The sequence below is a fragment of the Henckelia pumila genome, chromosome 2 (assembly GCF_033568475.1).
Source record: "Henckelia pumila isolate YLH828 chromosome 2, ASM3356847v2, whole genome shotgun sequence".
In the NCBI taxonomy this organism is placed as follows: domain Eukaryota; kingdom Viridiplantae; phylum Streptophyta; class Magnoliopsida; order Lamiales; family Gesneriaceae; genus Henckelia; species Henckelia pumila.
Window position 1 is genome coordinate 96949406 of NC_133121.1, and position 72089 is coordinate 97021494.

Below are 72089 nucleotides of genomic sequence, written 5' to 3' on the forward strand. Positions count from 1 at the left end.
CAAGCCTACCAGACAAACACAAAAAACCATCTGACTGATAGTGAAATCCAGACGTACTACCCTCGTTGGCTAGGCGAGCCAAACGTTGGGTCTTCGAATCAGACATCTGAGCATCTCGAATTCGCGAATACAAAGCTGGCTCACATAAAATTGCAAATAGTCACTGGGCACCAAACTTGAACCAGTTTAACTGACCATTTCAAAACATACATGAACACCTAAGTGCCCAGCTTTCACTAACCAAGTGAATTCTCATACTGATGAATCCATGCTATAATTTAGCAGGCTCATGACATCTGTCAATAGTATCGAGTATCTTTTCAAGGTTATCAAACTGACACCAAACTATATTTTTAACGTAACTGTTGCAATGATCTCTAGACTGAGTAAATTTTCCATCCTTTCCTGAAGTACAAAAGACTTCCAGAATATCAATGGAAATATACTCTCCCATGTCTATCGTTGATCACAGTTCACGTCTCCTAGTATAAGTCATCACAGTGCCCTGATAAAATTCTTCTTTTCTTGACAATCCATCGATTGAATTCCAATTCTTACAGGAAAATTTACCTAAGTAAACTCATCACTTAGAATTTTTTGTTCATCTCGTAATCAAGATCCTGATCACTAAAATACCTCTGATAGAATCAGACAATACTGGTAAAACCTCCTGGTTCTCCCCCAGTATCACGTGCGAGAACTACCCGTCCAGAATATTCACTTGTCAAGGAATCCTTTCCAAGACTATTTTGTCCATAGAAACGAAAGTCTGTATCTCTGATGAAGTCAGACGATAACTCAAATCCCTTGGAACTAATCCAGTACCAAGTATAACTCCAGAAGACTCAAATAAATCCTGAATATTCTCCTGATAATTATACCTATTGCTATGACTATACAAACAACGAGACTGAGGTAAGTCTTCCTATAATGCCAAACTGGAACGAAAGAATCCTTCCAGAGTACACCGGCATAAGGTCGCACTTACTATACCATCTCGGAACCCGACAATCAAGAGCACCCTGGCATAACTCATCCATGAGTCTCTGATATTATGCAATCATTCCTTTCTGGACCAAAATCATTGGTCAAGGAAAATTCTCTGTAGAGACACAACTCAAATCCCGAGTCTGCAAGCATCTGATAATTAAATCCTGTTGATTATCAATTCAACTAATCTCCTGGATTAAATCCCGATATCACAAATCAAGATCAAAAACTTATCTACTCAGAACAATTACTTGTCAAGAAAAAATCCATTCCAAGACTGTTCTGACAACGGAACATCTTTATCTCAAATAAACGATAACTAAACCTTGATACCACACCTGGTATCTGTCCTATCCAAAGTCTTACCCTGTTGTGACTGTTGCCAAATTTCCAACTGAGTAGCCTTCCCTATATAGTCTCTGGAGCACCAAGGCCTCCAAACAATCTTCGAAGTATAGAAACTTCCAGAGGAATAACCGACTAAGGGTGGCGCCCCCTCATGTCTAGTACTTGTCACAATCCACAATTCTTGGTATTATTTATTCTGTCATCCTGATGAAAATCCATCATCACTAGGTAACAACCTAAAAGGATTAAAGCAGCCAACTGTTCTAAGAAAATACGTCTAGAACAAACATTCATGCGTCTTGATGAGTCACATCATCCCTGGCAAACACTTGGCTTAATAGAATATTCTAGGTAAAACATCTAGAACTATTCATTGAAAACATGAAAAATTCACAAAATCAATACTATGTCCCAAAGAATCTTATTGCATGCTCTGATACCATAAATATAGTGACCCGCACCGTGATCACCTACTAATCAGAACTTAAGCATGCAATTAATTAATAAAATAATCTTAATCAGAGAAACTGCGGAATTAAAGTAAGTCAAATACCAGGTAAGCAAAACCTAGTGGTCAACCCCGTTATCCAGCCTTGGTCATCACCTAACCTCCCTGTCTTCGGGATAACTACCTGCATCTGCCCCATGGAATAGGGCATCCAGCCAACAGAAAGTACGAGACGTGAGCATAAAACGCTCAGTACGAGAGTATGAGTTTACATGCATGCAAAGTGAACTCCCTATAACTCGAGGTCAAAGATCAGATAACAGAGACAGACCGGGCCCTAGTATGTAGCACGCTGTGCCGTTGCTGCAAGAGGTGGCTCCCATACCAATATACCAGTGGATATGCCGGACCCAAATCGATGGAAGTCCATCCACTAACAGGATAGGGTACAACCCTACTAATATACATCTCGAAGGAGATAGCTCAATATGCAAATGAATGCAGCATAAATCAATGACATATAAATCATGCAGTCACATAATACATGCATACTCAGTCAGGATATCTCGAACAGTACTATCATACCTAACACCGAAGTCTGAACTAAGCTGGAAGAAGACAACCCCTAGCTGCCTTAGGTTCAAGTCCCGACCCGACCTGGTCTCAAGACTGACCCGACCTGACCTCTCCCTTCAAGCCCGACCTGAACTGCTCCTGGTCAAGCCCCGAGCTACTCCTTCCCAAACTCCCGAGCTACCGAGCTACTCCTTGGTCCGAGTAGAACTAATAAGTGAGATAAAATGGTGTAAAATGACCGAACCCTCAACTCCTATTTATAGAGGATGAGCCGGGACAGGTGTCAATCGAGTGCATGACACCTAGCAGGACACTAATCGTGTTTTAGCTCCAGCCACGTGTCCATTCCTGACCTGAATACCATGTGTTCTTCCCATGACCGAACACTACCCTGGCCTTGCACATCACTTTCTTGAGCACCCTAAGCCCCGACCCGAGCCAAGCACTAACACATTCCCGAGCCCAAGCTCCAAGCCCGAGCTCTAGCTCAATGCCCGAACTCTTGCTCAATGCCCGAGCTATTGTTGAACAACCATGACCGACCCGAGCTACTCATGACCGACCCGAGCTACTCATGTCATGTGTTCTTGATCTTAACTTGTGCTCTTGTTAATAAAATATAATTAACCAATTAATTTTGTAAATTGGAACTGGGCTACTACATTTCAGGTGGGATAACACTAGTGACAATACTGGAATCAGTCTGGGGGTTGACAGTATCCAGCAGATCATCAATAGTGTCTTCAATTGTTTTCCCCTTCAGATCTGCATAATCATCAAATACCACATTAATAGATTCAATGATAGTTCTAGTTCTCAAGTTAAACATACGATAAGCTCAAATATTCAATGCATATCCAAGAAATAAACATTTATCGCTTTTTGAATCAAACTTGGTCAACTGCATCCTGTCATTCAAAACATAACATATGCATCCAAAAACATGAAAATATTTTAGGTTAGGCCTCTTTCCCATGATAATTTCATAGGACGTCATAGTAGAACCTTTCCTTAAATACACCCTATTGGATATGTGACATGCAATATTTAAAGCCTCAGCCCAAAATCTTTTTGCAATATTTTTTCGAGATTAACATAACCCTTGCCATTTCTTGGAGGGTTATGTTTTTCCTTTCGGCAATGTCATTCTGCTGAGGGGTCTTAGGTGCTGAATATTCATGTGATATACCTTTTTTTTCACATAATTGATCAAACAATGATTTTTCAAATTCCTTACCATGGTCGGTTCGAATCCTGATAACCTTCAAAGAATACAAGTTAGTAATCTGTTTTATAAATTTTTTTAAAGTTTCGAATGTCTCAGACTTTTCTCTTAGAAAACTTACCCATGAGTACCTTGAAAAGGTATCAACACACACAAATGAATATCTCTTACCTCCACAACTTTCAACCTCCATAGGTCCCATTAAGTCCATTTGTAGGAGTTCAAGACATCGTGTTGTCCCACAGTGTTGTAACACTTGATGTGACACACGAGTTTGCTTACCTTTTTTACAGTCTCCACACACATATGAAACTACAGAAGTCGGATTTGGCATCCCACGTACAACATCATACTTGATCAGTTTCTTCAGTGCTTTGAAGTTAGCATTTCCTACAAAAACATTTTGTGACGACTCCACTACTTCAAACTTGCTATTTTGAAAGCCTAGACCAGCTCTATCATCTTTTTCCATCATCAATATTGATTCCAGCTTGGTCTTGCTCGAATTAAACTTTGCGAGAGTTGCATTGGTTCTTCCAAGCTCTTCTTTGATCTTGCATAGTTCCAAATCCTTTTTGCTCAGAACAACTTCAAGTCTAGCAACTGATGCCTTCAGTTCATTGTTTTTTTTTATAGAATTTAATTTGATTTGTTCATGAACATCCAATCAGTATACAATTATTCATACATCTTCTGGGAATTCTCTAAAGACAGCTCTTCCTCACCAGCATCCTGATTGCTAGAGTCTTTAGATACCGATGCATTCATACAAAATAGCTTTTGGTCAGTGTTGTGACCAAGTGTTGTGACACCTGTGACAACACTGTTTTTCTTCTGCACTAGAACTGACAGTGCACGTGAGTCTCTTCTTCTCCTTGTTCTGTACCCTCCTCATCTTCATCATCACTTAAGAAAGCACACATTCCTTGCGATTCTGGTTGGACACTCATTAGCATAGTGACCAAAGCCTGTGCACTCATGAGATTTCACAGACTCAACCCTTTTTGAGATAGTTAGTGTTTTTCGTTCTTTCTGAAAGTGATTTTGACTCTTTGATGGGATGTAATTCTTTTCTGGTCCGCATATTCTCAATGGTCTTCCAACAGCAGGAGTATTCAAAACTTTATGTTTCTGACCAGGTTTCTTTGATTCTCTCATCCTCTTCAGGTAGTTACCAAATTGTTTGGTAAGAAAGGCCATGAAATCATCTCTTAAATCAGACTCGTTGTGTGACGCCTAGAATTTCTTAATTAGAGTTTCATGCCTAAATCTGTCTTTAATATTTATAATTTTAATTATTGTAATTTTTGGTGTTAGTTGTCTAAATATTACCTTTTTCCCGCGCATTAAAATTTATTATTTTTTTTACTTTTGCAAAAATTAACATTTTAATTCTCGGACTAGTAAAAATCCAATCTTATATTTTAAATTAGAATTTTTAGCTTGTGCTTTATTTAGTGCAAGTTAATTTATGATCTTAGTTGCTATTTGGAGAGTGACACTTTTAATTAGTGGGTGGCACTTTTCCTATACCTACATACTCAAACATTTCCCCCAACTCAAAGATTTAACCCTAGCCTCCAACATGTTTCACACACTTTTCATGCTCAAACTCACACACATCACACGATTTTCTCTCATTCTCTCCAACACCAAAGGACCGCCATCTTCATCTCTTCTCCAAGCATTCCCGTCGCCGACCACCACCAGCCACTCCGGCCAGCCGCCTTACCCGACGCAGCTCACCTTCATCTCGAGCTGTGCGAGCTGTTTTTCCCCCTTCCTTGGCTCGGTTGCAGCCATTCGAGCCACTCTTCTCTTTGGTTTCTCTAGTTTAGGCAAGGATATGGATTTATTGCTTCACCATGTAGACTAGCTTATCTTGTGTGTTGCATTTCATGCCATTTTCGAAATATATGTATTTGCCCTTTTTTTCTAAAATTTTCAGAAGTTTCTTGCATAGCTTGGATCGGTTTTTGCTGTTATGGTTTATAGAATGATGTTATGCATTGGAATGGTGTTGTCATGAATGCCTTGTTGCATTCGAAATTTTTAGAAAATAAGCTTGCCATGTTGGGTTCGAATTTTTCAGAAAAGTCCATAGCATATGGTTCGAATATTTCCTATATTTTTCCTTACATAGAATGTTGTTTGAATTTCCAGATTATTCACCTAACATGTTGGTTCGAATTTCTAGATTTTTATACATGGCATGTGTTTGAATATTTGGTGTTTTATTGTGTTGATTTGGATGGTGGATTAGGGACTACCATGGTTGAAATGTAGTTCACATGGTAGTGTTTAGAATGGCTTGAAGTTAAGTTGTGAGTTGGAGGTGAAGGAACTTTGAATGGGGGATTGGTTGGGCTCGGTTTTGGTTGTGATTAGGGGATGCCATGTTGAGCTAAATCGAGCTGGATAGGGGTGATTTCTTCGGGATTGGGATGAGCCTAAGTGCTGGTTTTGATCCTAGTCTAGTAGCTTGGAACTTGGGAGTTTCATAGTTAAGTTTTTGATTAAGTACAAGAAGTGGACTTGAGCAGAATTTTGCTAAGTGTTGGGGCTTCCCGGAAACGTATTTTTAAAGCAGGGTGAAAATCATTATTTGGTTAAGGGCTCGGGTCTTTAATTGGTTTAGGATGTTAGGAATATTTTGGTGAAAGCGGTAATTAATTCGGTTAAGTTTTGGTCGAGTTCTAGACATTGGAATATACAGGTGCAAAATTTTAGTATGTTATACTTGCTGTCCGGAAATAAGATTTCATAAAATGATTGGATAAGAATATTACCCCGAGGATGACTTCTTGAATTAGTTCTAATTGTGTGGGAGTCGTGGTTTCAAGCGGAATTCTTTTTGAATAAGAATTGATTGAGTTATAAGTTTTATGGGCGAACCACTCGAATTGTCGTAAGCGCAATTTCATGGTCTAGACTCCTATCCTTTGGTTTTTCTCCTAAATTACCATCCCGGTCATCCATATTTGAGTCTCTTGCATGATCATCGAGTTAATATTTTCATGTACGTCATATCTACATATGCATGCTAAGTCCATGAATCAAGAATGAAAGAAAGTATTTTACGAACGAAGTGAGATTATTATGACTACATTTATCACGTGTTTGGACGAGTTAAGAGACGTTTTATCTTCCCTTACCAAAATATTCAGTGTTTGGACGAGTTAAGAGACGTCTTAGCTTCCCTTAACAAATTTATGGGTTTGGACGAGTCGAGAGAAATCTTGGCTTCCCTTACCACCCACAGGGCAAGACGAGTTGGGAGACATCCTAACTTCCTTGCGGCATAGTGCACTGCAGCCATGATCATGATCAAAAACCACAGAGTCACAATTCAAGGATCTAAGTTCAAATCATTTATGACCATGTTTCAGTACAGTTTATTCAGTTATATTGCTCATGTTCGACTTAGCCATTCATATGTTCCATTCATGTTCACTTCTTTCTTTTAGAAATTATTTGTTTAAGTTAAGCGCACAAAGTATTTTATTACCAGCTATTTTTAATCTGCGTGCTTGTATTTATGTAGTATTCGTTATTCCCCCCATATAAATCTTGCTGAGTCTTTAGGCTCACTACATTTACTTGGTGCAGGTGATGAGTATTTCATTGAGGCTAAGGGGCAGGATCCCCAGAGTGAGGCCATCGGTGGTGCAGGCCCTTGACCGTCGCTACATTTGCTTCCGCATATTTTTAGTTGATTGTAATAATTAACACATTGCACTTACTTTCCTTTTAGTAGTTTGCAGGATGTGTCTTCCCTGATTTTTAATATTTGGCATTTAAACTTACTTACTTTATTTTTCGCAACTGTGTGGGATTAATTACCTTTTTAAATTCTATGTTATCTAGTTCGGATTTTATCCGGTGTTTATTTAATTATTTTAAATAAAAAAAACAAAAACCAAAAATAAAATTAAAAAAACAAGGGAAAGAACACTAGGTTGCCTCCCAGTCAACGCTAAATTTATAGTCTACAGCCCGACTATGCAGAAGCCACCATCAAAGAGCGGCTGCCGCTCATAGTAAGAATCATACGACTCTACGTATGGGTCTAGATTTCCTTCGCCCTCAAGCTTGGCATGATATAGACTTTGTAAGCTCGTCGGTCCAACAACACTTGGTCTGAAATTTTTCTTTTGGAAGGAGACTCCGAATCTAGGCTGAAGCTCATAGAGGATGGAATATGCTGGAGGTGGCGTCAATGACAAGAAAGAATCTTCTGACGGTGTACATAAAACGACCATTGACGAGGTAAAATATGTAGCCTTGTATGTTTCTTCCCCCTCCATTGTCACTTTTGATTCATCCTCACAAGAAGATTCCTCAAAAATTATTTTCTAATGCTCTGGCTCAATTACTTCACTCTCTTGGCAGATCTCAGATACTGGTTCTCAATGAAGCGCAATCTGTTCATCCAAAAGACTAAAAAATTTGATGCGGCTTTCGAAGAACTGGTTTGTCTCTTCCTGCCTTTTCACAAAATTCTCCAACTGAGCCACATGATCCTCAAAATACCCTACACACTCTTCTTAATGCTCCGGTGGTTGGTTCGCAAAATTTGTGGAGTTGAATTCTAGAGGATATTTGTAACTCCAACCTTGCAATGAAGGATCACAATGCTAATGGTAGTCAAAATCTGCCATATCATTTAACAAGTGCATTACACTGTTATAATCTCTGTTGAACAAGTGACTGCCAGTTGCCCAAGCTCCATAATGTATCCAACGTCTTGTTAGCTCATCCAAACCACCATAAAAAATTTGAACTTGAGTGTAGTTCGAAAAATCATGACATCTAAACCTGTTAGCCAAATCATTGAATCTCCCCCAAGAAGCATAGAAGGGCTCCAAGTATTGTTGGACAAACCTTGTAAACACCTGTCGATGATCCATCTCCAAGTACCTCACAAGTAAGAAAAAAAATAATTAAAAATTAAAAAAAAAATAATGCAAGTAGTCTCAAGCAAATAATCTATCCTAATATTAACTGAACAGTCTCCGGCAACGGTGCCAAAAACTTGACCGGCTAAATCGGTGTGATATAAATCTACTGGAAAGCGTACTAGCTCAAGTAATAGTAAAGTGGACTGAGAGTCCAAGTATCGATCCCACAGGGATTGTTGTCAATTTTAAAAAATTAATTATTTTACTTAATCTAGACAAAATAATAAAAGCAATTTGATTTAAATAAAATAAGAATTTAAAATAAAAACTGCTTAAAAAATAAGAATAAAAATAACTGAAGATAAAAATAATTAAAACAAAGACAACCAAGACACACGTAGGTACCGAACAAGTCATGTAACATGTAGTTGATTCAGGACTCAGATTTAATCTTAATTCACGGGAATTCTCCTAATTTGTTCAAATGACTATTTCTAGAACAATCAAACCTATTCCAATATTGATGAACTAATCTTTCGTAATTCTAATCAAATTTGAATGCATTAAATATTTATGAAAATTCAGTTTACACCCAAACCGCACACTGAAACCGAATTCTATTTCTAGTCGGTTTTACCATGTGTTAATTATCAGAGTGATCAAAATCAATGCCTCCTCTGTCGACTTGGAATCGATTAACATGCAAGAAAACAGTTGATCAGACTATTCACAAGACAAATATAAATCTGACAATCAATAAAATAAAACCAACTCTGAAAAATCCCAAACAAACATCCAAGTTTTCTACATGAATTTGTTCGGCCCAATCACGCTGTCTTGGTTGAAAACAAACTACTCAATAATTGAAACTATAATTCAATAAATAAAAATAAAGAAGAACAGAAGAAGAAAAAGTGTAGAAATCTTCTCCCAAGCTTTGAAGCCGCCTCCCTTGTGTTGTCTGTGTTCGGAACCCCTCTTTCTGATGCAAAAATCGGTGTTTAAGTGTCCAAGGATCTCTAAAAGATAGCCTCTTTTTCGACCAAGAGTTTCCAAATATATGGAATCTGTACGCCATGCTCACTCGAGCAAGAATAGGTCTCGCTCGAGCGAGCAACTCTCTGTCCCGGAAGATTTTTGGCAAGTCTGGCTCGCTCGAGCGAGCATCGACTCTCGCTCGAGCGAGTGGATTTTTCTGCTCCGCGCGATGATTTTGAAAAATTCATATCTTAAGTTCTAGCCGTCGGATCAAGCTGAAATTTGGATCTCTTTAAAATTAAATATGATTTTTCGATCAAGGCTGCTCCGTAATTCACTATTCAAAAATCCATTTTCCTACAAAATTAACCCGGAGAGTGTAATACACACACAAGAACTAAAACACATAAAAACACATAAAAGCAATATGAATGCACATAAAATAGATATAAAAATAACATGAAATAATGCACTTATCAATCATCAATATATTTCCATAAATAAGTTCCTACAAGGTATAGAAACAGTAAATCATCAGAAATCAAATATTTGCATGAAGAATTAATAATTGTTACCTATTTTAAAACATGTCTAAGAAAGGCAAAACTTTAGAATTAAGAATTGAATTCAATTAGAAAATAGTTTAAAAGACATGTGTAAGACACGTTTCTTTCAAATATGATGGATAGGATCTTGGGCCCGCGGAAGATACGTTCGCACGAACATCTCAAAAATTATTTTTTGAAAAAAAACAAGCTGGGCATCAACCTTGATGTTCGCGCAAACATCAAGCTGACACTAGACCTGGCCAAGGGTCGGGTTGGGCCTGGACCCGGCCCGTGGTCAACGGGCCGATTAACTGGTTCAACAGGCCCAACCCGAAATCGAGCCCGGACCGGCCACTAGGCGGTACGGTCCCGGTTTTTCCTTTGGAAAATCGTCAACCCGGCGGGTTGGACCCGCCGGGTTGGAACCTTCCAACCCAGCGGGTTGGACACGTGGCGCCCATGGGGGCGCCCAGATGATCCAACAGCCACGATTTTGTGGCCGTTGAAACCCGGACGACCCGCCGGGTCTATCGGAATTTTTTTTAAAAAAAAAAACCTTCTTTTTATGATTTTATCTATAAATACCACCAACCTCCTTTCATTTTTTTTACACAATTCACTCTTCATTCTCTCTATTCTCAATTCTAATTTCTTGAATTATCAAAAATATCAAGTTTTGATTATTGGTTTATTGTCAATTGTTGATTTATTTTCATATTTATACAATTACAAATGTCCGGAGTGGGATCAAGTCGTAGGGGTGACAAAAGAAAAGGAAAGGAAAAGAGTATCATACCACCCGAGGTCGAGTATCCTCAATTCAATGTCGATGGCTTTGATCTTGAATATTCCTATGATGAAATTCAAGAAATTCGACAAGAGGCGCAACAAAGACAACAAGTTGAACAACCACCACCACCACGTCATCATGCAAGTCAAGAAAGTATGAACGATCCGGCGGCCTCTCAAAGACAAACTCGAGTGGTGCCTCGCCCGACATCCGATATCTTCACCAAACATTTCGACAAGGTGACGCTTCCCTTCGGTGATTTGCAAGCCAAATGCAAATATTGTTCAAAATGTTACAAATTTAAACAAGGAGGTGGTTATGGAACTTTGACGCGGCATATCGAGAAAAATCATCCGGTGAAAATTGGTATTGATCGTGGTCAAACTCAAATTCCGGCATTCTCTTCTCAATCGGGTAATGAATCTCAACTATTTAAATATAACGAAGATAGATTTAGAGAAGAAACGGCTAAATTTTGTGCGGTTGAACAACTTTCTTTTAGTTTTAGCGATAAATTATCTTTTGAAAATTGGCTTTCTACAAGTGCAAATCCTTCTATTAGACGTATTCCAAGAAATAGTCTCAAACGCACAATAAAAAAGTTAGTCGTTGATCAAAAGAAAGAATTAATTAAGGAATTTTATAGTTTGAATAATAAAGTTTCTTTGTGTTCCGATATTTGGAGTGCTCATTGACAAAGTTGTTCATATATGGGTATTACATGTCATTGGATTGATAATAATTGGAACATTCAAAAAAGGTTGCTTGCATATAGATGTTTCAACGAATCACACACGGCACAAAATATTTCGCAACTTATATTTGTTATTTTAGAAGAATATGGTCTAACTACCAAAGTTTTTTCAATGTCTTTTGATAATGCTAGTGCAAATACTTCTAGTATTAGTGAGCTTATTGAAATATGTAAACCATCACTAGGTGACAAATTTTTTCATATTAGATGCACATGTCATATTTTAAATTTGTGTGTTCAAGATGGGCTAAAAAGTTTAGGCATACATATTCAACCAATTAGGAACGCTATTTATTATTTATGGACGCATCCTCAAGTTATGAAGCAATGGGGAAAATTTTGTAGAGTAAATGGTATGAAGCCTAAGCGGTTTGCACGAGATGTTCCAACTCGTTGGAATTCAATATTTAAATTGTTATTATCCTCTTTTGAATATAAAGATTTATTATGTAAATTTTTTCATCAATTTGTTCAAGCTCGTGATATTTATTTGTTTTCAAATCAATGGAACATATGCACTAGTATTTGTGAAATTTTAAAAGTTTTTAATGATGCTAATGACCAATTATCCGGTGTTTATTACCCTACTTCACATTTAGTTTTAACACATTGTTGCAACATTGCTTGTATTTTTCATGAACATGTTAAATCTAATGATTGTGCTTTATCTCAATGTATTCTCGTCATGAAAGCAAAATGGGAAAAATATTTTTTGCTCATTCCTGAAATTTTTTTATGTGCTTTTGTTTTAGATCCTAAACTTAAATTAGATGACTTAAGCGACATGTAAACATTATATTATGAATCTTTGGAGCCTATTGCGGAAACAATTCCTTCTATCTCATTGATTTTGTTTAATATTAAAATTCATTTACTTGATATTTATAATGAATATAACATCAAATATGGTGGACAAATTGTTTCACATGAAACACAATCCACTGCAACTAGTAATGTTACTTCTAAACTTACTAAAGCACAACTTTTATTAAGGGAACGGACGAAACGTCCACGAGGATCCTCAAGTTCCAGTCAGGAACTTGAGAATTATTTTACCACTACTTTTGATTTTAGTGATACAGATGAGAAAAAAACTTGGACATTTTGAGATGGTGGTCGCAAAAAACACAAATATATCCAATTTTGGCTATAATGGCAAAAGAAATTCTAGTTTGTCCGGTTTCAACAGTTGCAGTGGAGCAAGCATATAGTATTGGAGGAAATACATTGGACGAGAGACGTTCTAGCTTAAGGCCAGATAATTTGGAAGCCCAATGTTTGCTCAATGATTGGTCAAAAGCCGCTACTCGAACACAACATATTGAAGCGCTGGGGCGCTGACCCTTAGAATTTAATTCGAAGGGTCAGCGCCCCAGCGCTGAAAAATCAGTGCTGGGGCGCTGCAATTTTTTGTTTTTAAATTTAACGGGTTAGCTCGGACCCTGAACCGGCGGTTAACCGGACCCGGACCCGGACCGGAACCGCCGGTTAACCGGACCCGGACCCGTACCGGAACCGCCGGTTCACTAACCCGGACCGGAACCGACCATAGGCGGGTCGGTTAAGGGTTGGCTAAATGCCAACCCGGACCCGGCCCGTGGCCAGGTCTAGCTGATGCTCATGATACCCTGCACTAGTGTGCGGGGTATCATTTATATATATATATATCTGTGTGTGTGTGTGTGATCAATTAGAAACTCATATGATGTTCATGCTGAAGATTTTGAAACTTATATTATGTTAATAAATACATATAGCAATGTTACAGGTACAACAAAACTTATACAACAATTTTTATACCATATACAAAAATTTTATTTATCAAATCTCATGATACATTGAATACAAAATCTAACGATATAATTTCAAAATCTCACTATATAATAGCAAAATTTCATGATATAATTGTTATAAATATCATTATACAATATATTGGTTGTACCTTTAGCATTATTCAAATAAATATTCCATTTTTTTCTTCTATATATATATATATATGGGTATGAGTTGTTATATTTGTGTATCTTTATTATTACTTAGAGTAACACTCCTGTGAGACAGTCTCATACGTGAAACGGGTTAATCATACCCATATTTACAATAATAAGTAATACTTTTGGCATAAAAATTAGTACTTTTTAATGGGTGATCCAAATAGGATACCCGTCTCACATAATTAACCCATGAGACCGTCTCTTGGGAGTGTTTGTCTATTACTTATCGTATATTTCAATTTTATTTGTGTTTTTAAATGTTTTAAACATTTTCAATTTTGGACGTCTATGTTATGTTATTAATCAATTATCTTCTTTTTATTATTTTTCGCATGATTATGTTGAATCTTCCATTTTTGTAAATGACCTCAAATTAATTACAATAGTATCTTAACATAAATTCCAATTCTGCAGTTATGCTGCTGCTCTTGTCGCAGATATCAAACTTTTGTTTGGTCCAGCGGTTACACGTTCTTTGAAACACATTCAAAGATCAGCTAATGTAGTAGCTCATCTCTTGGTGTTTTTGCAATTTCCTCCCTTTCTCCATTTGTTTGGGTGCGAGGTAGTTTTTTTTTATTGATAAATTTTGTAATTAAAGATCTCTCTTGATTTATTTATGATTACAAGGTTCTTCCGTAAAAAATAACATAAATTCCAATTCTTCTCTATTTAATAAATAATGACATAATTAAAAGAGGAAACCCCAAAAAAAATCAATCATAAAACCTATTTCAATTAGAAACCAGTCTTCATGTCAGGGAATCTTTGGTGTCAATCTACATGTTAAATTTTGTTAGTTTAACTAATTTATATTAAAATATTAAAATACTCTTACTTTCCCACATACTTTGCACATAGGCTTCTTTTCCACTTAATATGTTCAAAATAATAAAATTTATCCTCAGACGTACCAAATGTAACTCAATCTCATATCAATCCAATTTTTTAATTTAATTTATTTGCTACTCATCGAAGTAATATTGAACAATAATTTAGCTTTGAATTAAGTACTTATCAATAATTATATATTATTATTCAGTAATCATGTTCTCTTAATTATTACTATTTGACTCGAAACAATCGTTATTGATACCCCAATTATATTACATCTTACTACTATCCAATTTGGTTTAATTTATGCCCATTGTTACAATTTGTTGTACATTGTACTAATTAAATTGTGTATGATTTTGTGAAAACAATAAATATATTATCTAGTTAATTAGTCTATCATCTTAATGCTCGATTTCTCCAACATTATTGTTTATCATGTCCCCCAAATTATATAGTTTGTCACATATCTTAATAGCGGCCAGTTATATTTAGTGTACTCAATAATTACTATTTAATAAAGATGAATTGTTATTCAATAACATTTAATTAAGGTATGATATATAGTACCTAATTTTTGTGTGATAGTACCAGAATATGATATATATATATGGGTTACCCAATTTTTTGTATCATACTTTCTATTTATAATTTATAGTACTCAATTAATATCTAGTAAGAGGTTGTTTGGCTAACCTTATTAAAAAGAGCTTATAAGCTCCTAGAGCTTAAAGCTGTTTTACGAGCTTATAAGCTGTTAGAACTTATTTTAAAAATAAGTTGTTAAAGTGTTTGGATAAACTTATTTTAAATAACTTAAAGATGTTGATGTGTTTGATATTATAAGATCTTTTTATCGTCGAAATTACCAAAAAATGTGTAATTATATGAAAATAATGTTTCGAGTTATATATATATGAAAACAGTTTTAGAATAAACATATATTAAAAAATAATATTTTATAATATTTTATTTTAGAAAAATTTATGTGATTTGGAATTCTTTTAAAAAATAATATTTAATATTTAATTGGTGGAGGATATGATGGAGATTTATTAAAATATTTAAGGATATTTTAGAGAGATAAAATGCTAAAATAAGATCTTTTTGAAAAAAGTACATTCCCCTTACTTTTTTTAAAAAACAGCTTATAAGTTGTCAAACAACTTATTTTGACAGCTTATAAGCTGTTTTTTTAAAAAAAAATTCCAAACAAAAATTAAGAGTGTAAATGCTCTAAAACAACTTATAAGTTTTTTGAAAGAGCTTTTAAGCTCTGCCATCTAGTAAAGCTCATACTACTTAGGTGTTTGGCTAAGCTTATTAAAAAGAGCTTATAAGCTCCTAGAGCTTAAAAGCTGTTTTACGAGCTTATAAGTTGTTAAAAATTATTTTAAAAATAAGCTGTTAAAGTGTTTGGATAAACTTATTTTAAATAACATAAAGATATTGATGTGTTTGGTATTATAAGATCATTTTATTGTCGAAATTACCAAAAAGAGTATAATTATATGAAAATAATGTTTCGAGTTATACATATATAAAAATAGTTTTAGAATAAACATATATTAAAAAATAAAATTGTTATAATATTTTATTTTAGAAAAAATTATGTGATTTGGAATTTTTGTAAAAATAATATTTAATATTTAATGGGTGGAGAAAATATTTAAGGATATTTTAGAGAGATAAAATGTTAAAATAAGATTTTTTTGAAAAAAGTGCCTTCCCCTTACTTTTTTAAAAATAGCTTATAAGCTGTCAAACAACTTATTTTGACAGCTTATAAGTTGTTTCTAAAAAAATTACCAAACAGATCCGGAGAGCTAGCTTAAAAGCTCTCCCAAACACCCTCTTTTAAAATGCAAAAATATTGTCTATTATTGACTAAATTTAACAATTGACGTATATGAAAACAAAGTAGATTGTTATGAAAATTATATAAGGTATTTGAGTAAGGCATAGTAAATGAAATATTAATTGAAGTTTTATCTTGTTTTACTTTTATCAATATTTACTTGATATTGATTAATATTCTTCACCTATGCAAAAAATATTCGTCTAAAAAACAAAATAAAAATACGAGATTTTAACTATTTAGTTTATATAAAAATACTGGATCTTTGTTTATGCTTTAAATTCTTTGAAAACTCAATTCATATTTGATCTTAAACGTAAAAATTTCAAGAAACAAGATAAGAACAATAAAATTATTATCGATGTTTAAACATGGATTGAGTTAAGAAATTAATATGAAGAAACTTTCATGCTTGAAATTTTAAAAAATAAATTAATAAATTATTTGTGAGAATCTCAAATAATAAAACTATTAACAACTATTTCATACTATTATATATAGAGATCATATGATGAATATCGATAATTAATTTCTACCGTCTTATTCCAAAAAAATAATGATAACAAGATTTTTTTAGCCATTGTAATAGCTTTGGGCGAGGCTCGATGCATTGCAAATTTATCTTTAACTCTATGTTTGTCATTCCACCTCCAAAATATCCATTTCATCAAGAAATAAGAACGATATATTCTTCTTTTACATTGATCAAGACTTCATTCTCCATATTTTACCTTTTTTTATTATTTTTGTTGCATCCAAAAAAAAAATCTTGATTTTGATGATAACAAAACTTGTTGAGAAGTCACTAACGTGAAATTCAATACTAAAGGATAAAAACCACTTCAATTAAAGTAAGTAATAATAAATCAAATTAAGCAAAGTTGTAGGAAAACATATTTGTATTCTAACGTATTTATTTAGGTGTGTAGTTGGTAGATGTTAAGTTGGAACTAAATTGCTGAAATATAGTTTACAGCGCAGCTATTTGTTATAGCATATCTCAGCTCGATGATCTAAATGACCAGGTACCAAGACGATTGAACAACCAATTCAAAAAACTACAAGGCATATTTCATTTTGGCTCGACAAATTTAGATGTTATTTAGGCGAATTGGTGGTCGCAAGATTCAACTTGATGCCATTGATATACCAACCATCTTGATAGAACCATCTTTGATATTTTTGTCATATCTCCCAACTCGATTATAGAAATGGAACGATTCAGCATGTGTTGCGAAGCTAGCTAAGACAATATCTACAAATCATCCCACAAATCAAAGTCTGAATTGGAGATTAAAAAACTGATAAATCAAGATTAATTTGCTGGTTTTGTATAGGATGGAGAAAGAGTTCAAGCATATATATACAGTATCATATTTCGAGCATATATATATATATATATATATGTATCTCAAAGTGTGTGATTCTTGATTCTATGGAAATCCAAAACAAATGAATACAGCTTTTGTGTTCATCACTTTGCCCAAATATCGAAAATTAAGAAATATTATAATTAAGAAAAATGACCAGTTAGATATCCAACCGAACCAGATAGACACCACCCATCCGTATCTATATTGAATCAGCTCGGTCAAATCAGTCTCTCAACCATTTCAGGAAAAAAAAATAGATATATGTCAGAAAATTCAAAATTGTTAGCAACACTTGGTTTATTGCATCATTCTACTACTTTTTGAGATACATTTTGAACTATTTTGTATGTTTGATAAAATTAGGGGTGTTCAAACTTCGAATAAAACCGAAAAAACCGAAAATCCAAATCGAAAAAACCAAACATCGAACCGAACCGAAAATCGAAATTTGAAATTCGGATATAAATGTTAAAACCGAAATTTATTTGGTTCGGTTTCGGATTATATATCTCAAAACCGAACCGACCGAAAAAACCGAAATTTTATTAAATAAATAATTTTATTTATATAATTTTTTATATTATATATTTTTTGATATGATACCTAGTGAATAAAGAATCATTTTTAATAATTTTTAGTTGATTGTTGTTTATTTAAGTCATTTAAACTTTGAATTTAAATATTTTACAAAAAAATCATTTAAAAGATAACATATTATATTTTAAAATATATTTATAATATTAATTAAAATAATTATATCAAAACCGAAATAACCGACCGAAATAACCGAACCGATTTAGTAAAAAACCGAACCGAACCGAAGGAAAACGGTTCGGATATCGGATTATATATTTTTAAAACCGAAAACCAGAAAAACCGAAATAAAAAACCGAAAACCGGACCGAACCGACCGATGAACACCCCTAGATAAACTACCAAAATGTTACATACAAAGTGTTTTATAAAATATTCAATCAAACTATTTTTATTATTTCAACGTGAAATTTTTTCCTATGATTTTTAAAATTTTTAATCACTTGAGTGATTGTCATTTATTTCAAAATACAATTAGATAATTTAAACATACATTATATAAAATTATTTTATTCCATCATGCAGACAATTCTTTTTTTTTTTTAATTAAAAAAAAAAACTTTAGAGTTACAAGGGATTACATGAAAACACAATTTATATTTCAAATACTAATATCATTTTACGTAATGTGTTAATTTAATATAATGAATTAACTGATTGAATAATTTAATAATTCCAATTAATTTATATATTGAAATATTAATAGATATATATCGTGTAAATAAATAATTACAACGTTCATGTTTATTTAGATACAAATACATATATCATATTCTAATTATAATTAAATAAAAAAAATGAGATATTTAAGAAAGAAATATAACAATTACACTAATATAAATTGAAACGTATTTAAATAATACATATCTTCATCCATTTTAAAAGATTTTAGATAACTTAAAAAATTAAAGTCAAAATATTCAAATATGAAATGATCTTTTCTGGAGATCAAAAATAATAAAAACGAATTTGCATATGGAAAATGTTTATATATTATTTTAAATTATCATTTCCTTTTCTTTTTTTTTTTTGCGATTTACGGTCAACAAAAAATATTACCAAAATTTATTGAAATGTATAACTTCATCCGCATTTCTAGAAACTACACAATAATATGCTGACAATAATTAAAAATCGGGTATTATAAAAAAAAAATTGACATCCCATTAACAATATATACATCTTTTAAAAAATAAACTTCAACGTACATTTTTTTCCAAGTACGCTACAATTAACTTATAACAAAACAAATTTATCTAAGAAAACAAAGATGAACAAAATTAGGAGAAGAATATCAATCAAAAAACAAATTAATTCAGTCACCTACTGACCCACAAACGTTCAACTTAATGTTACTGCATTTTCTAGTATATTTTTCTTATATATGTAAACATGGGTTTCCAACCGTCACGCAATATCATTTATTAATCATTAATGCATAAACGTTATTTATCAATGTATCTATCTGATCTATCTAATCTAATCCATAAAAATACCAAACCAATATTTCGGACGAGTAAGCAAGACAAAAGAGTAAAAATGGCCAAATGAACAATATATGATGGGCACATACGTAAATACACAATTGGATTATTATTCATGTTTTTATAGTAGTGTATGTATGTATGTGTGTGTATATATATATAGTTTTGATATCATGGACAACCACTATGGGCACCTAAATGAGCTACAGCTGATGTGACACTGATTGGATGTACAAGGTGTCATATCAGCTGTTGCTCATGTAGGTGCTCATTGTGGTTGCACATAATATCAAAACTATATATATATATATATATATATATATATATAGAGAAATTTTCAGCTGTCCAACCATATTTTTCCACTTGGTCCGCGACCACTAATATCCAGTAGTGGGTTTTAGTGATGCAAAAACAAAAAAACAAAAACCACTAAAACCCACTATCGGGTTTTAGTGATCGCGGACCAAGTGAGAAAACATGATTGAGCAGCTGAGCATTCCTATATACATATATATATATATATATACATATATATATATATATATATTTATGTGTAATGTGGGAGCATTTCAATAAGAAAATTATGGAAATAAATTATTAAAATTAAATTAAAAGATTAAAAAAATGAACTATGAATACAAGCTTTTAGTCAGATGAAATAAACATCTTTATCTGACTATATATATGCATTTATATGTGCATGTATTTTTTTTGTCACTGAAAAAACTACGGTAGTAAGATTACATGCTCTCATGATTATCAGCATCAAAAAATTTCTAATTGACAGTTTGAGTTAATCTAAAATAATATACCTTCCAAGATTAGAAAAATAAAAACATTAATCGAGCCATGAACTTCAATATTATGAACAAAATTACTTCTTTAAGTTATTATTTAATTATTTAATATTTTCTAGAAATTATTTTTTTCAATATTGACTTCATCACCTGCTATTCTCCTAATTATCGAATTACCGAAGTACTGCAATGTATATGAATGACTTGTCCGTGCATCATGCTCATGTGCATTGTTGTCATAATAAATCTTCGGTTCGCCTCATTCTTATCTACATTAGCCTAACCAGAAAGTTAATTACTAAATTTACTATGACTTATAGAAAAATTTATAACATAAACATATGTAGGTCGAAAATATTTACAATTTGCTTGTGGGGTAAATTTCGGCTTCCATAATGAAAATAATCCAAAAATAAGAAATAAAAAAAATGAGAAACAACTTTTATTGTGGATATGTTTGAAAACATGTATTGTTAACCTTTTGAAAATTTTCCTCTTTTTCCCACCAAACCTGCAACCCCTACCCAATGATGCAGAAATCTTGCTAACCTTCGGAAAATTTTCTTCACAGCTTTTTCCACCCCATTGGCTTTCTTGAATAGCATGCATGCAAAGACAACATCAATATATATCAAAGCAACACATGATTGACCATTTTTTTTTTTGGGGAAAAACATCGCCGAAAGCGGGGGGTTAGGCAGACCCCTACCTGTATATAAACATAAAAAAATATACAAATAAAACCTAGAGGGGTAGGGGGACTAGACCAAGACCTCCCTAAAAGGCTATACAATGATAATAGTCACATCAAAAAAGCTAAGAAATCGAAAAAATACAATCAAAACAACCCTAGAATATAAGTGAATACATACAAAAAATCAAAAACCACTAACTAATTCATCGTCAGCAGTCATCCTGAGCAGCAAAAATCCGGCAGAGATCCACAACTCGATCTCAGCAAAATCAAAATCCGACACTGAAGCACGAAAAGTGGCTGGTAGCAAATTCAAAATCCGACAAGATTGACCAATTTGTACGTTAATATTATTATTAATTCGGAACATCAAAAGGTGGAAAACTAATTAAGGAATTTAGTTCAGACCATGAACTCCATTGCTCCACAAGCTTTCTAACAGAAGGCAAGAGGAAGTACTGCAAATAACTAATAAGAAAACAAATAGAGGAAACAAACTATATTCAATATTGATCTTGCCGTCGGATCTTTGTGGGAGCTACTCGCCCAATTTGATTGCGGATTTATTAATTCTTGATATATCGGATTCTTTGTCTGGCAACTCCAAACAAGCACTACAAGAATTTTGGTAATAAACTACACTATAAAGACTACGGTTTTGTTTAAAACCGTAGTCTTTTTACATTTAACTACGGTTTTTAAAGAAACCGATGTTAATGGGCGTTTTTTTAAAATTTAAGACTACGGTTTTGTAAAAATCGTAGTGGTTTGTGCTCTACAACAACGGTTTGTATAAATCGTAGTCTATGAGTGTTTTTTTAATAAATAAACTACGATTATTTTGGACCGTAGTCTATGAGCGTTTTTTTTAATAAATAGATTACAGTTATTCTGGATCATAGTCTATGAGCGTTTTTTTTAATAAATAGACTACGGTTATTCTGGACCGTAGTCTATGAGCGTTTTTTTAAATAAATAGACTATGGTTATTTAACGTAGTCTATTAAACTTTTTAATTTTTTCAAAGGCTGGTTATTTTTGTACTGTAATGTGGGCCTTTTTCTATAAGTTAGGGCGGGCGTGAATGCACTAATATTGCTAATCGATGGAAAATCACAGATCGATGCCCTAATCGAGAAATTCATCGACGCATTCATCATCTTCTATCTCCCTGTAATCGATTCTAAGCTTCCCTCCTTTTCTTGAATCGATTATGGCACTTTGGATTCTATGTTTCCCCCGTTGTAATCGACTCTAAGCATTAATCGGGTCGAGCTTATTTCTCAGTCATTTTCCATCGCCTTATCCTAAATCAATTTTGAGTTTCTGCTGCTGGTATTTACGTTAATCGGGAGCTTCGCCATTTGGAAATCGCATCGAAGAATATGTAGTTGAGGTTTATCGGGTCGAGCTTGTCTTCTCTTCTTTCTCCCAAGCATCTGAGGTATTGTCGCATTCTCTGTTTTAAAAATAAACTTAAATCTCTTTTTTTTTTTAATTCAAGGCTTCTTTTCATGTTCCTTTTTACCCTTCCTCGGGGAATTCCTTCGTCCGCTATGGATTTCCAGTAATCCTTGTCCACTTCAAATATCTGATGACAATGGATAGCAAACTAGGTCTTGATTGTGACAAAATTCCTAAAACTTCTATAATAATAGTCTTGAAAATTCGAGTAGCTAGGCTTAAATCTTATACACTAGATTTCCCATAACCTTCTTGAACTGTGATAAATAAAGAAATACACTGTGCTCATGATTGTTCGTCCATCGTGCGTGCATTTGATTAACTATAATTAATTAGTCTGACTGAATTGTGCCATTCTAATGCAGATTATGCTATCAGCATTTGATTCAGACTGGACAATCCTGTGCTAAATTTGATCTACTATACGGTACTGCTTCTGTCTTTTTGTATTGGCCAACCTGACACCTGTGAGCAATAAATATTTTCATGTTGTAATATAGATTATTAAAACAGCTTGTCGAAATTAAATATCAATAGAATATACAAAGTCATCAGCATTGCTCCTGCAACTGTTACTGTTGTTCCCACCAGTTTTACTTGGTATATCACCTTCTTTATGTTCACTTTCTCTATCCTATTCCACAATTTTTTTCAAAAAATTAGCCATTTAGAGATATAAATATCAATTCCCCCCATAACTCCTATACATGCAAAGTTGGCTCAACATGATCAGTTCCCGTAGCCGGCCGTTGGTCTAAGTTCGCATATACTTTTGTTATGTGTTTGATGCCATCAGTAGATGTAACAAAATAATAATAGTTCACATATACACAAAAAGTTATTAAATTTATAAAAAAACATGAATATAATGTAGAAATCTATGATTTATAATAAAATCATGCAATGGAAAAATGGTTATTTACTAATATATAAGAATAATAGTTCACATTTTTGGTCCCCCCATGTTTTGGTTTCACATTTTTGTCATAAGCCTCAAAACGATTTATTTTTGGCAGCTCCCATGATTTGGTTTCACATTTTTGGTCCCCACATTTTCTTGCGACATGAAAGTCAATTATAGACGCTAGTGGAGCTTTTAACTTGGCAGTACTACTGATAGATCTTTTATATATGCAAATTGAAAATGTGGAATACAATAAAAAAAAATGAAATCAAAGGATTCACCAAAGAAATCATCAAGTTTATTAATCATTCATCATGAGTTTTTATACCTCAAAAGTAATTAACTTGAATTTCTCTTCTTCTTCTACTGGATTAAAAGAAATTAATAAGAACATGGTTACTATTTTTTGCAATCTAATATATTTATATTTTTTTTAAAAAAAATTGAAATGCTCAAACTGACATGAGGCGTAAGTTGAAGATTGACCAGTACATAAAAATGGAAACAAAAATGGTCCCAACCAACATTTCATAGGAATTGAAATAAATATTTACATGTCTGCTGAATTTGCTGATAATTAATTTATTCAAAATGTTGACTATTTCGATATGATTAATGATTCATTATTTAGTTGGTGTGCATATTTAGTCAACAGGCCATGAGTAAATTGTATACTATACATGATAGGCTAAAATTTTTTTATTGAGTGAAACTATTCAATCGAATTACTACAATTGATTAAACAATGTATAAAAAAATTTTTATATCTATTTTATTCCATGAAACCTCTTTGCAAATGTATATTATTTTTCCTTCAACCTTCATTTTTCCTTTTTTTTTTTTTTTTTTTTGCCATGTGGTGAGCAACTATTTCATCAAAACATTGTCGCGTGAAAGACGGGAAGAATTGTTGGTGATTCCCGTCGCTTTAAAAAAAAGAAGAAAAAGAAAAAGACAGATTTTGAAGAAATTCATGACTTATTAGTTGTTATATAAAACTTGTTTTGAACAAACTCTGTTGCGAGCCACAGAAAGACGAGTTTTTTCCAGAACTTGAGTCAAACATAACATAAGAGCAAACTAACATTGTTAGCCATTTGGCTAATCTGCTAACCCGAGAATTACTAGCTTCTATGAGTAAATTACAGTATATATAAGTAAATAAGAATGCTGGTCTTGTGGATATACTATATATAATATGTACAGCGTTGATGTGCAAAAGTTGTTGATTTCATATTTCCCTTTCCTTGGTTGATCATGCATAATAAGGAACGTGAGTGCATGCCTTTTATCTTTTTGACAAGTGGTTGCCGACCATTTCCAGAGATTTAGGGAGTGTTTTTGTAGTGACACGTATCCGTAATTAATGATTAATGAGTATATTAATCATAGGATCATGTTTAGATTAAGTAAAATATGATTAAAGAAGTTTCTGTTGGACTAACGGACTTCAGAAATGGATTCAGAATGATCGGAAATGGTCCGGAGGGTGACCCAGAACGGAAGCAACGTTCTTGAACGGAAGCAACGTTCTGACAGCTGATGTCATCCGTGATGTAAGCAATATTACGTCATTGCTTACGCACTTGATGGGACATCGGAAGCAACGAAGAGGAACGGACGCAACGTTCGTCAGGCAGAACGGACGCAACGAACCCGAACGGAAGCAACGTTCCGTGTCTATAAATATGAGGGCCGAGAGTTCATTTGAGATGCATCAATTCCTCTCTTCTCTCTCAATTCCTAAGCCTTCTAACTCAGATCTAGGGAGATCTAGGCGTCCTACGGGAAATCCGAAAGTGGCATAGCAGTCTAGGTGTCGTAGCAGAGCTGTGGCCTAGTTTTGAGGCTATCTACAGCAAAAGGCTATCGACGGACGCAGGTATAACTTTGACATCCTAAAAATATTCAGGAGTATGCTTTAGCTTAGTTAAGGCTTTTAGAGCTTAATTATTGATGCATGGGTAATTGCATTGTAGTAGCAGTAGACTGGATTAGTAGGCATGGAGTCTAGACCAGCGGAGCTAGGTTTTGACCAAGAAGTGTTAGAGGTACGTAAGTACTGACCGAGATAGCCGGCATGATATATTTGCATGTATGTTGCATGAGTATGTGCTATATGTTTTATCATGTTTTAGCATGTTTTACCGTCTTAGCACATACATGATTTTACGTGTGACTGCATCCTGAGAGATGTGAGTCATTGACAGTCTTCATAGGGAACAATGATCTCATTTTGGACTCGAGTCAGGCATGACAGTTTTCATATGGGACTTGTATCCTGTTTTGGATTCGGGTCAGGATGGGGTTGGCTCAGCCCTGATATAGAATATACGAGTACCCCGCGGAGTAGCTCTCTAGCCGATACTGTATATTCCTGGCGCCATGAGCAAGTGTTTTACCTGGGATTTTAAATCATTTGTGTGCGCATATTTGTATTTATATCATTGCTTTTGTATTTGAGCGTTGTCGCTCACGCCCCTGTGTTTGGGTATTGTGGTGTACCTTGTGGCGGGGCAAGTTTGAGGCTGGACGGTCCGGGCGACACTCAGCAGGGTTGAGGATCGCGAGTGTGAGGTGGTAGAGGGTAGGGATTTGTTTACCCTGAACCTTCGATTTGGTTGTATAGTGGTATTTATACACTTGTGTTATCGTCGGTTGTATTCTGTCGATCGGATTTGTTGTATTTTATTATCCGCTCCGTACGCTTTAAAGTATTTTGCTTGCGCTTCTTTTATAACTCTGATTAAATAGTGGATCCGGGTTGGGTCACTACATTTTTGGTATCAAAGCGCATTGCACTTGGAATTTCGTAAAGCGGATTAAGTTATTATCTGTTATTGTGTAACAGATGGCAGATTACGATGAGAGACACGATAGCGGAGGCGGCGGTCATTGGGGCGATCCAGATGATCGTAGACGTCATCGTGGTCAGCATGAGGAGCGCAGACGAGTGAGCATGCGCAGATTTAAGGAGGTTAGCCCGAAGCCTTTGTCAGGAGGTGAGACGCCTGAGCAGGCCGAGGATTGGCTTGAGAGGATGGAGCAGTGTTTTCAAGAGTTCCGTTGCACAGACGAGAATATGATGGAGATTCTTGCCTTCATGCTTGAGGGAAGAGCGAGGAAGTGGTGGAGATCGACTTCCGCACCATTCATGGCAGCGAGAGGAGTAGCTACGTGGGTTGAGTTCCGTACTACTTATCAGAGGTTGTATTTTCCTCCAGCTCTTTGACAGGCGAAAGCCAGTGAGTTGCTGAGTTTGCGACAGGGTACGATGACGACCAAGGAGTACCAGCAGAAGTTCTTTGATCTGTTACCTTATTGTTCTCACGTTGCTGATAGTTCTATGGTGAAGTACGATCATTTTCTTCAGGGTCTGAATCCAGAGATTCATCGGATGGTTGCTGTGGGCGGTGATGGGACCTATGAGGATTTGGTGGACCGTTGTCGTCAGGCCGAGGACAGTGTTCGGAGAAACAGAGGACTCTTCTCTTCTTCTTCCAGGCCAGCGAGTGCTAGTACTTTGGGTCCGAAAGGACAGTCTTTCAAGAAGCCATGAGGTACTTCTTCTTCTTCATCTGGATCTGGTGGAGTGCATAATTTGGTGGTCAGAGACCGAACCGATGTCGTCAGTGCAGACGCAGACATCCTCCAGGGCAGTGTGGACGATCGACCAGTGCATGTTTCCAGTGTGGCCAGGAGGGTCACATGAAGAGGGATTGTCCGATGCTGATTGGGGCAGCGAGTGGTTCAGAAGGTTCTCAAGCATCTGTTCAGCCACCTCAGTTTCCGCAGCCACCTTATCAGCAGCAGTATTCTCAGCAGCACCAGCAGCCGCAGCAATCTCAGCAACAGCCTACTCAGACTCCTTCTCAGGGTCATTCTTCTTTGCGGCCACGTGCCCAGGGTCAGGTCTTTGCGCTTGACCAGGAACAGGCAGAGGCTGACAGTGATCGGATGATCGCAGGTATCTGTAGTTTATGTGGTTTTCCTCCATATATTTTGATTGATACTGGTGCATCGCATTCTTTCGTATCAGCACGTTTTGCTAGGAAGTATAAGTTGCCATTTATTCCTTTCGACGTCTTGCTAGTAGTTTCTACTCCTATGGGTAGCGAGGTTTTAGCCAAGCGTCTAGTTGTGGGGTGTGTCTTGGATTTCGAAGGGCATCAAATTAGTGCTAACCTGATGATTCTAGCCATGAAGGATTTCGATTGTATCATTGGGATAGATCTCCTGACTACCTACCGAGCGATAATGGATTGCTATCAGAGATTTGTTCAGTTTCGTCAAGAGGATTGCGAGTCTTGGTATTTCTATGGTGAGGGAGCGCGACCTCCGATGCCAGTAGTTTTTGCTCTGAAGGCCCGTCGTGCTTTAGAGTCTGGCGGGAAAGGCTACCTTATCTACGCCATTGACGCATCCATAGGAGAGCCAGATATCCAGAAGATACCAGTGGTTTGTGATTTTCCAGATGTGTTTCCGGAAGAAATTCCAGGTTTGCCGCCAGTGAGGGAGATCGAGTTTGGCATTGAGTTACTGCCAGAGACTGCACCGATTTCCAGAGCTCCTTACCGTTTGGCACCGTCAGAGATGAAAGTGCTTCAGAATCAATTGCAAGACCTTCTTGATAAGGGTTACATTCGACCTAGTGTTTCGCCATGGGGAGCCCCAGTGTTGTTTTTCAAGAAGAAGGATGGTTCAATGCGGTTGTGTATCGATTATCGTCAGTTGAATCAAGCGACAGTGAAAAATAAGTATCCTCTTCCGCGGATAGATGATCTTTTTGATCAGTTACAGGATACTTCTGTCTATTCGAAGATTGATCTTCGGTCTTGGTATCATCAGTTGAGAGTTCGGCAGGAGGATGTTCCTAAGACAGCATTTCGTACACGATATGGGCACTATGAGTTTCTAGTGATGCCGTTTGGTCTGACGAATGCTCCAGCTGTTTTTATGGATCTGATGAACAGGGTGTTCCGTGGCTTTTTGGATAAGTTCGTGGTGGTGTTCATCGATGACATCTTGGTTTATTCTCGTAGCATGGATGAGCATGCCTACCATCTCTATACTGTACTGCAGGTCTTGAGGGAGAGATAGTTGTACGCGAAGTTGAGCAAGTGTGACTTCTGGATTGACCGAGTTGTATTTCTTGGTCATGTCATTTCTCAGGAGGGCGTATCTGTTGACCCCAGCAAGACAGAGGCTATTCTGAATTGGTCGCGTCCGACTACAGCTTCTGAGATTCGTAGTTTCCTTGGTTTGCCAGGATACTATCGGCGTTTTGTTGAGAAATTCTCTCAGATAGCTAGGCCTTTGACACAGCTGACAAAGAAAGATGCTTCTTTTGTGTGGTCTGATGCTTGCGAAGATAGTTTTTGTGAGTTGAGACGTCGTTTGACGACAACTCCAGTTCTTGCTTTGTCGTCTGGATCAGGTGGGTTTGTAGTCTTCACTGATGCTTCTCTCCAGGGTTTGGGGTGCGTGTTGACTCAGAACGGCCATGTGATCGCGTATGCATCCAGACAGTTGAAAACTCACAAAGAAAAATATCCCGTACATGACCTAGAGCTAGCAGCCATCGTCTTTGCCCTGAAGATATGGCGTCACTATTTGTATGGAGAACGATTTGAGATCTTCACCGATCATAAGAGTTTGAAGTATCTGTTCACTCAAGCTGAGTTGAACATGCGGCAGCGCCGTTGGATGGATCTGTTGAAGGATTATGATTGTGAGATCAAGTACCATCCAGGATCTTCAAACCCCGTTGCTGATGCGCTTAGTCGCAAGGTCTATGTGAGTTCCCTTCATACCAGTTAGGTTTCGAAGGCAGTGGAGGAGTGTTGTTCTTTGGGATTCACGTTCCGTCATAAGAAAGAACAACAAGGGATTCGTGTTTTTTCTGTGCTAGCAGAGCCAGCCTTGTATCGACGAATCCGAGAAGCACAGAATTCTGATCTGAAAACTCAGAAGTTGGCCCGTTTGGCTGAGGGTGATAATACTTCTGCTTTTCATCTGCAGGGAGACGGTCTGTTGTGTCTTTCTGGTCGATTTGTGGTACCCAAGGATTCTGCTTTGAGGGATGAGATCCTATCGCAAGCTCACCGCAGTCGATTCTCTGTACATCCAGACAACATGAAGATGCATAAGGATCTTCGCACACGGTTTTGGTAGAAAGGGATGAAATGCAGCGTTTATCAGTTTGTATCGCGATGCCTTGTGTGTCAGCAGGTCAAGGCAGAGTTTAGATGACCCGGAGGGTTACTTCACAGCTTAGAGATTCTTGAGTGGAAGTGGGAGCATGTGACGATGGATTTTGTCACCCACTTGCCTATGTCTTCCAGGAATTGTGACGCTATTTGGGTTATTGTGGATCGATTATCGAAGTCAGCGCATTTTCTTACCTATAACCGCGATTATACCTTTGATAGGATGGCTTAATTGTATGTGCGGGAGATCGTCTGATTTCATGGCATTCCGTTGAATATTGTCAGTGATAGAGATCCGAGATTCACCTTGAGATTTTGGGGTAGTTTTCAGCGAGCCCTTGGTACTACTTTGAGCCTGAGTACGGCTTATCATCCAGAGACGGATGGACAATCCAAGCGTACTATTCGCACTTTAGAGGATATGCTTCACGCGGCAGTAATGGATTTTGGTCCAGCGTGGCATGATCATTTACCGTTGGTAGAGTTCGCTTACAACAATAGTTTCCATCGCAGCATTGGCATGACACCATTTGAGGCTCTTTATGGACGTCGTTGTCGTACGCCTTTGTTTTGGGACGAGGTTGGCGAGCGTCAGGTTGAGGGTCCTGAGATGATTCAGCAGATGACTGATGCAGTGGAGTTGATCCGACGCAGGATTAAGGCTGCTCAGGATCAACAGGCTAGTTACGCGAACACTCACCGGAGGCCCTTGCACTTCGAGGTGGGAGAGCATGTATTCTTGCGTGTTTCACCTTTCCGAAAGGTGATGAGGTTTGGTCGCAAGGGTAAGCTGACACCGAGATTTATTGGTCCTTTCGAGATTCTCGAGAAGGTTGGGGATGTGGCTTATCGTCTGACCTTGCCACCCGATCTTTTGGAGATCCACGATGTGTTCCACGTGTCCTTGTTGAGGCAGTACGTGGCGGTCGAGTCGCATATTTTGCATCCGACCGAGGTAAAGGTAGATCAGGATCTATCGTATGTGGAGAAACCCATGCGGATTTTGGACAGGAAGGACAAGGTACTTCGTAACAAGCGCATACCATTAGTGCTGGTACAGTGGCAACGCAGAGGTACAGAGGAAGTTACTTGGGAGTTGGAGAGCCGGATGCTAGCCGAGCACCCCGAGTTATTTTGATATTTTGTATTTTATTGTATCAAGTTTGTACTTGTTCTGTTGTAATAAAGATCATTTGGTTAACTATTCATATTTTCCTCTAAGACTTAAATTTCAAGGACGAAATTTCTTAAGTGGGGGAGAATGTAGTGACCCGTATTCGTAATTAATGATTAATGAGTATATTAATCATAGGATCATGTTTAGATTAAATAAAACATGATTAAGGAAGTTTCTGTTGGACTAACGGACTTTAGAAATGGATTCAGAATGATCGAAAATGGTCCGGAGGGTGACCCAGAACGGAAGCAACGTTCTTGAACGGAAGCAACGTTCTGGCAGCTGATGTCATCCGTGATGTCAGCAATATTATGTCATTGCTTACGCACTTGATGGGACATCGGAAGCAACGAAGAGGAACGAACGCAACGTTCGTCAGGCAGAACGGACGCAACGAACCCGAACGAAAGCAACGTTCCGTGTCTATAAATATGAGGGCCGAGAGTTCATTTGAGATGCACCAATTCCTCTCTTCTCTCTCAATTCCTAAGCCTTCTAACTCAGATCTAGGGAGATCTAGGCGCCCTACGTTCCGTAGTCTAGGCGTCGTAGCGGAGCTGTGGCCTAGTTTTGAGGTTATCTACAGCAAAGGGCTATCGACGGACGCAGGTATAACTTTGACATCCTAAAAATATTCAGGAGTATGCTTTAACTTAGTTAAGGCTTTTAGAGCTTAATTATTGATGCATGGGTAATTGCATTGTAGTAGCAGTAGACTGAATTAGTAGGCTTGGAGTCTAGACCAGCGGAGCTAGGTTTTGACCAAGTAGTGTTAGAGGTACGTAAGTACTGACCGAGATAGCCGGCATGATATATTTGCATGTATGTTGCATGAGTATGTGCTATATATTTTATCATGTTTTAGCATGTTTTACTGTCTTAGCACATACATGATTTTAAGTGTGACTGCATCCTGAGAGATGTGAGTCATTGATAGTCTTCATAGGGAACAATGATCTCATTTTAGACTCGAGTCAGGCATGACAGTTTTCATATGGGACTTGTATCCTGTTTTGGATTCGGGTCAGGATGGGGTTGGCTCAGCCCTGATATAGAATATACGAGTACCCCGCGGAGTAGCTCTCTAGCCGGTACTGTATATTCCTGGCGCCATGAGCAAGTGTTTTACCTGGGATTTTAAATCATTTGTGTGCGCATATTTGTATTTATATTATTGCTTTCGTATTTGAGCGTTGTCGCTCACGCCCCTATGTTTGGGTATTGTGGTGTACCTTGTGGCGGGGCAGGTTTGAGGCTAGACGGTCCGGGCGGCTCTCAACAGGGTTGAGGATCGCGAGTGTGAGGTGGTAGAGGGTAGGGATTTGTTTACCCTGAACCTTCGATTTGGTTGTATAGTGGTATTTATACACTTGTGTTATCGTCGGTTGTATTCTGTCGATCGGATTTGTTGTATTTTATTATCCGCTCCGTACGCTTTAAAGTATTTTGCATGCGCTTCTTTTATAACTCTGATTAGATAGTGGATCCGGGTTGGGTCGCTACAGTTTTGGAGAGTTTTTACTTATTTAAAAGTGATTATAGTAGAAATTATTTTGAAATTGGTGAGAAACTAAAGTAAAGTTGGTGAGTATAAGATCATAAACCAGAGGTGATTTGATGGAATTGCATAATATCATCTTTACACACTATTGCATCTCTTGATTTCCCTTTATTTGGTTAATCAATTGTATCGCTACGGGAAAAAGGTTAATGCACCCACAATAATGTACCTAAGAAAAAGATACACGACACATGCATGCACCATAGATAAGAACAAACCCACATTAAGTCCAAACTTAAACACAATATACTAATATTTAATTCAAATTAACAACACACAATATGGAGATTAATAATTTAGTAATTAATTAACATTATTCAATTCATCAATGGGCAATATGGGAAACTCAAATATTTCAAGGATATAAAGGTAAATACATAATTGAGATCATATTCATGCTTTTATAATTTTGATTGATTTTGAATGAGGTTTTGTTGCGATTCTACGTTATATGAACTTGTCATAATAACTAGTGTACTACAACAAAAACGCTGAAAGACTACGGTGGAAAAACGTAGTTAATTGAGGTTGTAAAATCGATGTTAAACGCTATGTAGTTAAAAGTGTGGTCATAGACTACGGTTTTCGTAAAAAAACTACGATGAAAAACGTAATTAATTGAGGTTGTAAAACCGATATTAAACGCTGTGTAGTTAAAAAAGTGCGGTCATAAACTATTGTTTTAAACCGTAGACTTTTGTCGTAAAAGACTTCGGTCTTATATCGTAAAGTTGTAGTCTTTCGTCGTAAACCATAACGGTTTTAAACCGTATTTTTTTGTCGTAAACAACTACGATTTTAAACCGTTGTCTTTTATATTAAAACCGTAGTCTTTTGTAGAAAAACACAACGGTTTTAAACTATAGTCTTTTTGCCATACAAATCGTAGTCTTTTCTCTTAAACACGATGATTTTAAACCGTAGTTTTTTGTCGTAAAACACTACGGTTTTAAACCGTTGTCTTTTATATTAAAACCAAATCCAACGCCCCATTTAACGATCAATTTACAAAAAATAGATGTCCATAATATTTAAAACATCATAAAATGTGTAATTAGTTGATCAAAATTACGTACAATTTCTACAAACTGGTCATAATCTACGTACGTACTAACAACAAAAACACTAGTCATAAACCACAAACGTTTGAATAAATTAAGTTTAAAACATCAATTTAGACAAAATGATTGTACCAACAACATTGCACCGACAACTCCTCTGCTATATCAAGACAACACAAAAAATCTCCTTTCTCTTTGGGACGTAGCGAGGCCTCAAAGATCAGACATCACAAAACAAGGAATAGACCTACAACATAAAAGAAAAAAATGCATACCACTATTAATAAATTTATAACGGCAGCAAAACTATGGAGCTAATTAAAGACGAAATCCAATAATATAAGACATCCGTAAATATATCTAAACACCCAGCCTTTTTTTATTCATCAGATAATATAAGACATCCATAAATTATAGGACATCTGCAAGATAATGTTATGCAATATCTTTCATGCTCGATCCAACACACTCATGCAACTGCCAATCTTAGCATCCATGTCCAGAAACTCTAAAAACATAATAAAATTTATGCAAGAAGATACCACCTTCGCTACTTAAAGTACAGTGTTCCCAAACTTTCACGAATAATAACACACATAAAAACTGTTTCAAATATGCTCATATAGCACATGATAAATGCAAACATCCTGGAACAAACCACCGAACCCAAATACACAAAACAGACACATATGGGAATCGAACATAAAATACTAATAATTTCTAAGTACGAGGTATTTCTGAACAAAACCAAAGTTTAGCCAACTTGCTACATGCAACAATAGCCAGAGAGGACGAAAGATGGCAGAGAGAATCTTTTGACAACTACTTGAACAAGTTGCTGTTATAATCATGGCTGTACGAGTGACTACAATCGGTAAAGCCCAGAAACACCAAAAACGCATACATGCTTTAAATCCCAAAAAACTACCTGTTTCCTGAAAGGGAAGTCCCCATCAGGCAACTTCTGCATGTCTGCTAAACTCTTCAGTGTTTCCCTTAAGAAGAAGAAAGAATTTTTACCTGCGAATTGAGTAGTGTCAAGTGTGACCAAATTTCAGATTAAACGGATTTTTCTACCTATGGACAGCACAGCAATTCAAAAATAAAAAAGAAAAACACCGCACTCATGATACTCAAGGAAAGGTGCAAGTAAAACATCCTTACAACAAAAAATGAATTAAGAAAATAATAAGTAGGGAAAACATTAAAGCATATTTGCTTGTATCAGTAAAACCCACAAAGTTACTCATGCACGTGAAAAATCAACAAATTTTCAAGGCATCATGAAACAAGTAGGTTCCATAACTTAGATTTCTTAATAAATATGGTCAGTTCGGGCAGCTAAACAAGAGCCACTACCTAATTTGTCAAATATAGTTGATACTATTTGAAATGACTTGTCCCAGACTTCAGTATAACGATAACTGAGCACACTTTCAATTGTTACACAGATTTTTTCAATGACAGTCGGACCAGACTTCCTAGAGCTGACATTGATATTGGCTGTGATCTGATCGACACCCTGTTGGATCAGGTTTTCGTCAATGCACGCATGTATTAAGCACATCTTGCACATGGGTGTGTTGGATGTCAAATCTATCCCATTACTGTACAAATGTGCTCTTATAGTTTGAACATTTTTCTTCTTTATAATATATTAGCACATCTTGCACATGGGCAAGGGATTGCATAGGATCATCAGTGTTCTTCAATGCAAATTTCAAAAAAGACTCTACTCCAATATCATATTCAGGTGATAATCTATTCTTTGACATCCATTCTTTGTCCATTTTTTGTATAACCAATCAGCAAAAAAACAGTCAACACCTAGCAAAAAAACAGTCAACACCTACCTTCAAAAAATTGTAGATCATACAACAAGATCTGAACACAATCCCAGGTACAAAATAATAACAAAACAATCATAATCAATTTAATTAGAAGGTTTCTTTTAGTGAATAATTGTAGTACCATATACCTATGATTTTCTAAATTAACATGCAAGATAACATAGTAATACTCAACCTAAATTAGCCTGACAAAAAAAAAAATCCGAGACAGATTTTTGGACACAAAACAGTGGAGAATACAGTTCTGGACTTTAAAAAAAATTACAGCATATATTGTCATATATTATGACACATTTTCTCCAATTTTATATAAGACAGCAGGTCCATTTAACTATTTGGATGATGTGAAATTTGACAAAGAGATGTACCTGTGTGATGGTGTGGTGCAGGATTTTTTCCGAGAATATTAATTTCCTGTTTTTCTCATCTGCTTGGATAACCTAAGAAAGGTAACAAGATTTCATTGTTATTCAATGGTAACTGGAAACATTGGCAGTTTCTCTCCAAAAAAGAATTGTCAAGATACAATAGGTGTCACAAGATACAATGACTGACAATTTTGAAGTGGCAGCACCATAAATTTCGACGTTTTATGAACAATAAAATGCTTAAACACTACTGTACTTTCTGTAGAAATTCTGGAATTATAGTTAAGAGTGTCTTCAGCATTTCAAAAAAATTGCACAGTGGATGATGCCCGTCTGTCAGCCTCGAATCATCCATTTGAAAAGATAATTAATTTTATAGATGCTGAATGCTATCTGCCTCGACTTTTAACCATGTTTGAGATTTTAAATTTGTCCAGGTTTTCGAGTATTTTGGCAAATTTCAGAAAAATGGATAGAAGAGGCAATTTTTTTTGGAAGTGGAGGGCGCCAAGATGATGCGCTGCTGCACAAGAATGCGAGGCGTTCTTGCGCAGCTGCTGCGCATCCTCGACCCGATTAATGCTTAGAATAGATTATAATGAAGGGAGAAACTTAGAATCGATTACAGAAAGAAGGGAACTTAGAATCGATTACATTGCGCAAAGGGGAGAAAAAGACGATGAATGCGATTAGGGCATGACAGGGTTTTCAAGACAGTAAAGCACCAAGTCTCATTTGGCATCACCACAAGTACAAGACACGCCATTAAACATTTAAATGAAGCAGGGACAAGGAAAGCTTTTAACTCAATGGAAACAAAAAACAAATTGATTACGACAAAATGGCGAGTGCGGTACCTTGATCATTTCACAAAGAAAAATTGTATTCCCACCCAGCGGCTCAACAGCAGCTCGAAAAAGAAGGCGATCATCACTTTGAGCACTCTGTGGGCCTACATAGAAACTTGGTTAAGCTTCACAGCCTTCTAAAGATAGAAATTGTTTTGCTTCAACCAACCCAAACGAACAAAATCATTACACTTTTTATTCAATCAAGGCTATTATATAATTAGTTTGTATTTAAAGCTGAATAATCAGCATAATCAAGGAGAGCTCGTTTTTTCTCCTCCTGCTATTACATAGATCCCACAGGCTCTCGGTGGAAAAAAGTCGCATAATACAATAAGAAAAAAACATCAAACAGACTTCTTACCATGGCATCCCATATGACCAGATGCAATGACACCTCGCATCAGGAGAACCATCCTAGCCAAGAGCCAAAATAGGCAGCCAATATTGTTGCGTTTTCCCTTGCTATAGCGCACTTGTAGTAGAAACTCAATCGTCGCCATAAGACTGGATTAAGTAGATCATTTAAGCTAACATATAGAAGTTTCTCACATCCAAAATTCCATCTGCATAGATGGTAAGTTAGAATTGACAAAAGTTCAAAAACAAAAACTGATGGAGTAACAACTGCTCATATATCCACTTCAGATGCTTGAAAAAAAAAGAAGAAAAACTGAAAAGACTTGGGAGTTTTCTAGTATGAAGATTCAAGAGCAAGAATAAACAAGGTATAGACAAATTAGAACCATCAACATGCCCACACAAAACTCTACAAAATAACAAGGATACACTAGGTGCATCTCCTAGATCAGCATATATAAACTGAAGTAGCCCCGGTTTAGGATAAAGTTGTTGGAGAATTTTGACAGCCCCTATGAGACATCTAAATACAGATAAATTGAAGCCCATATGTACTCATCATACGTATTTCGCTTTATCAGAGTATTCGTATCGTAGATTACGTAAGCGCAGAATATGACAGCAACAATGCACCCAACGATCATCTCAGATATCTTTCCTGGGAAAAATATCTGCAGCAATACTATATATATGTTAGCTACTCCAAATTCAGTTAAATAGACAAATGGAAACAAGAAAAAATTTAATTTCCAAACCTGCAAAATGGTAAAGATGAGAAGAACGATGAGAAGGCTCAACAAAAAGGGAACAAGAAAAGCAAAATCATCTCCCTTCTTTGCTGCCCAGAATGTGTATATGGTCAGGCTGATAATCACCACACTTGTTACTATCACCGTCTCCAGAATCGCTTAGCCTGTAAATTTATTTATCACTTTCATAATTTAAGTTGGGATTTAAAAATCACCAATACAAGAATAGGCCAGTACTTCATATGCATTTTCCAAAAATAAATAATCATAAGAATTTTATTGTGCACATAAAGAAGAACTACACTTGTTACTATCACCGTCTCCAGAATCGCTTAGCCTGTAAATTTATTTATCACTTTCATAATTTAAGTTGGTATTTAAAAATCACCAATACAAGAATAGGCCAGTACTTCATATGCATTTTCCAAAAATAAATAATCATAAGAATTTTATTGTGCACATAAAAGAATTGAAGTGACCAACTTGTATATACGTGCGTCTGATTTTACTATCGACACACTCCTCTGTTTCGGTGAAGATCATAGAATCATTCTTAAGTATTGTTATTACACATATTTTCTGAAAAATATTGTCATCAAGCACAAGGATCAAAGATTCTTAATGAAGGATTTACACATAGATTCAACAACATAAATCAACCCTAGAATCTTAAAACCTCGATCTCATTTCCCCAATTTCAGAACAGAAAATCATTAAATGAACTGATCAAAAACATAAAATTCCCACGACAAACATTGATCAGCTTCGTTAGGACACGTCAATATGAAATCAGAGATGGGAATGCATACAATTCAATTCCATACTTTAACTATAGTAAATCCAGTCCAAGTTAAATTGAAAGCTTCACATATTCGGACAATATTCAAACTCGGAAACGAACAACTCTCACTACAATAAGAAAAAATACGCAAGGCAGCAACCAGTAAAGTAAGAAACACAAGTTTCCAAACAAAACCAATTAAAAAAACCAAACTAAAAAAATTTCGACATTCGCCATATTAAAGTAAAACTCGAAACACCAACAACAAAAATAATAATCACGAAAAGAATTCACTTCAACCAACAGAATAAAGAAAGAAAAAATCAGTGGAAAAAAAACTCACTCGGCTAAATCGCAGAGCTGTCGTAAGACAGCCTACGAGGCCCGAAACGGCGTATATTCCATCCAAAATCTCCTTAAGATATTCCTTGTTAACCTGCTTGTACAGTTCCGGCGCTCCGAGTGCGTACTCACTCCTCACCTCCAATCTCACCAACGGCATCGTCTTATAGGGCTAAGAGATTTAAGCTTCAAACCCAAGCTGAAAAACAAAGAAACGACTAAAAATCACCCAAAATCGCAAAGAAAAAGAACCCGCGGTTTCATGCCGTGAAGTTAGTCGACAGTCAAGCTTTGGGCCGAGAATCCTCAATACTTTGGTACTAAATTGAAGCAAAGAACGAGATGTTACCTTTGTCTAGCTTCAATCGGCAGATTTCCGGCGTCTAGGGCGGCGAATAGACGTGTTGAAGCGGCGGCTAGGGGAGAAAGGGATTGATCGTGGGAAAAGGTTTGGGAAGTACAGAGAAACGAACTGATGTACCGGCTCATTTTATGCTGCACCCTGTGTGCAGCACAGCATCCACGGGTGGGGCCCGGCCATGAACGGCCCAGAACCACGGGTTGAAATTCACCCGGTGGAGCCAAGCATTACCCGTACCTGATGTACCTATGTATTCTATATCTTATAGACTGCGGTACAAAACCGTAGTCTATTTATTGTAAAAAAATCATAGTTTATAGATTACGGTGTAAAAAAATCATAGTTTATTTATTTTAAAAAAATGTTTATAGATTACGATACAAAATAACGGTAGTTTATTTATTTAAAAAATACGTTCATAGACTACGGTTTTTAAAAACTGATATTGTAGAACATAAACAACAACGGTTTTTACAAAACTGTAGAAATATATTTTAAAAAAACGCCCATTAACTACGGTTTTTACATGTAAAAATACTACGATTTTATTAAAAATCGTAGTCTTTCTAGTGTAGTTTATTACCAAATTTGCTAGTTTTTTTAGGGATAAAATTTACTTCTAAAACATAAATTTATAATTGTATGTATATGTATTATTTATGAAATGTTTGAAACATTTTTTTTCTAAACATATATTAGGGCTAATTGCATTCACACCCCCTGTGAAAATTTTAAAAGGCATAAAACACCATGTGTAAAATTAATAGCATGTTAGACCCTATGTTTTAAAAAAATTAGCATAAAAACCCCTATGAGATGGTATAAATGTGCCCGAGTTTGTATAACATAGGGGTGAAATGTGATACATTTTAAAAAAACTGAGGGATGCATTAGTTTATTAATATTTTTTAGGGCAAACACTTGTATGCAACCGTTGCACGGGTCATATTCGTGTGACGGGTCTCTTATATGAGTTATCCATTAAAAAGTATTACATTTTATGTCAAAAGTATTACTTATTATTATAAATATGGATAGGGTTGACCCGTCTCACGAATGAGACCGTTGCACAGGAGTGTTACTCATTTTTTAGGGGGTTTTATGACTTTTAGACTTTTTACAAAAGTTGTGAATGCAATTAACCCCATATATTAAGATAAAATATGTGTTTTGCCGATATACATTTATCGTACTAGCGTACTCACATACGCGATGTACATGTGATTTTTTAAACAAATTTATGCATACAATATTTTAAATAAACCTTGCTGAAATTCAACAATCAATAGAAAGCGTAGAAAACGAGAAGCTCCAACGGGAGCAAATGCTGGGTCTGTTCTGGGAGCATCCGCCTGCTCTCGATCCGGAGGCCGATATTTTTCACAAAATTTAATGATGCACTAATGGAATAATTTATATGCATACAATATTAAAAAAAAAAAAACTAAAGATATTTTTCACAAAATTTAATGATGCACTACCAAAGAATCCAAGTTGAAGAATCAACAATTATTATGGGGAAAGCCTTAATTATCACGGATCAAGGTCCGTACTAATGAGTGCAAAAACAGTGATCAGCATTCAAAACATAGATAAAATTGACTGATGCATCGAGTATAGAAGGTTAAAGATTATCAAGCTTCAAATACGAGGACAAAAGTTTCCCAAACTCGGGATCTTGCTGCATTCCTTGCAAACCTAACCAGTGTTGGTTTATAATTGTAGGGGTACCGCTTGCAGCGCTGTGGGAAACAGTTTGGGTTGAAGGGAGGGGTGAAGCTGCCCGTTTCAATCGTGAAAATATATATTAAAACCTCGTGACAGATGAACCATATAACCCCATTTTCAGCAAGCAATGGCACCCAATTAGTATTGGGCTCTTTACTTTCTTTTGGTATGAAGAAGGAGAGTGGGATGACTTTATGTTTTTGGCACCACCTCTGTTTCTTGTAGTCCTCCAGCACTGTCACGTGGAGATTTTTTCTGACCATGTTCGTTAAGGCCAGTTTCCCATTCCAATTCACAGGCCAGAGGAATCTCAAATCTTGGAACTTGGTTTTCGCTGCATAACAGGTCACGATGAAACACTCTGTCTCCAAATTCAGAGACACCAACTTTCTAATGACTGTAGAGTAGATCCAACATGGAGAATTAGGACGGTGTGGACTGCTTCTTCGATTCAAACTACCTTAATAACCACTTTGTCTACAGCTTCCTTCGTAGGTTGTCAAAATTCAACCCAACTCGTCAATCCGACACGACCCAACCCGAAAATTATAAGGTTAGGATTGGGGGTTTTTGGGTTTGGGTCGAATCGGGTTGACCCGAAAGCTATCCGAAAAAATTAATCGGGTTTGGGTTGGGTTAGGGTCAACCCATGCTGACCCGAAATGACCCGAAACTTTTAATTATTATTATTTTTATATAAAATTAAAATAGATTTACTACATTTTTATATGTTGTATGTTTGAAAAAAGTTATTATATATTTGATATAATAGATTTTCTTTATTTAATGTTTATTTTGTTCAATTTTTATTTTTTAAAATATTTTTTTATTTTTTGTAATAAATATACTTTAGATCACAATTTCAGGGGGGAAGAAGATTGGCTGCGCATCGCCCTTGTCTTCCGTTTCAGCACTTGCACACTTGTTCGATTCTGCTTCGTTCTTCATTTGAGTCTCGATTTGCTTGAAGCCTTCTCGGCGCCGTAGTACGAAAATGAGTTCAATCCATTATCATAATAAAAAAAATCATCAAACATGTTCTATGAATGAAATATATATAGAAGGTTAAATATAATATCTAACTTCCTACCGAAAAAAGAACAAAAAAAAAAAAATCAAAGTTTTCAGATAAAAATATACATTCAGGACCAGAAAATAATAAATTACCAACATCCCTAAGTGACAATCTGATAAAAGTGTGAGACTTTTCCTATTACCTGGACGAAGTTAGCGATCAATTAAGCAGACAAGAGAGGGGCGTAGGCCAATGTGCAAATATATAAAAGAGACCTAATTTTGGTTGAGGTTTTGTTGCGATTTTACGTTATATGAATTATCATAATCCAGTGTCCCCGTGCTATTGCTCTCTTTTCCCTACTCTAAAACTTGCGTGTGTTTTTTAAGGATAGAAATTTACGTTTCTAAAAAACATATAGAATTGTATGTTTTATTTATGAAATGTTTGAAACATTTTTTTTTTCTAAATTTAAAATATGGGCTTTGCCGATATACATTTACGCTAGCGTACTCAGCATACGCGATTTTCATGTGATTTATAACAATTTTTTTTTAAAAAAAATAATATTCTTATAAATGTTATAAATTTTTATTTTATAAATTATCGTTTAATTTGGATTAAAATAAATATTTTAAAATTTTTAAAATGGATGATGTACGTTGATTATATGTTGGTGGTTTATAAACTGGCATGCAAAAGTTACGTGATATTATTGGAGAAAAATTTGAGAAAATTTTAAAATAAAATGGAGATTTAGTAGTGTTTTTGTCAAATTAAATAAGATTTCATCACATTGGTATCGATTTAATTAGTAAATCGTAATAGATAGATAGATAGATAGATAGAAGATATATATTGTCACGCCCCGAGACCGAGACGTGTCACCGACGTTGTTTTCAAATTCACACTAATTATAAAACAATCAGCCTCGTAGTACAGTATATACTAAATCAGTCTTTTCTCATATATAAACTCCAAAAACATCGTCTTTACAACTCGATAATCCAAAAATAACAAAAAATTACGGAAGTGCTAAAAATTTAAATAACAAAAATATTAATTTATAATAATCCCAAAACAAGAAATAACAAAACTAAATTAAAATTTTCTTGCGTTGAAAAGTTCAACGTAAGAAAGTTAAATTATGGTTTCATGAATAATTTTTCTTGGTATATTTGTCTAGCATTCTGGGAATCATCAAATTGCTAGCTACTCCATTGGACTGTATATATATTTGGAGTGTTAAGTGTTCAGTATGTTTCAAGTTCAAAGCATTTTCTTTTATGCTGTGTTTCAAAAGGTTTTTATGCTGCTCTATGAAACTGATTTTATTCCTCTTGCTTGTGTTTTTTCGTTTTGGTTAATTTACAAGTTTTTCCAGAGCAACATTTTCCATGTTTATATGGCTAATAATTGAATGATTAGTAAATAAATTATAAAAAGAATGATTGATATAGAAATTTAACGCAGTGTGATAAAAATAAAATATTATGTTTTAATATGATTTTTGTGTGTGGGATATAGATTAAAACTTTTTGAAACTTTGGATCAAAATTTCCCTTCATTCACAATAAAATTACAATCATAACCATGAGAGATAATATATTATTGGGTATCTTTCGGGTGTAGAACAGAGGATAAAGTTAAAAATAAAATGTACAAGACCGTGGACATAAAATGTAGAACGTGGACATAAAATGTACAAGATCGATTATTAATTTTTTTAACAAAGAAGGACGAATAAAAAGAAAGTGCAACGCATATACATGCATGCTTCTAGTGCTAACTAGCTACCACAACTAATTTTCAAAACTATTATTTCTCTCTTAAATTTCAAGCACAAAATGAAAAAATATATATATATATATATTTGGATATTAATCTAATCAGGATATATATATATATATATATATATATATATATATATATATATAAAATCCTTTTTTGTCTATCTAAATATTTCTACACATGTTCTTTTTGTTTGTTTATTAAGGATAAATTAATGACCAGCACTAAAAATATCTAAATTTAATAATGAATGTTGATTTGGGAAACCAAACAAACTATTTACTCAAAAACCATGTTAAAATTGTGTATCAAATTTTCTCGAAAAAAATTGTGTATAAAATTCAGTAAGCAAGGTATGTATGAGTACTCCCCTTTCAAACTTGGAAAAACTTGACCATGAAGTATTGTACTACTAATGAGAATCATCTAAAGTATTTCGACAACAGCTGAACAGAACTCATGGTGGTGTCGTGGGGTCATCGAACCATAGAGCAAGGATGCCAGTTCAAATTGTGTATCAAATTCAGTAAGCAAGGTATGTATACTCCCCTTTCAAACTTGGAAAAACTTGACCAGGAAGTATTGTACTACTAATGAGAATCATCTAAAGTATTTCGACAACAGCTGAACATAACTCATGGTGGTGTCGTGGGGTCATCGAACCACAGAGCAAGGATGCCAGTTCAAACTTCTTGTATGGAGGCCAATTCCCATATCTTGATTGTTCCATCGTCACTGCAGAGGCAAGACGCAAGTTATCCTGCAAAACAAGGTTTAAGTTAGTTGATCAGATTGCGAAATATAAAAAAAATGCATGATAATCAAGGTTCATTACATCATATTCGATCTATATTTGGTATGCAATGATTCCGGGACGTTCATTCATCAACACATACAATTAGGTAGACAAAGATATATTTTCAGGTTTTCCAAACAACTAATTATATCAAGAAACAACTTTATGTAAGGATTATATCTATTACTATGACACTTTAACCTAGGAACACCATTGAACCGAGTTGATAGCCTTCTCATGAACATGGTCCTTCTTCAGTAGCAATTTGTATGTAGGTTCCATATTATCAGAGTAATGTAATAATATCAACAAAAAAGTTGAAGTATTGTAAAGAAATTGGAAGAGGTATAAACACTAATGTAATATATCGCATTTATCAAACACATAATTGAATTTATCGAATATATATACCAATCTTTCTCCATTCTCAATAAAGAAACACATAGCTCTGTCAGCTGCCCCGGTGCAAATTTTTTCCTCCCCCTCCCTGGAACATTTTGTTAGGTGAATGGAATTAATGCGGTTGGTGGTGGCAGCCTTATTTTGACAAAGGTGTTGCCATATTTGACCACGTTTAATTGATTGGAGAAGGAAGAAAGCAAGTACTTTCCATGTTCACATTTTCGGATTTGCCTATAAATAGGCACCTTGCCTTCAGAGTTTATCATCCAAAAATCAGAGAGCATAGGAAATAAGAAACAAAATAAAAGGGTTTCTAGGTATTTTCTTGAGGGTTCTCTTGTGTGAGTTAGAGAAATATTTTCTCGGTAATACTCGGGGCTTGGGTGTGATGAGATATAGTATTTTGTATACACTTGTAATATTTCTTTCGGTAAGAAAATATTTGCAGCAGCTCCGTGGACGTAGCCTATATTGGGTGAACCACGTAAATCTTTGGTCTTCTTGTTGATTATTTTATTTCGCAATTATTACCGTCATGATAGCTTCGGGCATAATCCATAACAAATGGTATCAAAGCAGTTACGGTGTCCGGGAGCTTTGGTGAAAAAGTTCTTAAAATTCTGAGTATGCTATGTGGTTGCAGCTTTGTCTGATCTTCCACATCAAAAAATATTTTTTGAAATTTTATTAAGGCGGGAGAAGCGATGGCCGAAAATGACGGATCGGGACCAGGAATGTAACACCCGGAAATTTTTAATATGTAAATTTGCATGCATAATTAAGGAAAATAATTATTTAAAATTTATATTTGGGTTAAATGACATTTATGTGTTATTATGTGAATTATATGCATGATTTAAATTTATTTTAGCATTTAACCCGCAATTAGGGTATTTTTAGATTTTTAAGGAATTAATTGTTTTGATCGCGTAGACGGGACCGTGGACGGACGAGATATCAAAATTTTTAGCCAAAAATATTTTATGAGTTTTATGAGCCTTAAAATAATATTTTTAGTATTTATTTATATATTTAATTAAGGGTTGATTTTTAGCCAAAATAAGTCATTTTAATAATTTTTATTAATATTTAAAAATCTCTTAAGTCTTAATTTCGGGATTTGAGTTTTAGTATCAGATTATTATTATTATTAGGAGTTTTAAATAAAGTTTTGTTGGTATATTATCTTTATGTTGATTATTATTATTTATTTAAACCATTATCTATTCTAATTAAACAAAAAACAAATCAATTCCTACCCTACACAAATCTTCATCAGCTGACAACTCCCTTAGACGCCTCCACCCATCTCCTTCAACCTTTTCACGCCATTTTCCAGAAATATCAGAGCCTCCATAGCTGATCTTTCAGAGATTTTGAGAGTTAGTCATCCGTTCGCCGTCCCGGAGCGCCGTACACGCGATTATTGTCTCGTTTCTTCGTTTATCTTCGTCTAAGGCATGTCTAAAACTTTTATTTGGCCACCATATAAGCTATTATGCATGAATAATATTTTTGTTTCATAATTTATTAGCCATGGTCGAATTTATTGCAAGTATGAATGAATTGTTGCATGTTTTGGTGCATTCATGATCATAACTCGCTTTTGGCCTTGCATGGTTCGGTCCAGAGGCTAGGGCTCGAGTCAGAGGTGGGCTAGGGTTCTAGGAAGTGAGCCATGATCGGATTACAGGGGCTGGAGTCGGCTAGGTTCAGGTCTAGGGTCGAGTTGGTCAAAGAGCTGCAGTTTAGGGTTTTGTGGAAGGTTGGATCGGTCAAGGGCTAGGGGCCATGGCTCGGGTTGAGCCATGGTGGGTTAGCACCGCCCAGAAGTGGGCTACGTCTGGGCAGCAGCGCTCCGGCCAGGGGTGGCCGGAGCTGGCCGGCAGCAGGCCTTCTAGGCCTGCTGCTCGCGGCCGAGGAGGGCTGGGAAAGGGGGGATCGGGTTTTGGGCTGGGGCTGGGGCTGGGTTTGGGCCGGGTCTTGGGGTCCGGGTCGGGTCTGGTAGGTCTAGGGTTGGGTCAGGTGGTCCGGGTTCGGGTTAGGTGGGCCGGGCTCGGGTATTTTAATTTTTAAGTATTTAATAGTTTAAGTGTATTTTGGGCTCTAATAATTAATTAGAAAATTATTTGGGCCTCCAAATAATTTTATTTGGGCCTTAAATAATTTATTTAAGTTAGGCTAATGATTTTTATGGGTTTGGGAGCCCATGAATATTTTTGGACCAGTCAGTGGATTTTTGGGCCAGTCTAGGATTTTATTGGGTTTAATTAAATAAATGGGTTTAAATATTTTTATTTAGGCCCAGTTAAGTTAATCAAGTTATTTGGGCTAAGATATGATTATTGGATTTTATTTAAGTTTAATGGGCTTAGAGTGAGTGATCAGTAGTCTGGACCAACCCATGAAAAATAAATAAGTCCGGAATATATATTTAATTATTTTTATGCATGAAGTCTATTTTAAGTATATTATGAAAAATTAATTAAATATATATTACGGACATATTTTCAGTGCATGCATTCATGAAATTTCTTATGTATATAATTATGTAAATGATGAGCAATCAAATATTTTGGTGGAAATTGAAGTATGTGTGACATAGGGGTGGTTTTCCACCATATGATTCGGTAGTTTTACTACTATAGGGGTGGTTATCCACCATATGATTCGGTAGTTTACTACCATAGGAGGTGATTTATCACCGCCATCGTACGTTGGTTCAGGAGACTGATCAGTCGACACATGAGCGTCACACTTATGGATAGGACCATCTTCAGGTTTCAAAAGCATTGCTCAATTATGTTATATATGATGAAGAAATAATATGTTTATGATTATGGTTATGATTCAGTTTATGATTCAGCAGTTTTATTATGTGATGAAAATATTTCCATGCATGCTCATGTACATGTATATGTATTAGTAATTATGTGATGCATTATTTTTAACCTAGTTATAAAGGATTAGACATGTTGAGCCCCTAGGCTCACTACGCTTATATGGTGCAGGTGAGCATGATGACATTTATGTAGCTCCTACCGGTGGTGAGGACTTATGAGCTCACGGAGCAGTGGACCCCGTGACCGTCGCAGCTATTTTGTTTATTATGTTGAGTTTTGAAACATGTTTTATTTTATTATTTTTTCCGCATATGAGATTTTTTAGCAGCATTGTTTATTATTTTAAATTGATGCATGAAACATTTTTAAGGATTTATTTATTTAATATTTTTCAGGTTATTTAAGAAAAAGTATGTTATTTTTATATACATATATGTATGGGCATGTATGTATAGTAGTATTATTTTTTAAAAAAAAAAATTCCGCATTTATTAGTAGTAGGCATTTCAATTGGTATCAGAGCGCGGTCCTTGGAGGGTGTCTACTGTCACGTGAAGCTCAAAAATCTCACTATCGGTTTGTAAGTTTTTAATGCTTTAATAAGATTTAGAAGGAGCTTATGTATTAAGTTTAAGTATTTCATGTTTAGTAAGACTTTTGAAACCCTTAGTTATGCATTGCGATTTACGTAAAGAAAATATGTGGTGGTGCAGAATGCCTCCGAGACAGGTTAACAGACGCGGGGGACCTCCACCTCCACCTCCGCAGAATCCGCTTTCAACATTGGAGCAGGCCAATGCGAATATGATGGCTGGGATTACTGCTCTGTTGGAGCAGCAGGCGGCACGTCCTAGGCTCACACATGATGAGGATGTTGCCGAGCGGTTCCAGAAGAAGGGACCTAAGGAGTTTGTCGGCACCACTGATCCACTCATTGCCGAGGGGTGGATTCGATCACTGGAGTCCATATTTGACTACATGGGGATCACTGATGCTGACAGGGTGAAGTGTGCAGTGTATATGATGAGAGGTGATGCAGCCTCTTGGTGGGAAGGTGCGGTTCGAGGTGTGAATCTACCTACATTGACTTGGATAGAGTTCAGACGCATGTTCTATGCCAAGTATTTCACTGAGGATGTGCGCAGTCGCATGATCCGAGAGTTTATGAGTCTCCGCCAGGGAGACAAGTCTGTGGTGGATTACATCATCCAATTCGAGAGAGGGTGTCGTTTCGTGCCTCTTATTGCTGATAGTGCACCGGATAATTTGAGGCAATTTGCGGATGGTTTGCGGGCTGACATCAAGCATGACGTTCGCATGTTGGATGTCACTACTTATGAGGCGGCAGTTAGCAGAGCATTACATTCTTAGGAAGGGAGGTGAGAGATGCAGCGAGAGCAGTAGAGTAAGAGGCAGTTTCAGCCAGGGTATCAGAGGGCGACTTCGCAGCCTCCTGCGAAGAAGCCGTATACTGGGCCGTCTAAGGGCTCGAATCAGCAGGGACAGCAGCAGCAGAGGGGCGGGGCCCCTAATACTGGAGGAGTTCCGATCTGCCCGCAGTGTCAGAAGCCGCACACCGGGAAGTGTCTAGTGGGGTCCAATGTATGCTATGTTTGCAAGGAGCCAGGGCATGTTTCATATAACTGCCCGAAGAGGAAGAACACCACTGGGCAGGTGTTCGTCATGCAGGCTGAGGAGGCAGACCCAGATACCTCCTTAATCATCGGTATTTCCTAAACTTCTTCTTTTAAGAAATTTTTGGGAATTTACTTAATGATTTTAAATTGCATGAATTATCTGTTTGTTTGGTTAGAGTAGGATCTTCATTTTATTCGTGTTTAATTAAGAGAAATATTTTGTAACTTGTATTGGGAGAAAAGTAAGTCTAGTATGCGATTGTTGGGATTTTCTGCGTGCAGAGAGAATTCTAATGGGAGGAAATTCCACGTTTGCGTTGCTAGATTCAGGAGCCACGCATTCGTTCATCTCCCTAGAGTTTATCAGGTGGGTAGGCATCAAGCCTGAGGTTGCTGTTACAGGTTACGATGTCACTATGCCGTCTGGTCAGATTCTTACTACCACTAGCGTCTGCAGAGATATGGAGATGGAGTTACAGGGACATACTATCAGAGCAGATTTTGTGGTTTTACCATTGACTGGATTCGATCTGATTTTGGGTATGGATTGGTTGTAAGTCAACGGAGCAGTGATTGATTTTCGGCAGAGGACAGTGGCAGTGAAACCAGTGGTAGGCGACCAGTTTGTTTTCTATGCATCTCCGAGCAGTGAGATCTTGCCTGTTATCTCTTATACACGTGCGAGGAAGTTATTGAGACGTGATTGCCAGGAGTTTCTCGTCAGTGTAGTCACTTCATCAGAACCACCTAGCAGATCATTGTCAGATATATAGGTGGTTTGTGACTTTTCAGATGTCTTTCCGGAGGACGTTTTGGGAGTCCCACCAGCTAGAGAGGTGGAGTTCAGTATTGATCTGATACCAGGTACTGTGCCTATCTCTAAGGCACCGTATCGACTTGCTCCTACTGAGATGAAAGAGTTGAAGGAGCAGATTCAAGAGTTGTTGGAGAAGGGCTTTATTCGTCCTAGCTTTTCTCCTTGGGGAGCTCCAGTGTTGTTTGTGAAGAAAAATGATGGTAGCATGAGACTTTGTATCGATTACCGAGAGCTCAACAGGGTCACTGTGAAGAACAAGTATCCACTGCCGAGGATTGAGGATTTGTTCTATCAGTTGTAGGGAGCTTCGGTTTTCTCTAAGATCGATCTGCGATCTGGCTATCATCAGTTGAGGGTCAGAGATGCAGATGTGACCAAGACTGCTTTTCGGACACTCTATGGGCATTACGAGTTCTTAGTAATGCCGTTTGGATTGACCAATGTTCCAGCGGTCTTCATGGATCTCATGAACCGCGTATTTCAGCCGTACTTAGATCAGTTTATCATAGTCTTTATTGATGATATCTTGATCTACTCGAGGAGCATTGAGGAGCATAGACAGCACTTGCAGACAACATTGCAGACTTTGAGGGAGCATCGACTGTATGCGAAATTCAGTAAGTACGAGTTTTGGCTAGAGCAGGTGGCATTTCTTGGCCATATAGTTTCAAAAGATGGGATAGCGGTGGATCAGAAGAAAGTGCAGGCAGTGCAGGATTGGGGAATTCCGAAGAATGCTTCAGAGATTTGCAGTTTCTTGGGTTTAGCAGGCTACTACCGGAAGTTCATTAAGGGTTTTTCTTCTATTGCAGTACCCTTGACTTCCTTGACCAAGAAAAATGCGAAGTTTATATGGAGTTCAGACTGTCAGATGAGCTTCGATCGGCTTAAGGAAGCACTCACATCTGCGCCAGTGTTGGCGATGCCTGTTCCACACGAGGAGTTAGTGGTTTACACGGACGCGTCTAAGCTTGGGTTGGGCTCCGTATTGATGCAGAGTGACCGAGTCATTGCCTATGCATCGAGACATTTGAAGATTCATGAGCAGAACTATCCGACGCATGACTTGGAGCTAGCAGCAGTGGTTTTTGCTTTGAAAATCTGGAGGCACTATGTGTATGGTGAGAAGTGCAAGATTTTCACAGACCACAAGAGTCTCAAGTACTTCTTCACACAAAAGGAGTTGAACATGAGACAGTGCCGATGGTTGGAATTAGTTAAGGATTATGACTGTGACATTAGCTACCATCCGGGTAAGGCTAATGTAGTGGCTGATGCGTTGAGTCGGAAGACTTCAGTGGTATCTTGTGTGACAGTTCAGTTGCCACTTCAGGAGGAGATTAAAAGATTCGAGCTGGAGTTGTACTCGAGCGGTCAGGCACCGAGTTTGGAAGTGTTAGTGGTACAGCCGAATCTTTGGAATCGTATCAGAGTTGGACATCCTGCAGATGAGGAGTTGCAGCGATTGAGGTAGAGAGATGAAGCCAAGGGCGGGCTTCTCTATACAGTTGTTGATGGTATCGTTCAGTACCGTGGTCGTATGTGGGTACCGAACGTTGATCAGTTGAGGATTGAGATCTTGACAAAGGCTCATACATCTTCGTATTCCATTCACCCCGGAAGTACGAAGATGTATAGAGATTTGCAGTCATTGTATTGGTGGCCCGGCATGAAGAGAGATATTGACCGATTTGTATCAGAGTGCTTGACTTGTCAGCAGGTCAAGGCAGAGCATCAGCGTCCTGCAGGGTTACTTAAGCCTCTACCCATTCCGGAGTGGAAGTGGGAGAACATCACGATGGACTTTGTAGTTGGCCTTCCGAGGAGTACTAGAGGATGTACAGCTATTTGGGTGATCGTGGATAGACTCACCAAGTCAGCTCATTTCTTGCCGGTGAGGACTACTTACTCATTGACGCAGTATGCAGAGCTTTACATCAAGGATATTGTTAGACTGCATGGCATACCAGTGTCGATAGTATCGGACAGAGATCCGAGATTTACGTCTGCATTCTGGAAGAGTTTGCACACAGCTTTGGGGACTCGGCTATTATTCAGTACAGCGTTCCATCCCCAGACAGATGGTCAGTCGAAGAGGGTGATCCAGATTCTTGAGGATCTACTGAGAGCTTGTGTCATTGATTTTCAGGGCTCATGGGAGACTAGACTGCCATTAGTGGAGTTTATCTATAACAACAGTTTTCAGTCATCTATAGGTATGGCTCCTTATGAAGCTCTCTACGGGAGGAGATGTAGATCGCCAGTGCATTGGGATGAGGTTGGCGAGAGGATTTTACTTGGTCCTGAGATTGTACAGCAGACTGCCGATATTGTGACACAGATACGGGATCATATGAGGACAGCTCAGAGTCTTCAGAAGAGTTATGCTGATACTCGACGACGAGATCTTGGGTTTGTAGTAGGTGGTCATGTGTTTTTGAAAGTATCACCTATGAAAGGGGTGATGAGATTTGGTCGCAGAGGCAAGTTGAATCTGAGATATATTGGGCCATTTGAGATCTTGGAGAGAGTTGGCACTTTGGCATACCATTTAGCACTACCGCCAGGGCTTGCAGCAGTGCACAACGTTTTCCATGTATCCATGCTTCGGAGATACATCTCTAATCTGACGCATCTGTTGGATTACGAGCCTTTGCAGTTAGCACCAGATCTAGCATTTGAGGAGAGACCTGTTCGGATCTTAGCCAGAGAGGAGCGGAGATTGAGGACGCGGGTCATACCGATGGTCAAAGTCCAGTGGCAGAATCATTCCGAGGAGGAAGCCACTTGGGAGACCGAGGCAGACATGAGGACTCGCTGCCCGGAGTTATTCGAGTAAGCACTTTAATTTCGAGGACGAAATTCAATTTAAGGGGGGGAGAATTGTAACACCCGGAAATTTTTAATACGTAAATTTACATGCATAATTAAGGAAAATAATTATTTAAAATTTATATTTGGGTTAAATGACATTTATGTGTTATTATATGAATTATATGCATGATTTAAATTTATTTTAGCATTTAACCCGCAATTAGGGTATTTTTAGATTTTTAAGGAATTAATTGTTTTGATCGCGTAGACGGGACCGTGGACAGACGAGATACCAAAATTTTTAGCCAAAAATATTTTATGAGTTTTATGAGCCTTAAAATAATATTTTTAGGTATTTTGTCAAGAAAATTTTAGTATTTATTTATATATTTAATTAAGGGTTGATTTTTAGCCAAAATAAGTCATTTTAATGATTTTTATTAATATTTAAAAATCCCTTAAGTCTTAATTTCGGGATTTGAGTTTTAGTATCAGATTATTATTATTATTAGGAGTTTTAAATAAAGTTTTGTTGGTATATTATCTTTATGTTGATTATTATTATTTATTTAAACCATTATCTATTCTAATTAAACAAAAAACAAATCAATTCCTACCCTACACAAATCTTCATCAGCCGACAACTCCCTTAGACGCCTCCACCCATCTCCTTCAACATTTTCACGCCATTTTCCAGAAATATCAGAGCCTCCATAGCCGATCTTTCAAAGATTTTGAGAGTTAGTCATCCGTTCGTCGTCCCGGAGCACCATACACGCGATTATTGTCTCGTTTCTTCGTTTATATTCATCTAAGGCATGTCTAAAACTTTTATTTGGCCACCATATAAGCTATTATGCATGAATGATATTTTTGTTTCAGAATTTATTAGCCATGGTCGAATTTATTGCAAGTATGAATGAATTGTTTCATGTTTTGGTGCATTCATGATAATAACTCGCTTTTGGCCTTGCATGGTTCGGTCCAGAGGCTAGGGCTCGAGTCAGAGGTGGGCTAGGGTCCTAGGAAGCGAGCCATGATCGGATTACAGGGGCTGGAGTCGGCTAGGTTCAGGTCTAGGGTCGAGTTGGTCAAAGAGCTGCAGTTTAGGGTTTTGTGGAAGGTTGGATCGGTCAGGGGCTAGGGGCCATGGCTCGGGTTAAGCCATGGTGGGTTAGCACCGCCCAGACGTGGGCTACGTCTGGGCGGCAGCGCTTCGGCTAGGGGTGGCTGGAGCTGGCCGGCAGCAGACCAAGAAGGCCTGCTGCTCGCGGCCGAGGAGGGCTGGGAAAGGGGGGATCGGGTTTTGGGCTGGGGCTGGGTTTGGGCCAGGTCTTGGGTTCCGGGTCAGGTCTGGTAGGTCTAGAGTTGGTTCAGGTGGTCCGGGTCTGGGTTAGGTGGGCTAGGCTCGGGTATTTTAATTTTTAAATATTTAATAGTTTAAGTGTATTTTGGGCTCTAATAATTAATTAGAAAATTATTTGGGCCTCCAAATAATTTTATTTGGGCCTTAAATAATTTATTTAAGTTAGGCTAATGATTTTTATGGGCTTGGGAGCCCATGAATATTTTTGGACTAGTCAGTGGATTTTTGGGCCAATCTAGAATTTTATTGGGTTTAATTAAATAAATGGGCTTAAATATTTTTATTTAGGCCCAGTTAAGTTAATCAAGTTATTTGGGCTAAGATATGATTATTGGATTTTATTTAAATTTAATGGGCTTAGAGTGAGTGATCAGCAGTCTGGACCAACCCATGAAAAATAAATAAGTTCGGAATATATATTTAATTATTTTTATGCATGAAGTCTATTTTAAGTATATTATGAAAATTAATTAAATATATATTACGGACATATTTTCAGTGCATGCATTCATGAAATTTCTTATGTATATAATTATGTAAATGATGAGCAATCAAATATTTTGGTGGAAATTGAAGTATGTGTGACATAGGGGTGGTTTTTCACCATATAATTTGGTAGTTTTACTACCATAGGGGTGGTTATCCACCTTATGATTCGGCAGTTTACTACCATAGGAGGTGATTTATCACCGCCATCGTACGTTGGTTCAGGAGACTGATCAGTCGACACATGAGCGTCACACTTTTGGATAGGACCATATTCAGGTTTCAAAAGCATTGCTCAATTATGTTATATATGATGAAGAAATAATATGTTTATGATTATGGTTATGATTCAGTTTATGATTCAGCAGTTTTATTATGTGATGAAAATATTTTCATGCATGTTCATGTACATGTATATGTATTAGTAATTATGTGATGCATTATTTTTAACCTTGTTATAAAGGATTAGACATGTTGAGCCCCTAGGCTCATTACGCTTATATGGTGCAGGTGAGCATGATGACGTTTATGTAGCTCCTACCGGTGGTGAGGACTTATGAGCTCACGGAGCAGTGGACCCCGTGACCGTCGCAACTATTTAGTTTATTATGTTCAGTTTTGAAACATGTTTTATTTTATTATTGTTTTCGCATATGAGATTTTTCAGCAGCATTGTTTATTATTTTAAATTGATGCGTGAAACATTTTTAAGGATTTATTTTTTTAATATTTTTCAAGTTATTTAAGAAAAAGTATGTTATTTTTATATACATATATGTATGGGCATGTATGTATAGTAGTATTATTTAAAAAAAAAAAATTCCGCATTTATTAGCAGTAGGCGTTTCAAGGAATCAATAAGTTCGACGGTACAGATTTCACGTTCTAGCGGTTACAGATTAAAGATTATCTGTATAGCAAGAAGCTACATCAACCTCTATCCGATGTAAAGCCAGAAAAGATGGAGGATGATGAGTGAGAGCTTCTTGATTGACAAGTGTTAGGGGTAATACGATTGACCCTAACAAAGAACGTGGCACACAACATGGCGGAGGAAACACACATAATACGATGTCCATTTTGTCGGACATGTACGAGAAGCCATCAACAAATAATAAAGTGTTCCTCATGAAAAAATTTATTCAACTTGAAGATAGAGGACGGTGCTTCGGTGGAAACACACATCAATGAATTCAACACGATTGTTTTCCGGCTAATATCGGTTGAAATCAAATTTGATGATGAAATTTGAGAACTTATTCTTTTGGCGTCTTTACCAAATGTTTGGGAGCCGATGCGGGCAGCGGTTAGCAATTCTGCTGGAAAAGGAAAGTTACAATTCAATGATGTCAGAGATCGAATTATTGGTGAAGAAGTACGCAGGATGGATTCGGGTGAAGGGATATCGTCGAGATCTGCCCTAAATCTCGAAAACAAAAATAGGGGCAGGAGTGGCGAAAAAGGTTCTAACCGATGGCGTGACAGATCCAAATCAAGGAGTGGAAAGACAAAAATACATTCGAAAAGAAATTGAAGTGTTGAAGCTGTGGTGAAACTGGTCACATGAGAAAGGAATGAAGATGCTGATATCAAAAGGGAAGCTACCGGAGTTAAAAACTGTCGAACACAAAATGTGTGAAAGTGGTGTTCTTGGAAATCAGAAAAGGGTGAGATTTTCAAAAGGCGGTAGAGAACCGAAAGCAGCAAAAGTGGAGCTGGTTCATACTGACGTGTGGGGGCCATCTCCAGTGACATCCCTTGGCGGCTCACGATATTATGTCACATTTATCGATGATTCGAGCAGGAAGGTTTGGGTTTATTTTTTGAAAAATAAATCTGATGTCTACGAAACTTTTAAGAGGTGGAAAGTCATGGTGGAGAATGAGACCAACTTGAAGGTAAAATGTTTACGGTCTGATAATGGTGGAGAATATGAAGATTTTGAGTTCAAAACATATTGTGCACAGAACGGGATCAAGATGGAGAAAACCATTCCTGGTACACCTCAACAGAATGGTGTGGCTGGAAGAATGAACAGGACCCTGAATGAACGTTCCAGGAGCATGAGATTGTACGCTGGACTGCCGAAATCATTCTGGGCTGATGCAGTTAACACTGCAGCATATCTGATCAACAGAGGACCTTCGGTACCACTAGATTGCAGAATACCAGAGGAGGTCTGCCGAAATCATTTTGGTTGTCTCTCATATGTGCACATCGATTCAGCCAACAGAACGAAACTTGATCCGAAATCAAAGAAGTGTTTCTTTATTGGTTATGGAGATAATGAGTTTGGTTATCGGTTCTGGGATGACCAAAATCGAAAAGATCGTTCGAAGCAGAGATGTCATTTTCAATGAGAAAGTTTTGTACAAGGACAAGTTAGACATTGCAGCAGGAGATAAATGTCCTGAAGTCCAGAAGTCAAATGAAGTGTCATTGATAGATATTCCTATGAATGAGTCGGAGGATAGTAACCAGGAAGAAGAAATTACACAAGAAGTTGATCCACAAACTCCGGTGATTGAACTCAGGAGATCTTCGAGAACAATAAGACCACCTGAGATACTCCCCTGCACTTCATTATATTTTGCTGACAGATAAAGGTGAACCGAAAACCTTTGAAGAAGAAATGCAAAATGATGATTCAACCAAGTGGAAGTTAGCCATGAAAGATGAGATGGATTCACTGTCATCCAATCAGACATGGAAGTTGACAGAACTTCCAGAAGGCAAGAAGACATTACACAACAAGTGGGTGTACCGAATCAAAGAACAAGTTGATGGTAGCAAACGGTACAAGGAAAGACTTGTTGTAAAAGGATTCCAACAATGAGAAGGAGTTGATTACACCGAGATTTTCTCTCCAGCTGTTAAGTTAACCACTATCAGAACAGTACTTGGACTAGTGGCTAAAGAAGACTTACATCTGGAGCAGTTGGATGTAAAGACGGTGTTTCTTCATGGTGACTTGGATGAAGAAATTTATATGAAGCAGCCACAAGGATTTGAAGTACGTGGGTCAGAGAAAATGGTGTGCATGTTGGAACACGGTCGTTCTTCGGATCGAAAAAAGAAAGTGATACCCGGTGCAGCGGAAGTTTTAAAATTTTATATGGAACGATTCCATATGGGTATCAAATTCCTACGATTAAAATTGATAATATAAAATTTAAACAATATAAATTTTACCTTAAAATCTCGAAGCGAGATTATGGACACCAACAGATTAAACTGCTCTTGTTGTATATCCCAGGAACTGAAGAACGAACAATTCTTCAATCAGGTCCACGAACAGAAATTTAATCCCTCTGATAAACTGCACTAGAAAGTCTATCAGAAGTTTCTACGAAGAGAAATAACAGATTTGATCTGTTAAACCAGACTGCAAATTCGAAATTCACAGGCTGGAATTTTCGAACAGAGAGAGGAGAGGGGGCGGCCACACCTAGAGAGAACAACTAGGGTTTTTGAAAATTTTGTGACCTCTGTTGTCTAATTTCTGTACTGCAATAACTTATTTATAATGTGGGCTGCTAACAGCTTAGGGCCCATTAGTCATAAGTTCAAGCCTGACAAGCAAAGCCCGCATGTTCAGAAATTAATATAAAATTCATCGTGACTCAGATTGATAAACCAATTCCACCAATGTGCACAGAAACCATTTCTGCATCTTTTAAAGTCAAGATAAATTTTTTGAATCCGAATTCAGTGGTTTCCAAAAATGTCCATCACTATATCATTTTAGGAAATCTTACTCCCTCTACTTTTAAATAAGAAGTCCCACTTCTTTATTCACTAAATTTAACTCTTTAAATTTAATTATCTCAACGGGGATTAGAAATCCATTACTTGGGTGACCCTCAATGGTTCAGGGATATAGCTAGCCGTGGGCTCACAACTCCTTGTGACTCGGAACAACAATTTCCGACTTGCCCATCGAATCATGGTAAGAGCGCCTAGCAACATCGCCCCATGATTCCCTAGGTATCACTGATAGTGCCTGCAAGAACCAATAGATTTTGGTTAGCGTACAGTACGGTCCCTTCATCCATATATCCCGATCGAATCAACAACCATTGGTAAATCGAGAGTCGTTCGAGATTCGATTACTATGCAATACATCTTGAAGATCAAATAGTGACATTGCATGTGCTACTAGGAAACCAAGTAACCTAAAACACATCATGTACTCTGGCCAGAGATTCGTCACACTAATATCTTCTCAGATTGCATAGGATATCCACACTCGCAAGTATGTGGTGAATCCTTGACAACAAAGCATCGACTCCTATATGTGTCGTAACTGTACCCAATCTCGACACCTGATGACCCCAATAGAGTCGGTAAACGAGTCAAAGTAAAGTACTAGCATATAGAGTCTCAATGATATTTCAAGTAGTAAGGACTAATGGTGTACAACCAAAACCGCGGACTTTATCCACTCGATAAGTGATAACCACTTGGAAAGTCCGGATAGGGTTGTTCAATCATTCATCATATGAATATCCATTTGCATGCTTTGAACATCTCTATGTTCCATACCAATGAAACGTGGTACTCGGCATCGCAAACGCTAGTCTCAATCTCAAGCGATCCTTATCCTTATTAACGGACGGCTCAATTGACTAGAAACTGTTTAGAATATACAGTGACTTTAAGATGTGTTTCATGATAGCCATCCCCATGTGCTACCACATCTTACATACACTATAGTATATTCAAGGTCTTCATCTAAACATCTTATAGTATGTCACAACATAATAATATGATAAAAGATAAAGTAAATGTCATTATAAAAGTGTAAATTATATTAAACAAAAGATTGTTTATACATAGAGTCACAAAAGCCCTTAGCCACAAGTTGGCTCACCGGGCACCCACTTTTTCAATCTTCCACTTTCCCTAAAGCCAACTAGTCATACTACGTAGTCCCATTGCTTCGCGATGTTTGTCAAATAATGGTCCTGGCAAGGGCTTAGTAAGTGGATCAGAGATATTGTCTGCAGAAGCCACTCTCTCGACAGTGATGTCTCCTCTTTCCACGATCTCCCGGATGATGTGGTATTTCCTCAGTACGTGTTTGGATCTTTGATGAGACCTTGGTTCCTTTGCCTGAGCAACGGCACCCGTGTTGTCACAGTACACCGGGACTGGACCAACAGCTTCAGGAATAACGCCCAACTCTTGGACGAAATTCCTCATCCAAACGGCCTCTTTAGCAGCAGTTGATGCCGCAATGTATTCTGCCTCAGTGGTGGAATCCGCTGTGGTGTCCTGCTTGGAACTCTTCCAAGAGACAGCACCTCCATTGAGCATGAACACAAATCCAGAGGTTGACTTCAAGTCATCCACGTCACTTTGGAAGCTAGAGTCGGTATAGCCTTCCAATTTCAGTTCTCTTCCTCCATAAACCATGAATACATTCTTAGTTCTTCTCAAGTACTTAAGAATATCCTTCACGGCTTTCCAATGCATTTGACCGGGATTGGCTTGATATCTGCTCGTGACACTTAGAGCAAATGCCACATCCGGTCTGGTAGATATCATCCCATACATGATACTCCCTATGGCTGACGCATATGGTATGTGTGTTATTTTCTCTATCTCTTCGTCAGTCTTGGGACACATAGACTTGGATAGAGAGACTCCATGACACATAGGTAGATGTCCTCTCTTGAACTCATCCATTGAAAACCTTTTCAATATAGTGTCGATGTAGGTAGCTTGAGTAAGTCCTATCATTCTCTTAGATCTATCTCTATAGATCTGTATCCCTAGAATATAGGACGCCTCACCCAAATCCTTCATCGAGAATCTACCTGATAACCATATCTTTGTTGACTGCAACATCCCTACATCATTTCCAATGAGTAAGATGTCATCAACATAAAGTACTAAGAATGTCACAGCATCCTTAACTACTTTCTTGTACACGCACGGTTCCTCCGGGTTCTTGATGAAACCAAAATCTTTTATTGTTTCATCAAATTTCTGGTTCCAACTTCTTGATGCTTGTTTGAGACCATAGATCGATCTCTGAAGCTTGCATACCTTATGCTCGCTTCCCATGGATGTGAATCCCTCGGGCTGCATCATATAGATTTCTTCCTTAATGTTTCCATTAAAAAATGCAGTCTTCACATCCATTTGCCATATCTCATAGTCATACCATCCTTCTATGGCAATAAGAATTCTTATGGACTTGAACATTGCGACTGGTGAAAAAGTTTCATCATAGTCAACTCCTTGTCTTTGAGTATAACCTTTTGCCACCAATCGTGCCTTGTAGGTCAGTACCTTTCCATCAGGCCCAAGTTTTCTCTTATAGATCCATTTACACCCTATTGTAACAATTCCATCGGGAGGATCTACTAAAGTCCAAACTTGGTTTGTATGCATCGAATCTATTTCCGACTGCATAGCTTCAAGCCATAAATTTGAATTTGCATCAAAAATTGCTTCCTTGAAGTTTCTTGGATCACATCCAATGTCGGGTTCACTTTGATCCCCTTCAAGAAGAAAATCATATCTAATAGGAGGCCTAGAAGTCCTCTCGGATCTTCTAGTAATAGGCGTGTCAATCAATGGTTCCTGAGGTGTAGGATCATTATTTTGTATCTCAGGTTCTTCTCGAATTTCTTCGAGTTCCATCATCTTGCCTTTCTTATCCAATAAGAACTCCTTCTCCAAGAAGGTGGCATTCCTTGAAACAAACACTTTTGTTTCAGTAGGATGATAGAAATAATATCCGATTGAATTCTTCGAATACCCTACAAAATAACATAAGGTGGATCGACTATCCAACTTATCTCCCACTGTCTGCTTCACGTAAGCAAGACATCCCTAAATCCTCAAGTACGAATACTTAGGAGCTTTGCCATTCCATAACTCGTATGGTGTTTTGTTCACTGCTTTAGTGTGGTTGTTCAACAACAATACCGCCGTTTCAAGAGCATAGCCCCAAAACGAATGTGGGAGCTCAGTGAAGCTCATCATGGATCGAACCATGTCCAACAAAGTTCGATTGCGACGCTCCAAAACACCATTAAGCTGAGGTGTCATAGGAGGAGTCCACTGAGAGAGAATCCCATTCTCTTTTAGATAGCTCAAAAACTCGGTACTCAAGTATTCTCCACCTCGATCCGATCGAAGTGCTTTAATCCTCTTACCTAGTTTGTTTTCTACTTCAGCCTTGAATTCTTTGAACTTTTTGAAACGACCCTAACTCTCTAATAAATAAATATGCGGAAAATTTTTTTTTTTTTTTTTTTTCTACTAAATAATTATATGTACGTATATGCCCATACATATATGCACAGAATAAAATACACAAAATAAACTCATGATTAAATAAATAAACAATTTAAATACTTAAATAAAATGCATTCTTTAAAATGATTAAACATCTGAGTCAACCCTAGAATTAAAAATATACTGCATAAATAAAATAATTAAAATATGTGCATGCACTAAAACATTTAATAAAATATTTCAAACACCTCAACCCAAATAAAATAATAAAATGTATCATAAGACATCAGCACGGTGACTCAGAAGCTGTCACGGTCACGGGGCTACTGCAGCGCTGCTCATACATCCTCACCACCGGTAGGAGTAACCTGCTCCTCTACGTACTCACCTACACCATATCAGTGTAGTGAGCCTAGAGGCCCAACATGCATACTAACAAGGATTCAAAATAATTTAAAACAATTTAATACTAATACATACGTATACATGAATGAGCATGCTTAAAAATTACATAACATAACTTACTTAAATAAACATAAATACATAATACATAACATACATACTTGAGTTGTTGAGCATTTATTTTCTTAACATCGAATGGTCCTATCCGTAAGTGTGACCCATAGTGCGACTGATCAGTCTAAGAAACCATCGTACGAGGCTGGTGGCGAACCACCCATACATAAATGGCAGAAAACTGCCCATACATAAATGGCAGAAACTGCCCATACATAAATGGCCACACTACTTCAATTTCCACCTAAATTATTTTATTCGCTCAACCATAGAATTTCAATCATAGCATAAAAATTGATTTCATGAATGCATGTACTTAAATAAATTGTGTGTCCTTCATTTATATTTAATTTATTTTCTAATATCATATATATTCAAATAACTTTTCATGCATAAAAATAATTAAATATAAACTCAGGACACATGCAATTTCTCATGGTTTGATTCAGCTGCTGGCCAACTTAAAAAAACTTAATTAAAAATTATTAAAAGCCCAAAAATAAATAAAATAACCCAAAATAATTTAATGGAACCCAAATAAATTAAATGGTACTAATTAAATTTTGGGAATTTAATTAGTCCATTTAATTCCTAATTAACTTAAAAACTTAAAAATAAAAATACCCGAGCCCATTTAAAATAACCCGGACCCGGACCCACTTAACTTAACCCATATTATTTTAGACCCGACCCGGACCATCTGACCCGACCCGGAACCACCATGCAACCCTAGAACCCGAAACCCTAACCATCCTTCCCCCCCCCCTTGTCTCGGCCGCACGAGCAGCAGGCCTTCACGGCCTGCTGCAGCCCAGCTCCGGCCACCGTGGCCGGAGCCCCGCCGGCAGGACCTCCCCAGGGTCCTGCCGGTTCGAACCACACCCTGGCCCGAACCCCATGCTGCCCCCTTAGCCTACACCGAGCCCTCTTCCACCAAAACCCTAGCCTGCGCACCTCACTTTCCTTTCTGAAAAACCCGATCGGCCGATGGTTCCTAGCCCCAACCCAGCCATGTCCGACCCATCTAGACATCCTAGGGACCCCATAGGACCTAGCCAGCAGCCCCCTTCAAGCCATGGATGACAAAAACGTGAGCATGAACCATACATGACAAAAACCGAGAACAATAGTGAAGAAAATTCGAAAAGTTGCTGTCAAATGATAAAAATTCTGATGTTACACACCCACACGCATACATACGCAGATATAGGTTTGAAAAGTGGGAAGAAACATGCCTTAATACCGTAGAAGACGATTAGCACACGCGTAGGACGTTTCCGGGACGACGGGGCGACGACGGGATGCCTTGGCTTTCTTGGAACCTTCGAACTAATGGCTATGGTGTTCTTGGAGGTTGGTTCAGTGAAGAAGAAGATGGAGGTGACGGCTGCTGCTAGGGAAGAAGAAGTGATCGGCTAGAATAGGGTTTGGGATATAATTTTAGGTTAATTAGAATATAGGTTAAATAATTAAATAAAAAGGTTTTAAAAATAGTTAAAATACAACTTAACTCTTAAATAAACATTTAAAAATCTGATCACCTAAATAAAATCTCGAAATAATAATTTAGGGGAATTTTAAAAATACTAAAAAGTCAATATTTTGACTAATTTTGGATAAAAATGACCCCTAAAATTAAATAAAATTAAATACTTAAAATTTTGAGATAATAAAACTCAAAATAATATTTTAAGGCTCCAAGAAGGCTCATAAAATAATTTGGCTAGAAAGTTGTCATCTCGTCCGTCCACGGTCCCGTCTACGCGATCAAATGATAAAAATACTAAAAATCATAAAAATCCCTCATTATGGGTTTAATGCTTAAAATAAATTAAATCATGCATAAATAATTCACATAATTATTTAACCCATAATTCATAAATTTAAATAATTAAATATCCTAATTATGCAGGCAGATTTATGTAATTAAAAATACCGGGTGTTACAATTCTCCCCCCCTTAAATTGAATTTCGTCCTCGAAATTAAAGTACTTACCCGAACAACTCCGGGTAGCGAGTCCTCATATCCTCCTCGGTCTCCCAAGTAGCTTCCTCCTCCGAGTGATTCAGCCACTGGACTCTGACCATCGGTATGACCCGCGTCCTAAGCCTCCGCTCCTCTCTAGCCAAGATCCGCACTGGTCTCTCCTCGTATACAAGATCTGGTGGCAACTGTAAGGGCTCGAAATCCAACACATGCGACGGGTTGGAGACATATCTCCGAAGCATGGATACATGGAAAACGTTGTGCACTGCCGCTAGCCCTGGAGGTAGAGCTAAACGATAGGCCAACGTGCCAACTCGCTCCAAGATCTCGAATGGCCCTATATATCTCGGATTAAGCTTGCCTCTCCGTCCAAAACGCGCTACTCCCTTCATAGGTGACACCTTCAAGAATACGTGATCACCTACTGCGAACTCCAAATCGCGTCGTCTGGCATCTGCATAACTCTTCTGCCGACTCTGCGCAGTCCTCATCCTATCTCGAATCTGCGTCACGATGTCAGCTGTCTGCTGCACAATCTCTGGACCCAACAAAATCCTCTCACCAACCTCATCCCAATGCACTGGAGATCTGCATCTCCTCCCATAAAGTGCTGCATATGGAGCCATACCTATAGACGACTGAAAGCTGTTGTTATAGGTAAACTCCACTAATGGCAGTCTAGTCTCCCAAGATCCTCGAAAATCGATGACACAAGCTCTCAAAAGATCCTCGAGAACCTGGATCACTCTCTCAGACTGACCATCTGTCTGGGGATGAAATGCTGTACTGAACAGAAGCCTAGTCCCCAAAGCTGTGTGCAGACTCTTCCAAAACGCAGATGTGAATCTCGGATCTCTGTCTGACACAATAGACACTGGTATGCCATGCAGTCTAACAATCTCTCTAATGTAAAGCTCCGCATACTGTGTCAAAGTATAGTTAGTCCTCACCGGCAAGAAATGAGCTGACTTGGTGAGTCTATCCACAATCACCCAAATCGCTGTGCAACCTCTGGCACTCCTCGGCAAGCCAACCACAAAGTCCATCGTAATATTCTCCCATTTCCATTCCGGAATAGGGAGAGGTCTAAGAAGTCCTGCTGGACGCTGATGCTCTGCTTTGACTTGCTGACAAGTCAAGCACTCTGACACCACTCTCCCGATGTCACTCTTCATCCCAGGCCACCAATACAATAACTGCAAATCTCGGTACATCTTCGTACTTCCGGGGTGAATGGAGTACGGAGATGCATGAGCCTCTGCTAGAATCTCGGCTCTCAACTGATCAACGTTCGGTACCCACATCCTCCCACGGTACTGAACGATGCCATCCTCCACTGTATACAAGAGATTACCTCTGGCCTCATCTCTCTGTCTCCATCGCTGTAGCTCCTCATCAGTGGACTGTCCCTCTCTAATCCGATCTCTCAAAACTGGCTGCACCGTCAACACTGACAAGCTCGGTGCATGGCCGCTCGGATAGCACTCCAACCCAAACCTCTGAATCTCGGTCTGTAGTGGTAACTGTACAGTCAAACATGATACCATTGACGACTTCCGACTCAAAGCATCTGCTACTACATTAGCCTTACCCGGATGGTAGCTAATGTCACAGTCATAGTCCTTAACAAGCTCAAGCCATCTGCGCTGCCTCATGTTCAACTCCTTCTGGGTGAAGAAGTACTTGAGGCTCTTGTGGTCTGTGAAAATCTTGCACTTCTCGCCGTAAAGATAGTGCCTCCAGATTTTCAACGCAAATACCACTGCTGCAAGCTCCAAATCATGCGTCGGATAGTTCTGCTCATGAATCTTCAACTGTCGCGACGCATATGCGATAACTCTGCCACTCTGCATAAGTACTGCGCCCAACCCAAGCTTGGACGCGTCGGTGTACACCACTAACTCCTCATGTGGCACTGTCATAGCTAACACCGGTGCTGAAGTAAGTGCATCCTTCAGCTGATCAAAGCTCCTCTGACAATCTGGACTCCAACTATACTTCGCGTTCTTCTTGGTCAAGGAAGTCAAGGGTACTGCAATGGAGGAAAAACCCTTGATGAACTTCCTATAGTATCCTGCTAAACCCAAGAAGCTACGAATCTCCGAAGCATTCTTTGGAATCCCCCAATCCCTCACTGCCTGCACCTTGGACTGATCCACTGCAATCCCATCCCTAGAAATAATGTGGCCTAAAAACGCCACCTGCTCCAACCAAAACTCACACTTACTGAACTTTGCAAACAGTCGATGCTCCCTCAAAGTCTGCAAGGCTGTATGCAAATGCTGTGTATGCTCCTCAATGCTCCTCGAGTAGATCAATATGTCATCAATGAATACAATGACAAACTGATCTAGATACGGCTGGAAGACACGATGCATGAGATCCATAAAAACTGCTGGAGCATTGGTCAACCCGAAGGGCATCACCAAGAACTCATAGTGCCCATATCGTGTCATAAAGGCAGTCTTAGACACGTCTGAATCTCTGACTCTCAGCTGATGGTAACCAGATCGCAGATCGATCTTCGAGAATACCGAAGCTCCCTGTAACTGATCGAATAAATCCTCTATCCTCGGTAGCGGATACTTATTCTTCACTGTGACTCTGTTGAGCTCTCGGTAGTCAATGCACAATCTCATGCTGCCGTCCTTCTTCTTCACAAACAACACTGGAGCTCCCCATGGAGAAAAGCTAGGACGAACAAAGCCCTTCTCCAACAGCTCCTGAATCTGCTCCTTCAACTCTCTCATCTCTGTAGGAGCAAGTCGATATGGTGCCTTAGAGATAGGCACAGTATCTGGCAACAACTCAATACTGAACTCCACCTCTCTCACTGGTGGAACTCCTGCAACATCGTCAGGAAAAACATCTGGATAGTCACGTACCACCTCTATATCTGATAAAGATCTGCTAGAAACATCTGAGGTAGTGACCATACTAGCAAGAAAACCCTGACATCCATTGCGCAACAGTTTCCTCGCACGAACAAGTGATATCATCTGAGGAATACTGCTAGACTGAGATGCAACGAAAGTAAACATCTCACCTCCTGCTGGCTTCACTGACACTGTCCTACGTCGGAAATCAATCGAAGCTCCATTAACTGATAGCCAGTCCATACCCAAAATCAAGTCAAACCCAGTCAATGGAAGAACCACTAGATCTGCTCGAATGGAGTGTCCCTGCAACTCCAATGCCAGAGCCCTGATGACACTAGTGGTAGTGATAATCTGTCCGGATGGCATGGTAACATCGTAACCACTGTCTACAACCTCCGGTGAAATGCCTATCCGTCTGATAAAATCTCGGGAGATAAACGAATGCGTGGCTCCTGAATCTAGCAACGCAAACATGGAGTTGCCTCCAACTAGAATTCTCCCTGCACGCAGAAGATTCCCAACAATTCATACCACTATGCTCCCAAGGTTAAAACACTAAAATCCTTAATTCTAATCACAAAGAAACAAAATTCTTATTCTAGCATGCTGATAATTAAACTCATGTAACAGGCATTCAGTTATAATCGCAATTAAACAAAAGCAAAGAATTGAAAAAGAATTCTAGGGGTTAGGTATACCGGTGATCAAGGAGGTATCTGGGTCTGCCTCCTCAGCCTGCATCACATAAACTCTCCCACTGACGTTCTGCCTCTGCGGGCAGTTGGCAATCTGATGCCCTGGCTCCTTGCAACGATAGCAGACTCCTGCTCCCATAAGACACTACCCGGAATGCATCTTCTGACACTTCGAACACACTGGATATCTCCCTGGAGTAGGGGCCCCGCCCCTAGTCTGCTGCTGTGGCTTCCCCTGAGGCCTCTGCTGATTCGGGCCCTTAGATGGCCCTGTAGACTGTTTCTTCGCAGGTGGCTGCGAATATGGTCGCTGATACCCTGTCTGCACAAACTGCCTCTTACCCTGCTGCTCTCTCTGTATCTCCCTCCGTCCCTCCTCGGAACGCAAGGCCCTGCTGACTGCAGACTCATATGTAAAGACGTCTGCCATCCGCACATCATGCCTGATCTCAGCCTTCAGGCCCTCCACAAACTGTCGCAGCTTCTCCTGCGGACTATCAGCAATCATGGGCACAAAATGACAGCCCCTCTCAAACTGGCTCACATACTCCACAACCGACCTGTCCCCCTGACGGAGACTCATGAACTCACGGATCATGCGACTGCGCACATCCTCGGTGAAGTACTTGGCGTAGAAGATATGCCTGAACTCGGCCCACGTCAGTGTAGGTAGATGGACCCCTCTAACTGCACCCTCCCACCAAAGGGCTGCATCGCCTCGCATCATGTACGTCGCACAGCTCACCCTGTCGGTGTCTGTGATCCCCATATAATCGAAGATGGACTCAAGAGAGCGAATCCATCCCTCAGCCACCAACGGATCGGTGGTCCCCACAAACTCCTTAGGCCCCTTCTTCTGGAACCTCTCTGCGACGTCCTCCTCGTGGGACAGTCTGGGACGGGCAGCCTGCTGCTCCAGCAAGGCAGTAATACCCGCCATCATCGTGGCACTGGCCTGCTCCAGTGCTGTCATGGGGTGCTGCTGAGGTGGCGGTGGAGGTGGAGGTGGATGTGGAGGTCTCCCACGTCGATTCACCTGTCTGGGAGGCATTCTGCACCACCACATATTTATTTACGTAAATCGCCTTGCATAACTAAGTGTTTAAAATTAAGGCTAACTTAAATTATAGAAATTAAATCATACTATAAACATTTAAAACTTACAGACCGGTAGCGTGGATTTCTGAGCTAGCATAGCAGTAGTGACCCCTCCAAGGACCGTGCTCTGATACCAACTGAAACGACCCTAACTCTCTAATAAATAAATATGCGGAAATTTTTTTTTTTTTTTTTTTCTACTAAATAATTATATGTACGTATATGCCCATACATATATGCACAGAATAAAATACACAAAATAAACTCATGATTAAATAAATAAACAATTTAAATACTTAAATAAAATGCATTCTTTAAAATGATTAAACATCTGAGTCAACCCTAGAATTAAAAATATACTGCATAAATAAAATAATTAAAATATGTGCATGCACTAAAACATTTAATAAAATATTTCAAACACCTCAACCCAAATAAAATAATAAAATGTATCATAAGACATCAGCACGGTGACTCAGAAGCTGTCACGGTCACGGGGCTACTGCAGCGCTGCTCATACATCCTCACCACCGGTAGGAGTAACCTGCTCCTCTACGTACTCACCTGCACCATATCAGTGTAGTGAGCCTAGAGGCCCAACATGCATACTAACAAGGATTCAAAATAATTTAAAACAATTTAATACTAATACATACGTATACATGAATGAGCATGCTTAAAAATTACATAACATAACTTACTTAAATAAACATAAATACATAATACATAACATACATACTTGAGTTGTTGAGCATTTATTTTCTTAACATCGAATGGTCCTATCCGTAAGTGTGACCCATAGTGCGACTGATCAGTCTAAAAAACCATCGTACGAGGCTGGTGGCGAACCACCCATACATAAATGGCAGAAAACTGCCCATACATAAATGGCAGAAACTGCCCATACATAAATGGCCACACTACTTCAATTTCCACCTAAATTATTTTATTCGCTCAACCATAGAATTTCAATCATAGCATAAAAATTGATTTCATGAATGCATGTACTTAAATAAATTGTGTGTCCTTCATTTATATTTAATTTATTTTCTAATATCATATATATATTCAAATAACTTTTCATGCATAAAAATAATTAAATATAAACTCAGGACACATGCAATTTCTCATGGTTTGATTCAGCTGCTGGCCAACTTAAAAAAACTTAATTAAAAATTATTAAAAGCCCAAAAATAAATAAAATAACCCAAAATAATTTAATGGAACCCAAATAAATTAAATGGTACTAATTAAATTTTGGGAATTTAATTAGTCCATTTAATTCCTAATTAACTTAAAAACTTAAAAATAAAAATACCCGAGCCCATTTAAAATAACCCGGACCCGGACCCACTTAACTTAACCCATATTATTTTAGACCCGACCCGGACCATCTGACCCGACCCGGAACCACCATGCAACCCTAGAACCCGAAACCCTAACCATCCTTCCCCCCCCCCCCCTTGTCTCGGCCGCACGAGCAGCAGGCCTTGAAGGCCTGCTGCAGCCCAGCTCCGGCCACCGTGGCCGGAGCCCCGCCGGCAGGACCTCCCCAGGGTCCTGCCGGTTCGAACCACACCCTGGCCCGAACCCCATGCTGCCCCCTTAGCCTACACCGAGCCCTCTTCCACCAAAACCCTAGCCTGCGCACCTCACTTTCCTTTCTGAAAAACCCGATCAGCCGATGGTTCCTAGCCCCAACCCAGCCATGGCCGACCCATCTAGACATCCTAGGGACCCCATAGGACCTAGACAGCAGCCCCCTTCAAGCCATAGATGACAAAAACGTGAGCATGAACCATACATGACAAAAATCGAGAACAATAGTGAAGAAAATTCGAAAAGTTGCTGTCAAATGATAAAAATTCTGATGTTACACACCCACACGCATACATACGCTGATATAGGTTTGAAAAGTGGGAAGAAACATGCCTTAATACCGTAGAAGACGATTAGCACACGCGTAGGACGTTTCCGGGACGACGGGGCGACGACGGGATGCCTTGGCTTTCTTGGAACCTTCGAACTAATGGCTATGGTGTTCTTGGAGGTTGGTTCAGTGAAGAAGAAGATGGAGGTGACGGCTGCTGCTAGGGAAGAAGAAGTGATCGGCTAGAATAGGGTTTGGGATATAATTTTAGGTTAATTAGAATATAGGTTAAATAATTAAATAAAAAGGTTTTAAAAATAGTTAAAATACAACTTAACTCTTAAATAAACATTTAAAAATCTGATCACCTAAATAAAATCTCGAAATAATAATTTAGGGGAATTTTAAAAATACTAAAAAGTCAATATTTTGACTAATTTTGGATAAAAATGACCCCTAAAATTAAATAAAATTAAATACTTAAAATTTTGAGATAATAAAACTCAAAATAATATTTTAAGGCTCCAAGAAGGCTCATAAAATAATTTGGCTAGAAAGTTGTCATCTCGTCCGTCCACGGTCCCGTCTACGCGATCAAATGATAAAAATACTAAAAATCATAAAAATCCCTCATTATGGGTTTAATGCTTAAAATAAATTAAATCATGCATAAATAATTCACATAATTATTTAACCCATAATTCATAAATTTAAATAATTAAATATCCTAATTATGCAGGCAGATTTATGTAATTAAAAATACCGGGTGTTACACTTTTCAAATGATTCAGACTTATATTTCATCAAATATAAGTACCGATACCTAGAATAATCATCAGTAAAGGTAATGAAGTAGGTGTGACCAAATTTTGTA

The 72089-nt window shown here is 37.7% G+C and overlaps 1 protein-coding gene and 1 long non-coding RNA gene across 3 annotated transcripts; one reads left to right on the top strand and one right to left on the bottom strand.

Moving 5' to 3' along the window:
* Window positions 1-22293: 22293 nt before the first annotated feature.
* LOC140882604 (uncharacterized) lies at window positions 22294-32375 on the top strand. Its single transcript, XR_012150245.1, has 3 exons — window positions 22294-22630; window positions 23016-23077; window positions 32188-32375. It is a non-coding gene; the product is annotated as an uncharacterized lncRNA (long non-coding RNA).
* A 1192-nt stretch (window positions 32376-33567) lies between these two features.
* On the bottom strand, window positions 33568-39418 carry LOC140882603 (uncharacterized). Of its 2 annotated transcripts, XM_073288695.1 has the most exons (9): window positions 39210-39418; window positions 38862-39059; window positions 37744-37901; window positions 37553-37659; window positions 36993-37194; window positions 36638-36732; window positions 35781-35852; window positions 34491-34582; window positions 33568-33809 (listed from the first exon to the last, which is right to left on the bottom strand). In XM_073288695.1, the coding sequence occupies exons 5-8, from the start codon at window positions 37129-37131 to the stop codon at window positions 34559-34561; spliced, it is 330 nt and encodes a 109-aa protein (XP_073144796.1). In that variant the 5' UTR covers window positions 37132-37194; window positions 37553-37659; window positions 37744-37901; window positions 38862-39059; window positions 39210-39418; the 3' UTR covers window positions 33568-33809; window positions 34491-34558. The 2 variants fall into 2 exon arrangements, with proteins under 2 accessions (XP_073144796.1, XP_073144797.1); XM_073288696.1 differs by having other exon boundaries at window positions 36993-37901.
* Window positions 39419-72089: the final 32671 nt, after the last annotated feature.

Coding starts and splice junctions, on each gene's coding strand:
- LOC140882603 (XM_073288695.1), bottom strand. CDS start 37,131: ATGGCGACGATTGAGTTTCTACTACAAGTGCGCTATAGCAAGGGAAAA. Junction 36,733..36,992: donor TGGTCATATGGGATGCCATG/GTAAGAAGTCTG, acceptor GTTTCTATGTAG/GCCCACAGAGTGCTCAAAGT. Junction 34,583..35,780: donor TGCACCACACCATCACACAG/GTACATCTCTTT, acceptor CTCAATTCGCAG/GTAAAAATTCTTTCTTCTTC.